This window comes from Zeus faber, assembly GCF_960531495.2.
Source record: "Zeus faber genome assembly, chromosome: 16".
Lineage (NCBI taxonomy): Eukaryota > Metazoa > Chordata > Actinopteri > Zeiformes > Zeidae > Zeus > Zeus faber.
The window spans coordinates 14132839-14198528 of NC_137202.1; the positions used below are offsets into that span (position 1 = coordinate 14132839).

At 43.3% G+C, this 65690-nt stretch overlaps 2 protein-coding genes across 2 annotated transcripts; both read right to left on the minus strand.

Moving 5' to 3' along the window:
• Positions 1 to 6105: 6105 nt before the first annotated feature.
• Positions 6106 to 38975, minus strand: abch1 (ATP-binding cassette, sub-family H, member 1). Its single transcript, XM_080016511.1, has 20 exons — positions 38865 to 38975; positions 37063 to 37214; positions 34180 to 34339; positions 30579 to 30733; positions 28225 to 28332; positions 26089 to 26182; positions 22486 to 22560; positions 21740 to 21920; positions 21265 to 21361; positions 20186 to 20354; positions 19119 to 19219; positions 14942 to 15012; positions 14541 to 14590; positions 14050 to 14106; positions 13855 to 13925; positions 12954 to 13042; positions 11841 to 11944; positions 8977 to 9136; positions 7559 to 7663; positions 6106 to 6250 (listed from the first exon to the last, which is right to left on the minus strand). Exons 2-20 carry the CDS (start codon positions 37197 to 37199, stop codon positions 6144 to 6146), a joined length of 2091 nt encoding a protein of 696 aa, XP_079872637.1. The 5' UTR covers positions 37200 to 37214; positions 38865 to 38975; the 3' UTR covers positions 6106 to 6143.
• A 7684-nt stretch (positions 38976 to 46659) lies between these two features.
• Positions 46660 to 60665, minus strand: LOC307242050 (kinesin-like protein KIF11; the record flags this gene model as incomplete). The annotated part of the gene is given in 20 exon segments (XM_080016386.1): positions 46660 to 46803; positions 47465 to 47620; positions 47932 to 48057; positions 48730 to 48902; positions 49303 to 49438; positions 50629 to 50700; positions 50786 to 50893; positions 52748 to 52837; positions 52975 to 53062; positions 53394 to 53482; positions 53602 to 53697; positions 54236 to 54332; positions 54574 to 54719; positions 55044 to 55134; positions 55325 to 55449; positions 57398 to 57583; positions 57870 to 57948; positions 58132 to 58229; positions 59660 to 59789; positions 60601 to 60665. Coding segments are annotated over 20 exon segments (2295 nt in total).
• Between the last annotated feature and the right edge of the window lie 5025 nt (positions 60666 to 65690).

A 65690-nucleotide genomic window follows, 5' to 3' on the forward strand; every position in this document is an offset into this window, starting at 1 on the left:
TAAAAGCTTTTTGGCCAAACCGACACAAGACATTACATGTCATGTACAGTATTAGTGAGAGAGCTCATAATGAAAGCTCTGCGAATCTCCATTTGATCTGATAATATACATTATAAAACCAATAACCAATAGTAAACAGTTGTTACTATCTGGACCTCAATGGTTAAACATCAGTGGATCCAAGTAGTACAGGTCCGCAATTGATTGTGTATTATGCAAAGGTTCAAAATGGGCAATTCTCCCCTTTATTCTGACTTGATTGAGGGTAGAACTTCCGACTGCATTTAAAAGGTTTTCCATTTTTTTTCTCTCAAATGCATCAGGCGAATATGTCAGGTGCATTAAATTGTAAATCTTTTTTTTTTTTATTTCAGTCCAGTGTGAATCTTCACTGCAGATCACTCCATGTTGAGTGAATTGAGTGAATTGAGTGAATAATTAACAAAATAATTTGAAGCATGAAGGTGGTGAAACAGATTCTATTTTTTATATTCCTTTTTTTTTTTTCAGTTTCTTTCTCAATAATACAGAAAATGAAAGTTCTTTTATGAACTTTAGAATTAAGATATTATTAGTTACAATTACAATAAATTTTTTTCCCCCATTCATTTCAAATTTAATTTTATTGGAGGTACAGTGTGAAGAGGCCTAACTTACTACCATAAAACGTAGTTAAAATATGATAAGTCTTCGCAGAACATTTAAAAGCAATGAGAAATACAGCTGCAGGCAGCAATACACGGGGTCCAGTTCAGTCATTTTAGGTGTGTATTACAGTTCAGAGAAACGCAGCAGACGTTACAAAAAGCCAGGGTATGTCATTGCTGTAACTCATGGTGACGCTTATGGTAATACAACTCCACTCTCAGAGGCTGACGTACGACGTCTCAGCGTCGGTTATCCAGACGCTGAGACGAGGTCTGTACGGTGCTGTAATGGCGATCCGCTGTGTTCTCCCCCTGGCTGCGGTGCCAGTTTGCTGCCCGGGGCGACGGGACTTGGTCGAGTCGCACCGAGGAAAACCTGCCGTGACCGAGGGCGTGGCTCCAAGTCCGCCGTGTCGGGCAGAGGGACGCCATTGTTGTTTTTTTAAACGGGCGATATAATGTTTTGGAAATACATTTTGTATTAAAAATGACGTGTTTACTTCCAATGAAGTATCTTATTTTCCAATCACCGTGCACTTACGTCACTGAATGTTCCTCTTGTGCCGTTAAGTTTAAAAGGCCCTTCGAGGACGGTGGTTTAACAGTTTTGATCGTTCATGGATCATGAAACACAGACATTAAAGAAAGGGACGGTTCCTCCAAAGGTTCAAAAATGCCTTTTGTGGCTGATGGTTTTTGGGGTTTTACAAAATGCAGCCAGTTGGTTATCAGAGTTCCCTTCCCTGGATGTAAATGACTTCCGGGAGACCGCGCTGGGACTAATATAACTTCGGATGATGATGTCACAAAGCGCCCTGCTTTTTAAACGAATCAAAATGTTCTTCTCCTTCAAATCTAACAACAGTTTTTCACTCATTTCTGCTCCAACTGTAAATCGATATTGATCAAACTTGAACAAGTCACAAGGATATATTTTTTATATTATCACTGAAAGTACGCTCCCTACTGTCTTTGAAACTCTACTCAGATGTGAAGAGTTTTTGTAAATTCTGCATAATTCTGTTGTGTCCACAACACGGTTATCAGCCGGATGTAAGTGTCAGATATATTCCTATGAGGTGTTAGAGTAGGGTGTAATTACATGTAATTGGCTGTAATTAGCCATGATGTCGTCAGTAAACCCACCCGCTCAAATTGGCTGCAGGGAGTTTTGACAAAAAGTCCCTGCAGTTTTTTAAAGGCCGAAAGTATTTTAATTGCAGAGCAGAGCGATTATCTGCTTCCCACCAGCGGTTGTATTGTGACCCAATGTGACATTTAGAAATGACTTCAATATATATTATATGACATTTAGAAATGACGTCAATATATATTATGTGACATTTAGAAATGAAAAGAATATATATATATTATATATATATATTATCAGAAGTCATTTCTAAATGTCACATATATATATATATGCACATATATATATATATATATATATATATATATATATATATATATATATATATATATATATATATATGTGCATCAAATAATCAATCAAGTCACCAGAAAATAGTTTGAGGGGCATTTCGCTGACCACAAGTTTGAGAACTGAAGTTAAATACACACACACACACACACACACACACACACACACACACACACACACACACACACACAAACATACTAAATGCAAATACTTTTTACTTTACTTAGATACATTTCTTAAATATCTGTAGTTGCATATATTCCGTTTCTGAGACATTTGTGACGTTTACTCCATTACAATTCAAAGCAAATATCTAAAATCTAATCTAATCTAATATCTAAAATGTACTTAATTTATGTTTCGAACACACTTAACATTATTTTGAAAAAAAAAAAAAAAAGTGTATTTATATTCAATATTTATATATATTTATAAATGACTATGATGCCATCTATACATTTTTTAATCAGGATCTGCATGAGAAGACAGCACTTTATGCCGTATTATAGGCTCTATTCATGTAATTGTTTGCATTACAGTATTATCTCTATTGTGTGGCACAGTGCTTGCACTGCTGCCTCACGGCAAGAAGATCCTGGGTTCGATACCCCTCTGGGAGGGGAAACAGTGCTGTGGCATTTCCCGATTATGCCCATAATCGTATTGTGTGGAGTTTGCATATTCTAACATTAAAAAAAAAGACATGGATCCACATCTGGAATTGGTCCCCAAGCGCTGACGAAGAGAGAACTGCCCACTGCTCCCGGCTGCCCCAGGAAAGACAGCTGGGATGAGAGAAATGCAGAGGATAAAATTCCCCAGCCACCGTTCCCTGCATGTGTGGGTTGCACATATGCATTGCACCAGTAAGTTTCATAAAAACGATGATTCAGATTCTTCTATTATATCTGGATATGACAAGTACTTCTGCCCTTTAAAACTTAAAATACATTTCAGAGCAAGTACTTTTGCTTTTGTAGAAATGTGAATGTGGTACTTTCACAAATAGTCACTTTATGTCATGTGTATTTGGTACTTTTACCGAAGTAGAGTATTTCTTCCACCACTGCTAAAATGTATGCACACATGTCGACACACCCACACACACACACACACACACACACTGGTATTGTAAGTGTTTCCAACCACAGACACACCTGGTCATGTGATCCAGGAAATGCAGTCAAAAATGTAGTCTCCCTGCCCTTACTGTTTGAAGTACCAGTGGTTTAACAAGGGGGAGATGAGAGAGAAGGAAAAACACACACACACACACACACACACACACACACACACACAGACACACACATAGACACACACATTGACACACACACACACACACACACACACACACACACACACACACACAGCAATACTGTGGCGGGCCAAGCGGGCGTGGTCAAGCCGCTGCTGCAGACAGGCGGTGCAGGCTCCCGTCCCGAGGCCGCTCAGCTGCTGCGGATCAGGCAAATCCATGGAGTCGCTCGGTGGATTTGCCTGATCCAGGACCAGGAAGTGATTTAGGTTTTTGTTGTCCCCGCAATGAGAAACGACGGCGTGCATGCGGGACGTGGCGCTGACCGGGCCAGAAGAGCGCTCTACCCAAGGCGCCGGACACGTCACGGCGGGAGTGTCCCTCAGCGCCGATCTAGCGAAAGATTTAATTATTTGCCTGCGAGCCTATAAGTTGTCCTACGAACCGCATTTTGTTTCAACCCTGTAAGTAAATACACGCCAACCGCTGCTGTTTCACCTCTGCCTGCCTCCGCCCTCTCTCATTCCCTGGCCCTGGGCCAGAACACAGCTCTACAAATACAGTACATAATCACAAAGGCACACATAAACATCCAAACTCACACAGCTCAGAGCAGCCAAGGTCTACAGGCTTTGCTCCAGGCATTAAGGCCATCGTCACCATGGCAACGGGGGACACAACGGCGTCTGAGAGGATGTGAGAAAATATGATGTCATCAAATAAATCGAAAACCCCTTCCATCGCCCCCGGGAGTATTTGTACTCGCTAGGGTTCCAGGGGGGTTGTGTCATGGTATTCGGCAACAAACCACAATACAGGCATGTCGCTACAGGGTTTATCTCTGTTAAAAGTCACCAAAATATGAACTGATGAAAGCATACAGTACGCAGTATGGGGCCGCAGCGCATACTGGACGTGTCACAATACAGACGTATAGGAGCGTCACATGGGTCTCATGAGTCGGGGCAGACATGACACATACTTCTATGCCTGACGGTATCAGGTTTTTATTTAAAAAAAAAAACGTCAGTAAAATCTGTCAAAACGGCTCGGTTCCAAAGCGAGTCCCGGACATCACGACGAAATGTTATAGCGAACAGATAGCGACAGAACAGGAGAAGGAAACCTCAGAGTATGATCACCAAGAGATGATCTTTTAAATTCGGATTTCTGCAGATCCGGCCCGAAACATGCTGCCTTTACATGTTTTAACTCTTCATCCCGAGCAGGACGGCAGATATTATATTATCATCAGATGGCACTCCTTCCTCCTTAAATACTGGACAACAACAGGAGGTGCTATGACCAGAAATGATCTTTGTCTCATTCGTAAAACGGAGAAAAAAAAGGGAAAAGGCACTTTTTTTTTTTTTTTCTTTAATCAGAGAGACTGAACAGATCTTTATTTTTACGAGCTAAAATAAAAAATAGAAAACATTTTCAACTTCACCAATCTCGGCGACACCGACACACAACGTCACCAACCACCACAAAAGCGATTCGTCTGTTATTTTCAGTTCACCCCGATTCACAGTTTGACAGTCAGTGATTACATCGTTGTGCCTTGAATTTTTCTTCTTCGGTGAGTAGTATTCAGACGTCGATACATCCCTCCCCCCAAAAAAGCACCTCCCCAGTGTTATGGTGGTGGGGTGGGGGGGTTAGTGTATGGCTGCCTCCACTCTGTCCAGCAAAATGGAGTTGACGGTGTTGACCAGAAACAAACCAGAGCAAAACGACAAAGCTGATTCGGGAAATACTAGCGATGCAACACTCTGGAACGATTAGTCCGTAGCGGAACGATTCGCTCACATTGAACAATTCATTGAAATGATTCAGGAGGTCTGGAGTCGCTCCGGCAAAAGAGTCACGTCTTCATTTCGTTGGTGATTCAGTAAGCGGTCGAAAGGCGTGAGGCGCAGAGGTGCATTTACATGAAACACCACCGGCCAGAGCCAACAACTATTTATCAGGCGAATAGAGTCTGCGGAAGCAGGTTTGAACACATTGCTACTACTTCCTGTGACAAAGGAGGAAGCCAGAAGTCAAAGCGAAACACAGATAAAAACAAGCAAGCGGCAAACAGACACTGTCCACGTCTCAGACGTGAGGAAAGGGCCGACAGGATTACCAGTCATTGAAATAAGACCTGATGAGATGAGACGAGACGTTTTTCACATTTATAGATATGATTTGATTACTGCACCAAATGCGTGTCTTGACAAAACACAGCGTCACTGTCGATGGAAAATTTCCACACCCAGATGCTAAAAATTGAACTTCTTTAAAATTTCTTCTTCCTGTTGTTCACAGTGGAACACAGGCGAGTGACGTATTTTTTATTTATTTTTTTAATCCGGGGCGACACATCTTCTTAACAGGATGGACAGGCAGAAAGGCTGTTAGTATTTATACCGTAGGAAAAAAAAATACTTGAGTGACCCTGAGTTTGGTGTGCTGTGTGGTCCATTGCGCAGAATCTTCTGTGTAGATTAGAAAATATTCCTCTTTTTCAAGTAACATTCTCACAAAATACCTGCACTGTGTTTCGAGTGTTGAGACTCGGTAAATAGACCACACCCAGTTGTAGTAACGGCTGGGCGGAATGAGAGGTGAGGGATGAACGTGCATGTGTGTGTGTCCGTGTGTGTGTGATGGACCATTTGGGGGAGAGATTTGGATGAGACCCCCGGCCCCTCCTTCTTTCTTGGTCCAACTACCCCACCCCCCGCCACCCCTTCACCAAAATCGTCTTAGATCTCTCCAGGGTGCCCGGGGCAGCTCGCCCGGCGCGAGCGCGTCATGTGCGCAGCTTGAGGATGACCGTGGCCAGGATGAGGAAGAAGGTGTTCCAGCCCAGGGTGACGGCGAAACCCCGCCACACCATCATACGGGTCAGACCCCAACCTGCGGAGGAAAGTAAGAGGAGCGGTGGAGCGGGGGAGCCTGTCAATCAAACCGTTAGCCTAGGACGCGTGACAGTGACGGAGCCCAAATAAAATCCTCCTCGTCGCGAGTGTCGGAAAAGGAGTGTCAAAATGTGTCATGCCGGTGAAGATAGTAACACTGAAAACTTTGAAAGGTAGAGCTCACGGAGATATTTTATTTGGCTTTGGGAAGCGTGCTGCGAGGAGTCAACCGCGCAGGGACTTTTTTTGCTCGTTTATTTGGTTAAATTTTAAATGCATTTTTTTTTGGCAGTGCAGATGCACCACCTCGGGGTAATAGAACATCGGGAAACGGTCATGTTTAGCTCAGATTTCCCGAATACCTAGTGAAATGCTAAATGATTCGAAATATTGGATTTGCGGTTACGTTGTCCGCCATCAATCTGTTTGGTAAAAAAAAAATCAACATGTTTTTGGAGAAGACAAATCAAATATCAATTGTGGCGTTTGGATATGGATAAAAAAACAAAAACAAAAAAACAACAACACATAAAAACACAGTTTTTTCCCCCCGTGTATGATAAACGATAAAGATAACATCATATTATATGTCATCAATCACACCGGCGAAAACAAATGCCTTCTTAGCAGCACTTAAGCCAGGCGGACGCTCGTGACATTATTTCACGCTGGCTTCCCGTGGTGGCCCCGCTGGTCACTACATTATAGATGAACCTGAGAGTGTGTGTACTGGGGTCCGGGTGGGACTCCCTCCGTCTTGTCTCCCGCCTGCGGTTGGAGTTCGACGCCTGCCTACGCCGTCCGCTGTCTCCCCCTCCCACGGAAGCTGTAGTAGTGAGCTTTCTAAACAGGAAGCAGTCGCCACCTACTCCCTGCCTAGGTGAGCATACTGTGAAGGGAGACGGAGGCAGATTGTGCCGTTGGCGGGTCTTATTGGTTGCGGAACGAGGTCGGGGGAATGGGACGGAGAGACAGAGAGGGGAAGGAGCGACCGGAATCCCTCCATCTAACCAAGTCAGGTGACTTGGAATCCGGGGCTGTTTAAAGATTTAGAGCCACCGGTCTGAGGATGTCGTATCTGGGGGGGGGGTGTACGGTAACGATTGCGGTGTCGTTCGAGTCGACGCACGCAGACGTGCACGAGTCGAGCGCGTGCACGTGGAACGTGTGAACGCGCGACCATGAGAGTGCAAGCATGTGTCGGTCTCACACAACGCACACAAGCTTATCCATGTTGTGACGTTGTGTAGCTGGTGGCCTGTGGTTTACCACGACTGTGTGTGTGTGTGTGTGTGTGTGTGTGTACCTCTGTACATGATGCATCGCAGGGCTTCCGAGGCGTAGGTCTGTGGCAGGGCCAGGCTTATGTAGCGCAGTGGATAAGGTATACACTCCACAGGCCAGATTATACCTAAGCGGAACGGGGGAGAGGAGATAAGATGTCAGAAGGACGAAAATGCGATGGCAGCGGCCTGACACGCTGATATGAGACTTGGCTCGAGTCCAAATGATTGCCGGTTTGAATTCCCGCGTGGAAGAGGCAAGAGTAACAGTCTTTCCGAACTCTATTATTAACATTACACACAGACCTATGAAGAAGCCAAGGACAGAGGTCATGGAGCCAAAGGATCTTTAATATAGGCAAAAAAAAAAAATGAGGAGCCCCTAGATCGAGCCCTGGGGTACACCAGTGTTGACAGTGCATCCTCTGCACATTGTATGACAGTACTTCTGAACCTGGGGTCCAGGGACCCCCCAGGGGTCTTTCAAGAGGTTCTAGGGGGTTCCCCAGAAAAATGACTAATAGGTCACTTGAATAACAATAACATTTTACACTTTAATTCACTTTAATAGGCCACTTCACTGTAAGACGTTAGCACCATTAGAGAATGAACAATAATGGCTGTGTTGATCACTGTTATCTCCCTTAACTATAGAATAACGCAGGTGTGGAAGTTTGGCTCAATCATCGATTTAACATCTACCTCATATTCTATATAACAAAAAAATCTTCAATTGGTGTCCCAGATATAAAAACAAATGGGGTTTGTGGCCTAATGCTTTTCAAAGTGAGGGTCTTTGCTATGATAAAGGTTAAGAATCACTAATCACTAATCGTTCCAGTGTGTTGCATCGCTAGTATTTCCCGAATCAGTGGTTTCTGTGGGAAACCCTGTGAGGACCGTATTCTAGCCCCCACTACTAGTGCACATACTAGGGTGTGCCCACTACTAGTATACATACTAGGGTGTGCCCACTACTAGTGCACTTACTAGGGTGTACACACTACTAGTGCACATACTAGGGTGTGCCCACTACTAGTGCACTTCCTAGGGTGTGCACACTACTAGTGCAAATACTAGGGCGGTCCCACTACTAGTGTACATACTAGGGTGTGCCCACTACTAGTGCACTTACTAGGGTGTGCACACTACTAGTGCAAATACTAGGGCGGTCCCACTATTAGTGTACATACTAGGGTGTGCCCACTACTAGTGCACATACTAGGGTGTGCCCACTACTAGTGTACATACTAGGGCGGTCCCACTACTAGTGTACATACTAGGCTGTGCCCACTACTAGTGCACATACTAGGATGTGCCCACTACTAGTGCACATACGATGGTGTGCCCACTACTAGTGTACATACTAGGGCGGTCCCCCTTCTAGTGTACATACTAGGATGTGCCCACTACTAGTGCACATACTAGGGTGTGTCCATACCGCTGATGATGAGGTTGGGGTAGAAGATGCCGAGGGCGGCCTGGTTTGCGTTCTGCTCGTCATCAATGGCGGCGGAGATGACGAGACCGAAGGAGATACCTGTCACACCCTGCAGCACGATGAGCGCCACCACCAGCGCTAGAGAGCCCTCGTTAGGAATCTGGAGGGAGAGAGAGAGAGAGAGAGAGAGGTAGAGAGAGAGAGAGAGAGAGAGAGAGGTAGAGAGAGAGAGAGAGAGAGAGAGAGAGACATTTTGTCTTTCAAATATGAACATAATCTCATTTGGTTGATTTGGAGGCAGTGGAAGAGAGATGGAGGAAAGGAAAATGAATAAGTGATGGAGAAAGAAATGACGAGATGGAGAGACTTGAGAGAAATATAGAGAGGAAGACGGGAAGGGAGGAGAAAGACCAAAAAGCCATAGGTGAGGGAGAGAGAAAGGGGGGGAGGGGGTTGGCAAACGAGGAAACGTCAAGTGAAAATGAGTGGAAAAGAGGGATGGAAGCCAGGGAAGAGAAGATAAGACGCCAGACGAAAGAAGCACGAGAGGGAGGAAAAAGGGAAGGAAAGTAAAAACAAATAAATAAATAAATAAAAAAAGGTGACAAGAAGAAGAGGGAAACCACGGGCAAGGAGAAGTGAGAAAACATCACGAGTTGTTTAACATTTCTCCCCGCTGCATAGCACATTTCAAAAAGCTCAAACAGGACGAACGTGGCGGGAAAAACCTCGACGAGGAGCGGACCTGAGAGTCTACTAAACCTGTTTTAACTGCGCCCGCGACCGTCTCAACTCTGGATTTGACAAATGCCCGTTGGCAACGTCCTTCCGGGCTCTCGGTCGGAAATTCCCTCGGTCGGTGAATTCCGGGATATGTGGAATCCGTCCGGGTTTGTTGAGGACGGGCGCAGTTTGGAACAGAACCGTCAAAGGAGGACGTCGAGAAAACCCGAGTGGAGACAAATCAAGATATTGGTCGACCAACCCTCAAGTTTAATCCCGGAACTTCATTAATGGGGCCTGCGTAGCGTGTGTGGCGTGTTGCGCGGTGTGTAGTTTTGTGTAGTTTCCACACACTGTCTCCGCTGTAGGCCTGGTCCGTGTTATGTACACTCTTGATTAAGTGGAAATAGCGTCCCCCTCCCCCCAAACATCCTGCCTCGAGGGTGTGTAAGGTAACATCGGGGTCGAGCTGTTATCGCACTCCTCTTTTCTAGGAAGAGGAAGAGATACAGTCAGAGAGACGGATGAAAGACAGTGGTAGACAGGAAACAGAGAGACGAGGTGAAAGACGGAGCGACTAACGGAAAGACGTCGCGATCTGAGTAAAAAGAGAGAAAGGCCAGATCGAGCCCAGGCGGATCTCGGAAGGGCGTTCTCTCGGCTCTCGGAGGAGAGTCGACGAAAAAAAAAAAGCGATTTCAAAAGCCTCCGGTATCACGGCTGAATCGGTTCAAAAAGTCGGGCTCCGTTAGGGCGTGTCAAGTTGAAAAGGTTGGACAATTTGGCCAATTTGGCTCATGGCCAATGGGTGGCCAATGGAGACAAGGTGGCCCATGGGTAGGCAGAGGGTACATCACACGGTGAAGGAAGGTAAAAAAAAGAAGACAAAAAGTAGATAAAAAAATACAGGGAAAAAGAGAGAGAAAGACTACTGAAATGGTCGGCAGACAGACAGGCAAACACAGACGGAATCGCTTTTCAAGGCCAAGGCCTGAGTTCCAGCTCTGGAGACAGCGAGCAGGAAAACGTCAACTGTAGAAAAAAAAAAACGTAATTTCTCTCAAGAAAGGCCCTTGCGTCTCCCCGTCCCGTGTGTATGTGTGAGTCTGCGGAGTACACGTTTGTCCTCGGCATGCACGACACTAGCCGTCTCCCTTGACAACGTGCAAAAATAGACCCGCGCTCTCGGCCCATGTGAGCCGTCGGTTGCCACAGCAATCAAGGGCTGTTGTCGCCGCGATCCATGGAAACGGCCGAACTCAGGATGTGATTTATAGAGCGGTGGGCTCTTTGGACTTCGGCACCTTAATTAACAACGTGCGCGACCAACACACACCTGTGTGTGAGTGCGCATGCACGCGTGTGCGCGTGTGTGTGTTTGTTGGACAGAGCCGTAGGCGACTGCGCACACACACTCATAGAGATTTATGGCCACGGGCACACACACTTTGGAGGAGAGCCACAGGTGAACACTAACACAAACACACACACACACACAAACACAAATATGCACACACAGTTTTAAAGCCTTGCGTGTCTATTGATTGTACATGAATAGATAATCGATAAATGACTGTTTCCAGTCCAGCTGACCTCCGACCCAGGTCATTCACTACAAAATTGACAATGCAACCAATTCCTAATTTGGCTGTCAAAACCAGGCCAAATATACATCAATGGAACCACCTATCGGACTTTGTTACCCTTTCGGGTCAAAATGTCATAATGATGAAGTATGTCTCTATTTAATCAGATAGACTGTTTCAAAGGAACAGGCCTTTGCAAAAACGAATTGAATCCAAAACTACTCAATACACAGGTCACTTTAGTAAAAAATCGCTTTAATTTCTAAAATGCTTTAAATATTAAAAAAAAAAAAGAAATATAAATGTTGTTTTACAACTGTTGACTTTAACTATAATATTTGTTGATATCTGCCCGGCCTCAATGCTGTACTTCTCACAGACCCCCTCCCCTTTTTTAATGCCATTTTTGCTTCAATACAAATTCATTCTCACGGACCATGTTGTGGGAGTTTTTGCTTTCTTGTTTGGCTGTTCTTACTGTCGTGCATATCATGTCCGGATGTTTCATGATTCATGAGCAATGATCCCAGGCAGAAGTTGAAACTTGTGTCCCACCTTAAAGACCAGCCGGATGAAGAGCAGCAACAGGATGATCTGGACGCTGATGACGAACAGCTGAGAGAAGAGGTGAGCCAACATGGTCTCCAGGGAACTCACACCTGGGGGGTGAGTTTTTGGCAATGCATTATTAAACAAACCAATCTTTTACAAAGATAGGAGGAGATGATATGAATTGGGACTGACTAACGGGACGACCCATTTTCAGCACTTTCACAGGAGATCCACTCTCCGCAGGAGGTTGTTGAAGAAAGCGCTTTCCGCATTTTCTGATTTAGTCATCAATTTCTGGAGCAAAAACACTACGTCAAACTACGTTTTGTTTTTTTTACGATTTTAAGATCGTATTATGTTTTTGTTGTTCTGCTCCCGGTCTGGTCTCCCACACCAAAAAAATAAAAAGAGGACATTTTCCGTTATTGCCTCACATGTATCATCATCGCGGACATTTTGCAGATGCAAATACTCCCCTTAGTGGTGAACTCTGAAACAACATTCAGCCGGAATTTACATATGTGTGAATTTGGACCCATCGTGGATTGATTTTGTTGTTGTTTATCCTCCTATGACCTCAGTTTCCCTGCCACTCCCCTTCTCTCACCTTCTTTCTCTGTCTGTTCCTTACAATCTCGTAGATCGCCGACTGGAATTGTGAGATTTCTGTGGGTATTTCACGGAAACATAACTTACTGAAAATGTAATACAACTAAAAAGACTGGCGCTCTACTACCACAGAAAGAGGGTTTCAGCTTTAGCAGAGAGCCATTTAAATTCAAAACCCACACTGGTCCCGGATAAAATGAAATTAAGGTAAGTTTCAAAGTTTAAATGTATATTTAATACAACACAGACAATTAATACTATTATATAATTATTAATCGCACATTGGGATTGTGGCGCCGCCCGCTGCGGCCGCCTGCGCGAGCGCCTCCGTCTCCGGGTGCGTTGCACTGACACATCACTGCATATATGTATGAGCGTTTGTATATGTATGTGACGAATAAACCTCTTGAATCTTGAATCTTGAACCTAGAAAGCCACGGTAGATACTTATGTACACGAGAGATGATCCCCAAGTGTTCGTGTGGAGGTGTGGTCTGAAGGCCCCACCTGCCACCCAGCAGCGGTCCAGCAGTCCCTCCTTCCTCTCCAGGACGAAGGACAGCGCCGTCAGCCCCACAGCCAGGTAGAAGGTAATACTGGACGGGTAGAAACGGAGGTAGAGGGGAGAAAATATACCTTGTGACTTTGACTTTGTTGTAGCGAGGCTGTTCTTTTTTCTTTACCAGGTCAACGTGTTCTACCCATACTTCTATCGGACTCAAAATCAACTTAGGATCAATTTTCTGGGTCCAGTACATTTATTTCCACAGTGGGTGCGTGCACAGGCAAGTTGTGAAAAACGGATTCCTCAAAGCATTTCATGGATCGGTTAAATATATATATATACTGTATATATACACATTTTTCAAGAATGGGGCATTTGATACTGGATCGTTTAAAAAAAAAAGAATAATAATAAAATATATATATATATATATATATATATATAAGTCTATTCAAGAATGGGCTGCATTTCCTTAAGCTTCACATTTACTCCTAACTAAAATATATGACACTGCTCTCAATGCGAGGGCTAGGTCAAAATCCTGTTTCCGTCCAAATTTCAAGCACGTTTTAAGTCAATATTAGAAATGTTGTAACAAATAGAATGTCAATAAGTAGAATGGAATGCCATTTTCATCAGTTGGGTTGAGGCAATTTTACCGTCTACCCAAATTTTTACTGGGTCACGAAACATCTCTTCTTCATAAGGCGGATGTCTATAATTACGCTGTTATGGAATGACACTATGATAAAGGCATAGAATGAGCAAAAAAAAAGACAATTCATTAAATTGTTTGTTACCATCCAGTTTAGCATGTATATGCTCGGCACGGAATCTTTCCGATCATCCGACATTGCTCGTTATGGTCTGGCAGCAGTTTTCCGACCACTCCACAGTACTGACCTGAGCACAGCTCCTGGGGTGACGAAGGTGGTGAAGTCTGTGTTGAGGCTTCCGTAGATTGGCTCCTCAAACTGGTGAAAAACAGCAGAATCAATATACTGTGTTACCGTACCATACCTTTCTACTGTATAAGAGAAAGAAAATACCAATAGCAAGAAATTGTGTAAAAAAATCAATATATTGATTCTCCTTTACCTTGATAGGTAGGGCGACGAGGTAGGCCATGCTGCCCAATTGTTTATCCACAAAATCCTGAGGGTGGAAAAAGGACGTTCAGTGACATTTATCAAAATCGCTGTACAAAATCAATTCGATTCCGTTTGAATTTGGAAAAGATTTCATATATATCAGTATCAGTCGGCAGTATTTTTCTGTATCCTTATTAAGTCAATGTAATTAAAAAAAACTGTCCAATGATATCGCTGTTTTCGGATGAACATGCATAATGATGCACATTGTATGACACTGATGTAGTGTGGCACAGTAGTGTGATAAATTAGATTACATTAATTCAAATGATTAATGCCCCACTATTGTAACACAGAAGGAAATGGTTGAATACTTGTATTGCATACATATTTATCAGTCAATGGTGTTTGGCACATACTATATTAATTTGCTTTTAATATTTATTTTGATTGATGATATCGGCATTTTTAATCTACACAGAAGGACTGGTTAGGTACCTGGAAGGCCTGGTGGAGCTTTTTCTGCAGCATTAAGGCGATTTGCCGATCTAGAGAGGAACAAACGGTGAGGATTCGTTATTAGCATATGAATGTCATTCCTCAGGTTGACTCTATATCGCTGTTATCAACACATTTTTTTGGACAGGAATAACCAAGGTTTCTTGTGCGGCGAGGCAACAGCGCGACCAACTGCACATCCCCCCATGAGATAATCATATCCATCCCTAGGATACTGAATCATAACGATGATGACTCACACGAGGTAATATTTCTAATACATAATATCTATCTAAAAACAGGCAATGTGCAAGGTTTGAAGTAAGGAAATAAAGCCTGGAACCGCTCTGACGCCGGATCGTCAGGAAGGCTTTTGGTGTGGAAGCCGAACCAGAACTTACTTGTCATGTCCAGCCAGACGTGCACTGAGCCCCCATCCACCACCTCTCGAGAAACGTGACGCTGGAGCATCCTGGGTACTCACAATCAGAGAGAGAGAAGCACAATCAGGGATCAGTTTCACAGTCAAAGCACAAACCATTTAACAAACAATCACATCATCGTCAATTAATAAATAGTAATACATGAATCCATCACTAGAGGGAGCACAAGTCTATGACAGCCTAATCAGGACAAAGCGGGAATCGGTGGGGAATAATTTTTTTGCAATTGTGCTGCTCCCGCCGTAGCTGCAAACTTTTTTCTCTCTGGGGTATTCGTTAAGAGACGGTTGTGTGTGATGTTTGTTGGGAACCCGTTTACATTTTATTTAAGTCTTGAGTCGTGTTTGTTGATGTCCGTACTTGTGAGTGACATTCATTAATTCATGCACACCACACCCTACATTCCATGGACAAGCTACAAATCAAGACCAAAGATAAAATAACAATGATGCAGCGAGTTGGAGACAGAATATGAATGGCTTATCACCTGATTAGAAAGACAGAGCTGATGCAATATGATATTTTAACATTAACAGAAATCAAATCTGACATGTATAAAAATTTTAATGATTCACCCATAATATTTGTCATCATCAATTTGTCGTACTATGCAAATACATTTGAATTGTATCCACCCCAACATACAGCATGTGTTTAATATCACACTCTTTAATCCATACCCATTTTTTATATATCTAAATTGTACAATAATTAAGAAATGCATATAATTATAATATACAATAAGAATAATTTAATCTAATTAATATTTAAATATTATAAAAATGTATTATCAATATAATTATGAATAAATATATATTAAACATACATTTAATCTGCTCATTCCCTTTCTTAAGAAATGAACAGGGAAGAAATAGTGATTTCTTTCCTTAATTACTATTTTACCACAGCAAGTGGGAATTCGAAGATGAATAAATCGTTTAATAACGTATTTTGCATAAACTTTAAACCTTTAGAATATGTCTGTGCTAACCCTTTAAAAAAGGGTTAGCACAGACATATTCTCTTCTTGAGAAACAACAATGACAGAAAACATGTTGAGGGGCTGGGGCTGGGGTCTGGGGCGGTGTCCACGTGGCCACCACCTGACCTACTACACCCCTGCTCTGATCTGGTTGTGCTTCGTCTATCTTTCAAACTCAGTACATACACCACAGGCCGAGGGTTTGCAGGACGGGACGGCAATTTTAATACCACTCGGTGGTGTGTGGATGGGATGGTTTGAGCAGCCACACCTGACCTGGATCTCGGTGACTGGGTCAGGGTGGCTGCATACCAGTTGCTGATTGGTTGGGCTAACGAGCAGCGGGTTAAAACCCCCATCTACACACTCAGGATAGGGGCCCTGTCATGACATGTTCTACCTGGCTAATTCCACCTAGACTCCTCTCTACAATAAACTGGTGTCTACAACCCATCGTCTTCTGTGTCGCTGTGCCGAAGAGCCCTGGGAACGTAACTTGGATGGTGTGTGGTAGGAGGAACTACCACACACTCATATTAGCTCATAACACATACACACCCACACAAATCTTACTCCAAGAAAAACTCCACCAGTCCAGGGTCTGCGGGGCAGGAGGAGGTGAGTGATTCGGGTTTGACTTGCTTGGAGGACTCGCACCCCCACGCTCCTCAATTTTAACTGCATTTACTAACAGCATGGGTTAACGCTAACGCTTGGGTTTCCACGAGGTGGGGTGCTGGTGGGTTGTTGTGGGGGTGTGGTTGACCGGGGGGCGACTGGGTGGGCCCCCTGCCGGCCTTGGTTGGGGTCCTGGTGGCTTGCGCCTGGTGCCGGGTGGTTTCTGGCCTTCTGCAACCTGGCGGGTCTGCGGGGAACACCCGCAGGTGGTTTCCAGGGCCCCTTGGAGGCTGCTCCCGCTCCCGCTCCCTGCTCTCTGCTCCCTGCTCCCGGGAGTGTTCTGTGGCTGCTGGGCATGGTGCTCTAGGCTTTCCTGCGGTTGTCTATCTGACTCAGGGGTGGCTGCGGGTCCTTTCCTGCTGCTCGGAGGCGCTACAATATAATTCCAACCTCACCATACACCAGAACTAATTTGGACAAGTCCCGTGCACTCACCGGTGGACACATCACACACACACACACACACACACACACACAGACACACACACACACACACACACACACACACACACACACACAGGCGGACTCATCAGGGACACACACCACAAGCACCTGCTTCAAACACACCCCCAAACTCCCTCCTGATTACATCCTTCTCCTTTTCTCCCGTATTTACTGCCATAGCTACTATCACAGGAAGAGGCCACGTGCCAAATTGCTGTTCCAGTTTTACTTTACTCAATAAGTTTTGTTTTGCGGATACATGTTGTTGTCTGATGTTTTTATGTTGACATTTTTCCATGTGCATGTTTATTAGTTGTCAATGTTTATTTGTCTCACTCGGGGTGATTCTCCCCCTCTTGGAGAAGTAATGATGATTAGTTGTGTGTAGACTAAAACATGGTAAGATGGTTCTCCAAAGAGGGAGACTGGTGGTGGTTCTGTACAACAACAAACTGTGCTCTTGTCATCCCACAGGCCGTCCACAGGACAGAGTTATTGCAGTAGTTCTTGATGATTTAAGAATTAATAAAGAGTTGCATGGCAGGTTGAGAACTTGAACTCCACTTGCAGACTAACTCTGTCCTACATACAAATACTCTGTGTTGTATGCCAAGCATGCTGACAGCACATGTTAAAAACAAAACAAGAAACCTGTTCAGGTAGGACACACAGGCTAAACCGCACAAAAAAACAGAGTGACTCATCCTCACATGATGAAGTTATTGTAGTGCTTGTGGCTTGACGGAAAGCGGTTTAGAGAATAATTCCAATGTAGTACATGTATTTCTTACCATCTCACGGGAAAACAAATAAAGAGGATATCCCTCTTTACCCATGAATTTCTTTTCTTGAAAAATAAATCTTATTATTTTACAAAAAAAGGTTGAAAATAGCCTTTCTTGTGTAATTTATAATACAAAGAAAACCAGATAGTTCCAATATTTTATTAATAATTGTTCTTTATTTTTAGGTGTATGGTTTATTATATATTGACAATGTTTTGAATTATTATTATTTTTTTTTATAGGGCCGTATTTTTAAATTTTATATTTTCTATTTATCTATCTCACTGCCCTAAAGCTAGTAAACTATTAAAGTGTATTGGTGTAAATTTGTGTAAATCTTGTGTAAATTTACCTCAGTTCTAGATTAAAAATACAAATAACAGCTTTAAGAGACTAGATAACTTTTAATTTTGCACTTGTTAAACATTTCGCTAGAATTCTGTGGATTTCTGTGGAACTCTTAAATGTGTCAAGTCCAGCAAGTCAAACCCACTTGGACATACAGTACAAGTCAAAACATGTTTATCCATTGCGAGGTCAGAACACAGAAACTACAACTATATTCAATGACTTTCAATCAACTATTTTTTTCTTCATCCTTATTGTTAGATCAGCTTTAAACACATCCAATGCTCATTTGACAACCTCCTATATGGCGCTGGTGCAGCTACAGTCCAACAACAGTCACAGTAGAGCAGAGTCGCACTATCGTGATAAGAGTCAAATCCCTGATTTGGATTTGTTGTATTTTGTGTTCCCTACTTTCCCTGCACTCAGATACCTGGGGACACCAATATGACTTGGTGGTCAAGGCCAGCCCAGGCCAAATTTGGCAAATGTACAAATGTATGTGCTGTTTGTATATCTAAAAGCATGGTAACAGTAACTATGTAAGTTCTCGACAGGTGTTGTGCCGAGATTTGCTGCCTGCTGAGAAAAGCTTCCACCTTGTGGGAGTGATCCCAGTCCAAGCCACCCTATCCCCTCACACATTTGAATAATTTGTGGGAACATTTTGCCCTTTTAGATGGGGCTACCTTCACCTTCACTGTTCATTTGGACCCATTGTTGATTTTCAACCTCTTGTTATTTAGGATAGGTTCATTCTCCAATAACCTATTTCCATATATCAAACGTGCATTTAGCTGGAATTTCTCTGGACCAGTGTTCAAGTGGACCATGTGAAACTAAAGTTTTAGTACCCCCGGTTTGGAGACTACACAGATCAGTGGGAAGACTGCCTCACCTCTTGGTCAGGTAGCTCGAGAAGTTCTGGCCAAAGCCAATGACCCCCCAGTATTCTCCATTATGGATCCCAGTGAAGGCCTCCGCGTGGCTCAGGTTCACCTGAGAAACAGGAAGTAGGAAGGACATTTCATGTTTTTTCTTCGAGTGATACAGTCCATGGAGTCTTTCTATGTTATCTCCATGTTTGCACAGGTTTCCCTCTGGTGCTTTGTTTTTGGCCCACTTGTAGAGACACAGAATTGGAGACCCCAAATCGCCTAGAGGTTACATATTACACACTGAATTAGAGGTATCAAACCTAATCTATCAGAGAGGGAAGAAGAAGCTTGGCGGAATCCACAGGAACTACACAGTTCCTCTTTGATAATTAGAAATAAAGAAATGAAACCAACAAAAAAGTCTATTTGTGGTCTGAGGTCTAAAGTGCAATGGTATTCAGGGAGCCAGCACAGCGTAGTAGGGTTCCAAAATTAAAACAGGCAAAAAAAGACCAGAATAAATAGATTGAATGGATTGAAAAGTTGAATAGATTTTCAACTTTTTTTGTTTGAGTCCAAACATAATGGTAATGGGTGGGCACTCAGTATCAGTCGTTACTTAAAAGTTTAGAACTGGTATAGATATCGGTGGGATATAAATAACACTTTCTGATTCTAGTGGCCTGAATGTATTGGGTGATTACAATTTGAAGAAATTACAATGGCCCGTGATAAATTACCCAAAAACACAATGTAGAAATGAAGGTGGATGACATTCAAAGGCATTCAAAACATGTAAGGCTGAACTCTGTGCATTACAAAGAAAATCCCTGAAAGTATAATATAGCACCTTGCAGCCCCTGAAACATCCCAGTTCCAGTTCAGAGTCAGGGTTAAATGGCTTTTATTCTCGGAACAATCAGGCATGAAGGCCCAGGATCATAGGAAGAGCTCAGATTCCGGCTTTGTTCTTCAGGATTTAGATGTTTAGTGAATATTTACAGTTTGTGTACTCTCCAAAAGGTATGCTTTCCTGGTATTTTTCCTCCAAAATCCTAGTTTTCCCTCTCCTCGCTTTATGGAATACCTGCTCTATACTGGAGTTGTCCAGGAAGGAGAGCAGCGAGTGGCTGTAGCCCGAAGACGACGTCTCGTTGTTGACCACAGCGACCTGGATGCCCCTGGGGTCGCCTCCGATGCACAGACACATCAGGGAGATCTGGATGACGGGCAGCAGGAACTGAAAACACAGAGATCTGGATAAAAACAAAGCACAGGTTTAAAACGGAACTCGGGAGCATTTGGAGCGTTGTGAGGGGAAAGGAGAACGTTAAAGCAACACGATGTGGCTTTTTATTTATTTATTTGTTTTACCTTAAAATAACAGCCACAAAATCCTTTTGGTGGCACTCTGACTTGTAAATATGGAGAACGGCAGCTCTTTCATTCCCACCCAGCCCACCCGAACGCCTGTTCTTGCGCTATGTAACTTCTGCGTTCCGGTACGAAAGCGCGGGAAAAGTGCGTTACTGCTTTTACGGCCCTCAGCACTTCCTTGATGTTTGGCTCGGGTCGCCCCCCCCCCTGGTAAAATTTATAAAGCAAAACATTAATTACAAACTTGCCCGTCGAAAAAATGCAATATGTAATAATACGCATACAAAACATAGCCGCTCCACCTCCCCGACGGCACGGATGAGACGGGTCAGTATTGCGCCAAGGGGTTTGTCCCCCCCTCTGACTCGCGCTGCTGTAACCTCGGCGTACATTACATTTGTGCTTGTAACATCGCCTGTTATTGAAACGTGACCGATAAGGTTCAAATTTGTTTTATTTGTAAAATAAATAATTTTCGGACACCGAACCGAGCTTTACGACAGCGGTGTAAGAGTACAATTGCCCTCAGAAACGGTGGGGGTGCAAAATACAAAATACCAAACGTTACATAGTGCTGCTTTAATATCATCATCGTCATCATCATTTCATCCTCATCTTTATCATCATCATCATCAACATCATCATCTTTATCATTATTCTTATAAACCTCGTCATCCTCTTCCTCACCACCACCATCATCATTGTCATCCTATCATCATTCTCAACATCATCATCATCATTACACCCCATCATCATCATCATCATCATCATCATCATCGTCGTCCTCACCCCGGCATCCTCTTCATTCGCACAAGGGTTTTGATCATCAGGGCAGCGATGTTCCGCCACTTAGGCATCACGTGCCTGGCTCTCACCTTCCAGTCCGCTGTGCACACACACGCACGCACGCACGCACGCACACACACACACACACACACACACACGCACACACACACACACACACACACACACACACTAAATGCAAATACTTTTTACTTTACTTTTTCAATCTGGTTCGCCTACATTGAACGACAAACTTCAAGTAACACATGACTTTGAGAAATGTGAATATTATAAATAAATAAAAGGAAATAAGGACACAGCAATAACAATACTTATATTGGGTATCAGACCGATGACCAGTACCAAAAATAGCATACGATTGTCGTTTTATTTTCTATATTCCACATTTGCTTGTTATATCTCTGTCTTCGAACAGTATATCAGGGTCCTTGGCTCGAAAATCCCAATATCACAACAGTACCAGAATATTTGGGTATTTCCTCCGTCGACCCGGGTCCGCTTTCCAGGATGGGGCGGCTCTCGTCGCGGCCGCTCTCAAACGACTGGCTGCTATCCAGGACTCCGCCCAGCTGACCGGAGCTCCGCTTCGAGCAGTTCTGGTCGGACACCTCGCAGAGCTGCAGGAAGGCGTGCTCCAGGGTCTGTAGTGGGCGACGGCGAGGTCCGACAGGGAACCGAAAAGAGGTTATCCATGACCTTCATTAACACTATAATTTATTAACATTAACGTTATCATTATCCATGACATTTATCAACGCAATTCACAATACCAATGGCTGCACGTTTGAGGTTGGATTATTTGAAGGTTAGGGGTGTGGAAAATGTTACCGTTTTGTTTATCTCACCAACAAAATCTCAATGGATTTGTTGTTTGTTTTTGGTTTCTCACATATATATATATATTTTTGCCTTCATTATTATATGACTCTTGAGAATAAATGAAAAAATAGTTTCAAAAGGAAAAAAAAAATTTTTTTGAGCAAGCTGACCACAATCTGCGGTATCAATATTGCCTCAATGTCAATGTCATTAAATAGTTTTGTTCGCTGCAAGCTAATCGTTTGTGAGTCACAAGGCCAAATGAACTTCGATATTATACGATAAGATAAAACTTTATTAATCCCCGGGGGGAAATTCAGGTGGAAAAAACAGCGCAGTCGAGAAAGAGATACAGGTGGATGAGTCCAGTTTCCAGACGTTACTCACCGACGCATTGTGCTGCTTCATCACCTCCTCTGGAGGTCCTTCCGCCAGCAAACACCCGTTCCTCATCAGACCGACCTGCAGACAGGACGTGATGCCTTTAAGATAACATGTCATTAGTAGTATAAAGTCTTTACTCTTCCATGGCCATTAGCAGGCAAGTCACTCATTAACTATTAGTATGAAATTAACATTTTAGATCGTAACCTAACAATATTTTGCAAAGAAATTTCAGTGATAATTATCTACAGATTTTGTATTATTTTCATTGGATCTAAGGAGCGATGGGCAGTTTCAACAGTTCGGCTCTTTCTTAAGACACGCTTCTCCACAAAGTCGCTTCGTATAAAGGTTTGTTCAAATATTCTGACTCATTTGTGCGTTCGTTGTTGATTTTTATTCGGTCCTCTCTCGCGCCCCCACTCCCTGAGTCGAAACCCTCCTCGTTTTGCAAATCCGGAGAGTGGGGGCCCTGTGATTTCCTCCGTCTCTGCGGCTGCGGTCAACGAGTCGCCGACGAAACAAAACAAACGGCTCTTTTGTCAGAGTGACTCCAGGCGAGAGTCATTTCAAAGATTTCTCCGCCCGGAGCGAAAAGTGCACCACTAGTGTTGAGCAACCGCACGAATTACAGGGAGTCTTCTGATTTATTTCATCAGCATTAAGACATCCCGCCCGCCGCCGCCGATTCCACATAAGCGATTCTGTTTTCCGCCTCGATTTGAGCATCGGGGGGTGTGCGGGCGACAAAATGGACAAACAGAAATATCGCGCAGTGCATCGAGTGTCGTTTTTTTGGGGGGGGGGGCTCCGTTCCTTTTTGACATTCCCCGAGACAGTGTAGATAAGAGAGTTTTTCCCGCCGTGACCTCCTGACTGAGCGGTCCTGCGTGCCCTCCGCCGTCGGCCGCAGCACGTTTACATGCATTCCCCACAACCCACAAGCCTTCCTACAAGGCCAAATAATCCGATAAGGCGGGGGGCGGGGATGGTGTTTCAATAGCCCGGTCTGCAATCTCAGAGCAGTCTGGAGTATTACGTTAAATAGACTTAGGGAGCAAGTTAAACACACTGAATGATACGGAGGAGATTAGGGGCTGAAGGCATTCACAGTCCAGCGGACGGCTTAGGAATGAGTGTGTTTACGCCGAGCAAACTCCAAGGCACAGAGCAAATACAGTGGTACTCTGACTTACGAGTTTAATTCGTTCCGTGACAGAGCTCATAATTCAGTCTGCTCGTATAGCAAACCAATTTTCCCCATTGAAATGAATTGAAATGCCATTAATCCATTCCAGCCCCCAAGAAAAAAGCCCAATTTTTTTTTGTTACGTGTTTTTAAATAAGAAATATGTATTTATAGTATTCATAATAAAAGAGAATGTCGAAGAGTATCGCTATGATTTCCTGCTTTAACTCAATAACATCATCCACTTCTTCTTCTCAGCATTTACGTTCTTAGGACCCGTGGTGAGAAAATTTTCTTTTGGCAAAATAACTGCACAAAAAGCACCAAACACAAAAGAGATGCTTCCATGCTCAGGTAACCACGTGAAGTGAAGGAGTGAGACGCGGGATGCTGGCCGCATTCGCTCGCCACGCCAACTAGCGGCGGCGCACCTGAAGCTCGCTCCTCCTAACTCACATTTTTGCTCGCAAAATCAATACAAAAAAAAAAACGACGGAACGACGGCTCGTAACGTTCACAAAGGACGAATCGCCCATGATTCGTACGTCCCTACTATTTGAACATGCTGAAATTCCCAGTGTGAAATTCCCACTGTTTGACTGTTTTAACAGGGTCAACTAGCATTCAAGATATATTTATAGTCTGTGGGTAAATATAAATAAATATATAAAATAAAATATGTAAATAAAATATGAACTACTAACTAACTATGGTGACTGTGATTTCTTTAAGGTGTGATTTTGCTTTTTTTTTGTAAGAAGAATTAAGGAAAGAAATCCAGGAATTAAATTTATCCTCACATTCCTGAGCCTGGCCTGGGAAATGGCTGATTGCTCACGTCATGCAACCTGGTATGATTTCATATTCAAGTGAAATGTTTAGGTGGAGCTAAGACAACTCAAGTCGATTGCACTTCACAATGCTGATGCGGAACATAAAGCAATCTCAATGAATTAGCTGCAAAGAAATCAGTCATGCCAATGGAGATGGCGAACTGCAATTTTACATATAGTGCGGTTTTCACGTGCAGTTAACCACAAAAAAGTTAACTGCGGGGTCCAGAGACCTGTCTCCTCCCGACCTCTGCCAGTCAGTTCAGTATGAACCTTGCTCTGAACCGTCAAACCTCACAGCGAATACTTTCTTTTATGTTCTATCGTGGCCCAACAGAGCAATGATCAAAGGAGCCATTGTTTCCCAATTAGATGACCTCATAGCTGCCCGCTCAGAAAGCCTGACCTAAAAGCTGCACTGCTCTAGGGCAGTGGAGTGGGGTTTTAATGTGTGTGTGTTTGTGTGTGTATGTGTATGTGTGTTCCAGGGCGCATTGTGTCCATATCTGCACATGTTTATACATGTGTGTTTCTGGTGAGAATCAAGTGTGTGTGTGTGTGCGTGCGTGCGTGCGTGCGTGCGTGCGTGCGTGCGTGTGTGTGTGTGATGAGGACCTATTATTAATATCTAAAGTTTAGTTGGGCACCACCAACTTTGTAATAAACATTGGAAAATAAAGTTAGTTTATGGCCACACGGCTGTGTGTGTGTGTGTGTGAGAGGCCATGAATCACTGGATGATTGTTTGCGTGCGTCCATGCATTCGAGCGTGCGACATTTGTCTTTGTACGGGCTCCTACATGAATGGGCGTTTTCGCACCACAGGAATTTTATTTTTTGTGTGCTCGGGAACTGCGAACGATCGAAGTTCTTAAAACGCCGTTCTCGAGGGACTTTTTTTTAGCTCCTTCTCCAGGGCAGGGACCAACCGGCCCGGAAGGAACCTTCAGTGACGTTCCCTCGGGCTGAGGACAGCCCATCCAGTTGCATCCCCCCCGGGTGGGGACCACTCGGTACGCTCGGCGGGAATGAAAAAAATAACCAATTAAAATGAAAAGTAATAAAAAATAAATATTTTATTGTAGACGTATTTATTTGACTTCTTTTATTTTCAGACGTTAATGGAATAAAACCAAAAAATCCCCGTGCGCTGTCCTGATGCGGGCCTTGACTTACGAAAGTCGGAACAAATTTACTTTAAATTCACTTTAAATTTACCTCTTGTAAATCTAATGAGTGAAGGAACAGGATTGTTTATGTCTTGCCTAAAATTTGTTCAGAAACAGATTTTGGCGGACTGATGAGGTGAAATCAGTGAAAGTTTATTTCAACTTAAGACAAGACGGAACTCACGCTGAAACCCCATTGGCTGACGTCACTTCGGCACCCATTCACTGTTCCTACCGGCGGTGCGAATACAACCAGAAAAACAGCCCTTGAAGGTATCTAGTTCTCGGGGGACCCAGTCACCCAGCTCCTAGTCACCCTCAGGGCGTCCCCACAACCGTTTTTGTCCAAAAAAAACCCTCACGTGCGCTCCCGCGTGCGCGGCTGGGTGTGTGCGTGTGCGTTCCTCCCTCTCACCACGTTGGCCTGCCGCGCCTCCTCGATGTAGTGCGTGGTGATGATGACCGAGACCTTCCCCGTCTTCACGATCTCCACCAGGTGCTGCCAGATCCTGGAGAGGACAAACCGGACGCCCGGTCGGTTACGCAACGCTGGGGATGGTGAAAAAGCTCAGCCGGCGCATGGAAGCCCGCCAGCTGGCCGGTTATATCAGATCTGTGTGACAATGAGGCGCTATTACATAATGACCCTGCGGGGAAACGCTGCTCTCCACTCCTCTCATGATGCCGACGGAATAGCTTTCGTTTTTTATGCTTGTGTGATTATAAGTCATGTTGGGCGTATCTGGTTACGCATTTCAGACCTATTATAACAACACTGCAAAATATAGGGGCGAATTCACAAAGAAATGGATCGCGGCTGCTTATCGCACAAGGAATCGCATACAAATCACGCCCACTATCCGCGGCGTTTTAGAGTCCGATTACACAAAAGATATTGCGCAAATGATATGCCAGCGCGAACACGGCCACAAAGTGTTGCCGCTGAGTGCAATTTTGCGCTTGTTTTGCCTCTGATTGCAATGATCCATGTGCAAAAGTGAAAAATCTGTGCATCAGCGGGGAGGGGTGGGGGGCGGTCTCCATATATATAAAATCTATAATCTATATTTTTACTGAAGAAATTCCAGTTTTCACCGAATCTTATTATTACAATGTAATAATCCGCGGCCTGCGGAGCTGTCCATGGTTCTGCGGGTTCGAGGCCATCTGCGGTTCAATGCCAGTTTTCACCACTTTATCTCTACTCCCTATAACTCTGAGTTGTTGTTTTTTTCTATATCTTTGAGTCTAATAAGAATTAAAGAACCGTTTTTGTCAATGTTTGTAAAGCCTTATTTGTACAAAAAATATTTCAGACTTTTGACAAGTTGCTTTTGGAGTGCGGTTTGAAAACCCACCGACTGCCTACAGATGCCGTGACATAGCTCTCTGAAGACGGTCGCGCAGCGCTGCCTTTTTTTTTTTTTTTGGTCTTGCGCAGTTACCACCAGGTCTCTGCAGGCGGTAATAGCGTCACTCTGACTGCGTGTGGCTATTAGCCCCAGTGTTTGTCAATTGGATGCTATTTGCAACGAGGCTCACTTGCATAGAAAGGGGCCAATTTTGCACCAAATGTTTGCATTGTACCGAATTTAAATACGTGCAAATAGCACCGGCACACATAGACACTATTTGCAGGTGCTTTGCGGGTGCTTTGTGAATTAGAAGCTCACTTTTTGTGTTATTTACGCCGGTTTAGCAGCGGCAAAAACTGAGAAATCGCGATGTGAATTCACCCCATAGTGTATTTACTGAACATCATGATGTAAGTGACTCTAACTCGAAAGCAATGGGATCACTTAGTCACAAATGTGTTTTATGCCAATGATGCCCAAAAAATTGGCATTATTATGAATTGTTAATAAGGTTTTTATTTAAACATAATTAGTTAAAGGTAATGTATAAACACTGACACATCTGTATGTTTCCTTGAACATTTTGGAATATATTGGAAATGCTACAATCATGTTAAATTATAATATAATATAATCATCATAATATATTGTTATCGCTTTTTATAAAAAAAAACATTATTTATTTGCTTTTTCTTTTACCTATTATTTCTCTTTAATGGTGTCTTGAAGTCCCATGGGGGATGGGCCAATGAGGCGGCATGACACAGACAAAAAAATCATGAACCGATTGATTAGTTCGTAGAGCATTAAGATAAACTAATAAATGAGCTTTGGTTTTTTTTTTTGTAAATTAATTTGATCGCCCGCCCAGAAAAAAAAAAAAAAAAACCTGTCACTAAGCAACCTCCTTTTGCGTCCTTCCAGCGCCGCAGCTTGAAATTCAGGTCATCAAATGAACGCGAAAGAGGCGGAGTGACACTACACGGGGAGACACTCATGGAATGTCTTTCCTCCAGTCACAAGGCTGTTGTCAAAATGTTCATGACTTTCTCTTTCTCTTTGTGTAGCTCCTTTGATCACAGTTACCACCTACTTAAACAGTGTGTGTGTGTGTGTGTGTGTGTGTGTGTGTGTGTGTGTGTGTGTGTGTGTGTGCGTGCGTGCGTGTGCGTGTGTGTGTGTGCGCGCGTGCATACTTGGCCCTCAGCACAGGGTCCACTCCCACTGTGGGCTCATCCAGTATGAGCAGCTGTGGATTTTGAAGTAGAGCAGCCCCCAAAGACACTCTCCTTTTCTGACCTCCGCTGTCACACACACACACACACACACACACACACACACACACACACACACACACGCACGCACGCACGCACACACAGACGAGGGAGAGACAAGGGATGGTTCCAAATATATGTGTCTGTCCCTATGCTGTAGGTTATGAAAGTGCAACTTATTTCATGATATAATGCTGATGTATATACTCTATAATGTATATAAAATGAAAATACATATACAGTATATGCATATATATATATATATATATATAAATTTAAATGCGTATATACATATATCGAAATTACAAATTTGAACGGATAAGAAATGCATAAAGATGGTTTAAACATTTTAATAATGAAACAAATTGGGAGGGAGAAATCCAATTCCCAAATTGACGTTGCAAAGTCCATCCAGTGTTTTTGTTCATCTGTGTAAAGAGAGAAAACAGAGACGCACTATGCCAGACAAACCTGCCTGACAACATCCGGCAACAACATGCATGCATGCATGCAGCTGAGGGGGTGGGGGAGTCATTATTAGATAATTTTTGTTGTCGCAACATAGTGACTGTGATCATTTCTTGACAAGAAAAGATGAGAGGAAAAAAAAGAGAAAGAGAGAGAGAGAGAGAGAGCATGAGAGAGGGGGGGCGAGGGAGAGAGAGAGGGGTAGCGAGAGAGAGAGAGAGAGAAAGAGGGAGAGGGAGAGAGTGAATGAGGGAGAGAGAGAGCAGTAGAGAGAGAGAGAGAGAGAGAGAGAGAGAGAGAGAGAGCAAGAAAGGGAGAGAGGGAGAGGGAGAGAGCAAGAGAGAGAGAGAGAGAGAGAGGCATGAAAGTCGTGTTTATTCATACCATGAATGCTTTCCATTTCATGAGAGTTGAACAGTTGCGGCTCGGCAATTCCAATTCGTCGTAACTCCACGATACATAACATAACATAACTTTAAGGAGGACATTCAGGCATAGAATCAGCAGGCATGCAAACTCAAAGGATGAGAAGTGCACTTTTTCAAAACTTTTTTCCAAACGCTTCGTAATTTCACATTGACATTTTTGAGAAAATGCTCCTGTTTTGACATTTTGCGTTCCAGTATCTCGTCACAATGCATGGTCCTTGCCAACTGGCACTGAATAAGAAAAACTAAAAACGGACTGAAGTGGCACCTTGATGGTCACTGTTCCTTGTTCTGTGTTGGTAAAGCTGCAGTTCCCATAATTCTTATACAAACATTCTACACAACGTCTGCTGACGACACGCTGAACCTCATCGTCTTTCCATGGGTCGCTGCCCCCCTGCGCAGCGCTCTGGGAATGTGGGCCGGGGCCTCCACCGAATTAACCCAAAACAAGGAGGGTTGGTCACTCGACCGTGGATACATCGGATGCGTTTGATGCACAATCCAACCCAACCTGTTTGATCAACAGCCTTACGCAAACTCTCCTAAAAACCAGGGGCGGTCCCCAGGCCTTGGACGATTTGAGGTATATGCTCTCCCAATACAGGTACTCCTCACTTACAACCCAGTTCCGTTCCTAGGACCAGGTCATGAAGCGGATTGGTGGCGAGGACCTGTGTATGTAGTATATATAGTGTATATTGTGTATATAGTGTATATAGTATATATAGTATATATAGTGTATATAGTGTATATAGTATATATAGTATATATAGTGTATATAGTTTATATCGTGTATATAGAATATAGAGTATATATAGTGTATATAATGTATATAGTATATATAGTAAATATAGTGTATATAGTGTTTATAGTATATATAGTGTATATAGTATGTATAGTGTATATAGTATATATATTGTATACATAGTAAATATAGTGTCTTTAGTATATATATTGTATATAGTATGTATAGTGTATATAGTATATATATATTGTATATAGTATATACACGGTGATGAGATGAGATGCTTGACACTGAAACTCATTGGTATTGTAGGCAGTGTACAATCCAGACTGGTCAGAGAGCTGGTGGTAAGTCTGAACGGTCGTTAAACAGATAGGTCGTAAAGTGAGGAGTACCTGTATTCAAATATAGGTTAAAAAAAAAATACACTTTGACTTCAGCTCAAATTTAAACTCTACCAAAATCCATGACAATAAGTTCTAATGTGTTCCATGCCCTAAAAACCTTGCCCTCATGAAAACAGAACCAATGCAGGGCTGGGGGAGAATCGACCGTTTCCTCGCTGACAAACTAACAGATGAATCTGCGGTGAACAAGGGCCAGAGAGTTTACGCTGGACTCGATCGTCTTACCTGAGATTTCGGACGAGGCTGCGCCGCTGAGGTAAGTCCAGGAAGTTGACCAGGAAGTCCATGCGCTCCTGGGTCTCCTTAAACGTCAGCCCGTGGATGCGGCCGAAGAAGGTGAGCATGTCGCTGATGGTGAACTCGTTGTACAACGCCAGGTCCTGAGCGACATGTTGGCAACACAGCGTCACTCAGTCGAAAAGATAAGCGCATGAAGTGTGAGCGAGGAGAGCGGGTTAAAGGAGGTTTTGATCGGTTTTGATCATTTCAACATTCAAGATTCAAGATTCAAGAGGTTTATTCGGCACATGCATATACATACTTTCATACATATATGATACATTTATATATCATACATTTATACCAGTTGATAGAACGATGACTCTTTGCTATTGAGAAACTTACCACTCTGCTGCAGATTCTCACTGTGCGAATCCGCAGTCCTGTGCCAAGTCTGAAGACGTTTTAAACATTTTCAATCTGCTCTGAAAATGGAAAACCTACATAATAGTCCCATATGTTTTTCTAACATGTTTACATTAAAAATGTGTTTTTACAATTGTCAAGTGCATCTAAAGTGTCGGCCACAGAGGTTTGCCAATGGGAAGCAATGCAACTTCCCGATTCTAGTCACCTACATTCAATCAAATAGATGTTTGCAACCATTTTAATATGCAACCATCTAAAAAGCCCAGACTTTGCCATTTCTCATTTGGTGAAGTTGTGCCATGGAGCGTTGAATGATGGGAACCAACATTTCAAGGCTTGCTTTGAATTACACAGAAAACGATCCTTTAACTTCCTCTAAACACAATCAAAAAGCCAAATTGAGCCACATGTGATAATCACTAAGTTTTTATTGTTTTGAGGGCATTTCTACTGTATGTGCTAATGAGGACATTTATACTGTATGTAACAATGAGGACATTTCTACTGTATGTACTATTGAGAACATTTGTATTGTAAGTACTATTGAGGACATTTCTATTTTTTTATACTAATATGGACAAAAAGTACTGTATATATTTATGAGGACATTTGTAGTGTATGTACTAATGGGGACCTTTCTACATTATGTAGAAATGAGGACATTTATAGTGTATGTACTAATGAGAAGATTTCTACTCTATGTACTTGTGAGGACATTTCTACATTATGTACTAATGAGGACATTTCTACAGTATGAAATTATGAGGACATTTCCATTGTATGGACCAATGAGGACATTTCTACTGTATGTAATTATGAAGACATTTCTACATTATGTACTAATGAGGACATTTCCAGTGTATGCCCCAATGAGGACATGTCTACTGTATGTACTTAAGAGGACATTGCTACGTTATTTATTAATGAGGACATTTCTCGAGTATGTACCAATGAAGACATTTCTATTGTATCTACTAAGAGGACATTTCTACTGTATGTACTAATAAGGACATTTCGACTCTATCAACTAATGAGGAGATTTCTATGGCATGTACCAATGAAGACATTTCTACTGCATGTCATTATGAGGACATTTCCACTGTATGTACTTATGAGGACGTTTTCTACTGTACTTATGTACTAATGAGGACATTTTTTACGGTATGCACTAATTTGATAAGATGTTGATGTGGTTGACGAATGTATACTGTAACTGGGTGATCCTGTTCTTCAGATAGTTGATAAGCTAACTAAGTGACACCTAAATCCTCGGGTAAATCATTCCCCTGCTTATCCTGTTTCACCTGTTGATATGCACCTCATTTCTTATGCACCGCCCCCCACAAAGTTATTTTACTCCGCCTCGGATCTACTGTACTGTCGTACCCAGGTGTTCATACAAACAATATTTGACTTTGCAATTCAATTTCCAATACATTTTTATATGATTTAAATGATCACGCAAATACTATTCAGGTATAGTTCGCTGTGGAATTTTACTCTTACCCTCTTATATTTTACTCATATATTCTCTTGGAAAAGTGATTACAATTTTTATCTCGGAAAAAAAACGAATACAAAAAAATGTGGTTTTAAATAAAGGACTCCACTTTTTTATTAAATAAACATCCCCTCACTGCAACAACACAGAGCGCACGTCAAGGACACAGTAGCTTTTATATTAATTACACAGAGGCAACAGGCGAAGTGTTGCGTTACAGGAGTACTTCCTGTCCCGGGACAAATTAGACGCTCGTGGTTATCGCTGAGTGGTACAGCTGTTGTTTAGTCCTACACTAATAATAGTGAGCAAATTACACATGCTCAATATGCTGCTCGTAGGGCGTCTGTAGCCACGATACAGTGTGATCCACTATCGTTCACTATAATAGCGCATGATAAAGAATTTGGAATGTAGCATCGTCTTACTTGGCATCAACTCACACAACAGAGGGACTCAATGGCTGAATATCTGAAAACACAAGCAACGCAAGCCACCGAGCAAGGCACTTATGTTACAGGAAGCCGACAGAGGAAGGCCGATGAAAGTGAATGGACGGTCTCTGCTGATAAAAAAGTAAGAGTTAAAAAAAAAAAAAAAAGCACAGTGGATCCGGTTGACCGATCAGTCGGTCCTCGTCGGGTTCGTTTGGGAGCCAGAGTGTATTCATTCATGGAGTCTGAGTAGGGTTTGACTTTCAACGGCATTCAGTCCCGAACACATAAAACAGTTATAGCCCTTACAAGCAGCTCATCACTTTTGATCAGAGTGTCAAATTTTGATGCATTTAACTCTTGACCTGAAAGGGGCCGCCGTTATGCTTTCCCTGTTTCTCTTCCATTTAAGAGGAACTGAAACTCCAGTCGGAGCGGCGGCAATTTCAAGCCTCGCAAACTGCTGTACTGAAGTACCGAATAAGGAGCGAAACCCGAAACCTTCTAAGTGCGTCACCGCACCTTTGAAATTGAGCGGTGCCTTATTAAGATAGTATTTCCCAGAATTGCACTGAAATGGCGAAGCAGCCTCAAAGCGTTTTCATTACTCATAGCAGCACAGACCGGTGTGACGCGTCCCGCTCTCTAATTGGTGTTTTAAAAAATTGAAACTAAACCACAAATTGGGAGTTATCTGAACACGAGACGCACCCGAACACAACGGCAACGCGACCGGGAGCAAGAGTCATATGACGACGGCCGACGGTAACAAGTAAGTGGAGCAACTTGCGCTTTCCTCATCCGTCTGCATTTGGCGATTTTTGCGACCACGGCAAAGACGGATCAATGGCACCGCGCAGAGATGGGGAAAAGCCTCATAAAGCCGAGAGAGCAGGGAGAGCAAAGCTTGACTCTCCGGGACGAAGACACAGGGAGAAACGTATTGTGTTTCGCGCACGGTGAAATGTTTGTTTACGTACAGCATACCTAAAGCAGACTGATTTCCTCTTGGGCTCTAGACATCCCTCCCCGGTGCCGTTCACAAAACGAAAGAATGTGATTCTAGGGCAACACCTTTTCAACTTCGCTGACAGGTGGATGACTGGGTTTTCTTGTTTATGCACCCATTCTGTATATTTATGATAAAAAATAATAATAATTTTGTGTGTTATGGCTTCCTTTTGGGCGCTTTTTTAATCCATCTGTATTAAAAGAAAAGGTAACGCTCAGGTGCGTTGTTCACCTGCGGCATGTATCCCACCATCCTTCCGGGGACCTCATGGCCGGGAAACGCAGGGGGCTTCCCCAACACGCTGATGTGGCCTCTGGAGATCTTCAGAGTTCCCACAATGCATTTCAACAGCGTGGTTTTCCCACATCCGCTCGGGCCCAGCAGGCCGTAGCTGTTAACACAACAATGCGAGAAGAATTTAAGGTTAAATTTGGATATGTCTTAAATCACATTCATACAAGGGTGAACGTTCCTAAGGGCATACGGAATAAAATAAAATAACCTACTTCCAAAATAACAACACACTGCTCTGGCGCACCGTTCACGGGAACTGTGTGGGAAATAAATAGGCCTTACTGTAGCAAGATTAATTTAAAATCAGTGGTGCATGGAGTTGTGTCCACTTACAGCCAAGCAAAAGAGATCTTAGATAGAACAAGTGTGTTGAAATAACAAGACGGAAACAAAAAAATATTGTTAAGATGCTAATCTGGGTTTTTACAGCATTGACATCGGCACTGCTGTCTAAAGATCAGGTCAACACAGGTTTATAACCATTGAGGAGACAGAGGGAAATGATCCACCCTGTGTCTGGAAAGTAGCTGGTTTGAACCGAGTCCCAACAGAACGTCTAATTTGAGGTCGAATGAAGCCAGAGTGAATTGGTTGAATTTGGTGGAGTTCCTCAAGTTCTCCAAAGATTTCAGAATAGAGTCCCGTGACTTTGTGCAATTCCAGGTGCGGGAGATGATGAATGAGAATTGTTCCGAAACTGGATGTGCTTTCCATGCTGAGACGCTCTGTCAAAACTAGTGGTCAATCGATACGGGTTATTTCAATGGCCGATGCCTCTGCCGATATTTAGAGAGCGGGTTGGCCGATGGCCGATGTATAATGCTGATATCATGTTTTTTGCATCCGATAAAATACAACAATTTAATAACAATAACAAATGACGCACAGAATTGCTGAACTTAAATGAGCATTTACAACACCAATGTTATCGTCTGCATTGTCTCTGCAGTGCAATTATTTTAAATAAAAATTATATCAACTAAATTAGTGCCCACAGGTAATCAAAAAGGTAAACTTTGTCAAAAAAAACAAAACGTATGAATGAAAAATAAAGAATTATAAATGATAAAAAATGTTATACTGTAATAGTAAACGGCATCATATTAAAGCCGGTTAGGAAATAGAAAGTCTCCCCATTCCAGAAGTGCAGGATTCATTACTTACAAGTAAGGTATTCACACAAAAGCATCCAGGTTTTACTAAATTAATTTCCATAGCAACGTAAAGCAACGGTGGGGTAGTGTGACTCGGTTGTGTTTAAAAATGTTGTTTTATATAAGTTAGGAAATACACAAAAATAAATACTTCTAAAATAAAAACAAACATTCAAAATCGATATGTATAGAAAAAAAATCATTTTTGACAACACTAGTCTATATCATCCCAATTAATCGGCCGACGGATTAATCAATCACTCAACCAACCACATCCATCAATCGATTAGCCACAACACCATACATTCACACTTAAGAATCACATGCAAATAAGCCAAACGAGAAAGAGAAAGGAATCACTCTCAGCAAGCCTTTAAACTATTGGGTCCTTAGCATATCACCATTAAGCACTCGGAAAAAGCTTTTTTGATATGATTATTATGAGTAGTTTTGGAGCTCTATGAGGTCTGGCCCGACTGTACTGCATGCCCATGTCCCTGCAGACTCCCTGCAAGTCGCATGACTTGTCAGACTGAGACAAAAACAGAAATCCTCCCTGTGCTCTCAACAACCACCTAGAAATATAATACAGATTCAGTTTTAATGTCACTTGTTGTTGTAAATGAGAGGTGTGTGTTTTTTGAATGTGAGTGAAAGAGAGAACGTGACATTAGATGCTGCCTCTATGCACCTTTTCCCAACAATAAGCACAATGAAACAATTGCATGACAAAATGACATGAACTGCCATTGTATTATCACTCAAATATGGCGATATGTATGAATCATATTTCAATAGTAAATAAATGAGCAGTTTGGGATTGCAAATCATTATATAGATGGATGGATGGATGATAGATGGATAGCTGGATAGATGGATAGATGGATAGATAGATAGATAGATAGATAGATAGATAGATAGATAGATAGATAGATAGATAGATAGATAGATAGATAGATAGATAGATAGATAGATAGATAGATAGTTAGATAGATAGATAGATAGATAGATAGATAGATAGATAGATAGATAGATAGATAGATAGATAGATAGATAGATAGATAGATAGATAGATAGATAGATAGATAGATAGAAGGAACGATTTTAAGTTGAGAAAACCAAAACAAAATACAGGTTTAACTAATAAAACATTATTTTACAGTTTAGATTGTACATTTTCTCAATGTCATTTTTTATTCAGTATTTTCTTCTATATTTTTGTAATTTTTTTTTTTATGAATTCCATATTGCCTATTTTTTTCCTATTTTTAATTGTCATTACTTTTTTTTTAATTATTATTTCCTATTGTTGTGATTTGAGCCACAACAATTCTCGTCTATATATCAAATAGGAAGCTGGATGGGGACATAAACCAATGCGGCTGCTTGAATTTGGTGATATGTTGTTGTCCATAACATCAGATATACCATGAGGATAAACATTTTTGTAATTGAAATTATCCGTGAGAAGATCTGACATAATGATGTTAGGATATATAAGCTCTATAGTGGAAAAACTAGAGTAAAAGGGACATCAGCGTGGGAATTTGTGAATTAAAGGCAGATATAGTAAAAAAAGCTTCGAGATTGTTATAATAAATTCAATCTATTCCACCTGTGGAATTCAGAGTGTACAGTGTGAGTGGGGCGGTGGCGGTGTCCTTACATGTGTCCCTGCGGGAGGGTCAGGTTGAGGTCGTTGAGAACCTTCAGTTTGCCGTAGGACCGGCAAACGTCCCGGCAGCGAATGGCCGACCCGTCCTTTCCTCCAGGAGACACGGGGGCCTCGAGGTCTGCCTTCATGGTCCCCTCCTTCAGCTGGGAAGAGAAGAAGAAGAACACGAGCTCGGTGACGGGAGTCTTGAGTTGACAATTTATACTGAGACTCTCAGTCCACTGACCTGGAGCAGCAGGACTGTATCATGGACCAAGGCACGAATAAACCGACAACAGACACTTCTAAATACTATAGTTTAACATTTTGTATTGATCTGTTGTGTAATTTATTATGAAATATAGAAAACATTTAATACGTGTGCAATAGTCATGTAATAAGAGAAAATAAAGGTCTTTGGAGGAAAGTTAGGAAAAATAGTCCTTTACGGCAGACAATAGTACACCTGCATCTTGATTTGCGCGGGTATTTGCTGATTTCATGAACTATGCTGTAGTCCATTGTTGTGTGCATGTGTGTGTCTATGTGTGTGTGTGTGTGTGTGTGTTTGCTTTTTCGATCCTTGTGAGCACCAGTCTCCGAATTGATCTTTTTTGGGTTTAGAAGTGCAGCAAGGAACGTGGGTCCTCGCCTACCAGGTGGATTTACTCTGACCTCACTTTGATGACAGTTCAAGAACGCTCGCGTAAATTTTGAGTTAGGGGAAAAATCTAGGTTTCACAAACAGAAGCATTTTTTTTTCAAGTTGGTCCAACGATGCCAATCATCCTGACTCTTTTCAGTGTGTGTGTGTGTGTGTGTGTGTGTGTGTGTGTGTGTGTGTGTGAGGGTGTCTGTGTGTGTGCATGTGCGCGCACGTGTGTGTGTGTGTGTGTGTGTGTGTGTGTGTGTGTGTGTGTGTGTGTGTGTGTGTGTGTGTGTGCGTGTGTGTGTGTGCGTGTGCGCAGTGAAAATAACTGTACAAACAGAAAGACGTCTTGCTCGTCCAAAGAGCGGCTCCTAGCCCATGCCACATCTACTTGTCAGGCATCTGCAGTCAGCGGGAAGTATTTGGGTCGTAAAAACAACAATCCTTTTCCCTCGGTAATCTCTAATCCCGGCCTTCTTTTGCCGGGTTTCCCCTCCAATCCCGAGGAGATCGGGGCGACGCGGACGCGTTGGCTCGTCCTCCCCATCGGCACCGCAGCCCGCGCCTCATCGTCGAGCCTGTTCTCTTACGGACTGGACTCACGTCAGGGCGATAAAAAAAACAGAGATGATGGCGATCGTAGACGGTTATCGACCGGGTGTTTCCAAACAAACGCTGTTGTCTTGCATTCCCGTGCATTTGACAGTCAGAGCGCACAACTAAAGCCACAACGATGCCGAGCCACCGCCAAAGTGAGGACAGTGACCAAAGATGACGCCATAGGACCAAAAGTTGCACCAAAACCAAAACTCACCTTATTTAAAATAAAAAATAAAAATAAAAATAAAAAGAAGAGGGGCAAAGTCTCCAGGATGGTGAGGGGGCTGCTGTGTGTGGCCTGCTCCGAGACTCGCGAACTAATCCGCGTGTGAACCCTCAGCCGACTTTGCATTCGTGAGGGTGGTAGAACCGGTTCCGTCTGAATCGACGTGACCCCGGATTTCGAAAGGGAACGGGGATGGATGCTCGCTGCGCGGAGATCCCCCCGTGCACGGCGACCCCCGTCCTCCTCCTCCTCCGCTCGAAAAACGAACGAACCACAAACACTCATGGGCTATTGCAACAGGCCGATTTGCGAGTAAGAAGGAATTAAGAGAGTTCTTACCTCCCCTCGCCCCTCGCCTGCCAAGCTGCCAACCTGCTGCCAACCAGCCAGTGGAAATTGGGTTTTGCTGCTTCGTGGAGATGCCTCTGCAGCAGGTTCCTCTGCAGCAGGTTCCTCTGCAGCCGTCCACCGAGGGAAAGTGACGCACGTCTGTTCAACGCTGCTGGAATGGTGCAGCTGCTCTGTCTATATATATATATAAACCCTGCAGCCTCTGTAGCCTACATGCATGGGCCATCCGGCCCCTTTCAATTCCCCCTCCCCGCTCCAGTGTGTGTGTGTGTGTGTGTGTGTGTGTGTGTGTGTGTGTGTGTGTGTGTGTGTGTGTGTGTGTGTGTGTGTGTGTGTGTGTGTGTGTGTGTGTGTGTGTGTGTGTGTGTGCGCGCGCGCGCGCGCGTGCGGTTACTCGTATTGCTATAAACAATGTTATATACTTGAGCTTATCAATCATGATCGGATTGTTCTTACTTATTGCATCACAAGATACTGTCGTCATTGGCGAATGCCAAGCTTACAAATCGGTTACTTCCCTCTAGTGGTTTACGGTGTAGCATGCCCTCTCAGTGGGTGTGTGTGTGGGTGCGTGTGTGCGCGTGTGTGTGTGTGTGGACCAACAGCATTAATAGCACATTAGGATCATCAGGACATAGTGACCTCATAATCATAATTAATCAATTTTTTTTTAATGCTGTTTAAAATATATTTTTATATTATAAATATTTACAATACGTCACGTGCAGCTCCTGATTTACTCTCGTGGTGAAATAAAAATGTTACAGTGCTCTTTAAAAGTCAATCTTGATTTTGAAGGTTTTTCTAGAGTAACCGTATACAGCACAATGCCGGTGTCCGTGTGTGTGTGTGTGTGTGTGTGTGTGTGTGTGTGTGTGTGTGTGTGTGTGTGTGTGTGTGTGTGTGTGCGCGCGCGCGCGCGTGTGCACGCATTTCGCGCTTGCACGACGACGCCAAGCGATAAGACCCATTTTCTCTTTCTGCTTTCCACTCCATTGCATCTGCACGTCCTTCCATTCTATGGCGAGGAGATTAAAAATAACCGAGTTTCTGTCACTGTCGGTCCTGCTGCTGCTGCTGCTGCTGCGTGGACCTGCAAACAGGCCTGTCATGCAAAAAAAAACAAAAACAAAAAAAAAAAAACAACCCAGCGGCTATAAAAACCCACATTACCCTTTCCTCCATCTCCGTGCAGTCGGGAGGCTGCGTGGCCGCGGCCGCGCCGGCTGCAGGTGCCTCCTCGTCGGCCATGGCTGCGCCGTGCGGGTCGGTGCGGCGGTGCGGATGCTGCGGCGTGTGCCTCCGCGCTGCTGCGGGTGGATGGACCGTGGCCGCGTCCGCCAGTCTCTGCGCTGGACTGTCGAGATATATCCGTCGATATCAATTATAAATGCACATCGATCGGTCGGTTTTCGATGTATTTCCACCTCCACCCGTGTATCCCCATCCCTGTCTCGCAGCGCAGCTATGGGGACTGCACCCTCAGGAGCTGCCTGCTGGAGTTCGACTTCTACAGCCCACAGTCCCCCGTAAGATGATGGGTAGTGCAGTATATACTGTATGTACAGTATATCTATATAGAATTCGAATCAGAAGTCTTGATTGCCAAGTAGGTTTACTCGAACAAGGAATTTGTCTTGGTGTTCGGTGCATACATTAAACATAAATGTCAAACAAGTCAAATATTTGTGAAATATATAAGCATAGGGAAAATAAGGCTGTTTATTTAATACACTATCTTTTTAATGTACAGTGTATACTGTCCGTGGGTGAGTGTTGACTTGCTGGGAATTGGATGAGAAGACAAATAGACCTTGTTAAAGTGGTAATCCGTACGATTATTTTGTGAAAGAAAATACTGTTTATTACTTTTTTTATTTTTATTTTTTTTTAGCTGCCACCTTCGCCAGAAACAGTTCAATTGTATTTGTGTTGTGTACGTGCTCCCTTTATATTCCGTTTCCGTGGTTGGTGGCGGGGTCCGCCGTCCGCTTCACATCTTTCCAACGCAAACTTATTTGAAAGTGATTAAGTGGTATTTAACCGCTCTGCAACTAGTTTGAAAGGATTTATTGGGCGTGCACGGCTGCTGTTCACTCACTAGTGTCCTCATTCAAATCATTGAATGCAATGATTGTACGTTTGTTCATTAATACAAACTACAATTGAATTGGATTGGATTTAGTTTTTAAGTCATCCAACATAAGTCATTCATAACATGAATTGGGCATCTACAATCCCTACATTCGCACAAAAAAATATATATATACATTTGAAACTTTGAGCAGTAATTTGGGTTTATCAACCCATTTTTGTTTGGCGCCACCTAGCGACCACATGAAGACTGCAGGTGCTTGCTGTTTCCTCAGCTCTTTCTGGAAAACAGGGCAGTCTCCTCCATTTGCCTTTAGTATAAGTAGTGTTTTAGTTTATTTGCTCGTTAGTTGCATCCATTGCTCTGCCTGCACCCGGTTTTTGATCACGAGTCAAGATGTTTGGAGCTTTCTTAAATGACAGTGTCTCTCAGGTGGAATGTGTTGAGTGAGTAGAAAGGGACACGAATCGAGAATCCACCTATGACGTCACAACTCCATTTGAGGTCGCCCGGATGCTTATCAGTAAAATAACTAGACCGTAACTAGAAATCTAGGCACGGTTTGAAATCATTTTTTTTTCCGTCAGAGTTGTTTGAAATACTGGGTCCTGTCTGAGCATTACAACTAAATTTGTGGTAAAACGTTGCTCCCTTTAAAACACCTTGTTTTTTTTTAAATTATTGTAATATAAGCATTACGTCTTGTTTACATGTCGACATCACACCCACCCAAAGTGACGTCAGTGTAAATGATCATAAAATTACTGTTGTGGGGCCCGAACCCACTGAAGGCCAAAAAGCAGCAATTGGTGTCCTTATATTTGTTCTTTTTTCACTTAATAGTTCAAGTTCAAGCTCAAGATATTATTTGTCACATACATATACATACAGTCATACATATATGCAGTGAAATGTAGGTTAATTTAAACCTATGGATGATATGGATTCATGAATGCTGCCATGTCATAAGGCCTTGCAATTTGCACTTAGTCTTATTCTTATTAAATTGTGATGTTCGGGTGATGTGTCTCCAACTCAAGATGTTTTATGTCTGGATTGAGAAACTTGCTTCGGCTTGTAATGTCTTCACTTATCCAAATGGGGGCAGACTAGGATATTTCAAACCGGAGAGAGGCGCTGTTTTTCTATGTACAATATGTGTATATACTAGGGGTTATCTTATATATATGTTATCTTCACTCATTTATATTTATATAAAGTGCAATTTTCTGTCTGCATTCTGGTCTCTATGCTTATTTGTATTTACATACCTAGATTATTTTAATAGCCATGTCTACGTTTGAAAACAAAGTTAACTTTACTTACTTTAGTTTTGTTATAGAGTATATATATATATATAAACAGCAATATTTACATTTTTGTATTTTTATTTTAGGTCAACTTTATACACACAGACAGACAGATAGACACACAAACATATATATATATATATATATATATATATATATATATATATATATATATATATATATATATATGGTTATCTTCATTGAATGATTAATGATTTATAATTTAATTTTTTTTTTTTTTTTGAGTTGATTAAACTTGAAACAACACCAAAAACAGAAGCCTCTCCTTAATTGGGTTAAGGGGCGACATAAATCGGTGTCATTGGCCCTCTCCAACATAACAGACGGGGATTAAAGATTTTGGGTCATAATTATGATAAAGCCTACGTCAGCAAACGGGGGCAGACAATTCTCAATTACATAATTCTCAAGGCAGGTGGCGACATTTTGGGGTATGGTTAAATAAAAGCGTAGTGGGTGTGGCAGTTTATCATACTACACGCCAACCAAGTGGCGTTTTCAGGGCCCTCCGGCACAGAGACACAAGAAGACAGGGGGTTGTAAACACCGGTTTATTGTAGAGAGTGGGCTCGCTGGATTTAGCCCAGGAGCGGAGAGAACATGTCATGACACGGGCTCCAAGAGATAACATTCATAAAATCAAAAATAATATTAATAGTGAATATTAAGACACAAAACACACAAAAAGCAACACTGACAAATATTACTTTAAAGAATAATTTCAATGGTGGGAGGTTCGTTCTGGCAGCGAAGGGGAATTTTGATTTTGGCAGTGTATAAACAGCTTCGTTTCCAGCTCCTTTAGCCTTGGGGAGCTTCTCTTTCTTATCACTTTTCTTCTGTTGATGCACGCACACACGCACACGCACACGCACACACGCACACACACACACACACACACACACACACACACACACACACACACACACACACACACAATTAAAGTATGAAAAAATTGCATTAAAGAACCATCTTTTAAAAAGTAGCTTTGCACAGAAAGCTACTCCTCCCACTGGTTGACCAGTTTTTGTTCGATTAATAAAGAAAAAGATGAGAAACAAAGTCTGCATAACTTCCCAAAGTAAAAGCCTGGACGTTTATTCCCTTACCGGTGGGGACATCCTGCTTCAGCTCCTCCTGCAGGAAGCTCTGGACCAGCCCTCCTCCCGTCGCCACGTAGCCCTGGAGCTCTGCTCGCAGTCCATCAACGACCTGCTGGTCGTGGGGAGCCTGGATCTGTGTGGCCAGCGCTGTCCGGCTTACCTCCTCCCGCTGCCGCTCCAGCTCGGCATTGGATCCCTCCAGCTGCTCGGTGCAGAAGGCTTCCACGGTCTGGTTGGGGTGAGACAGGGAGGAAAAGAAAATTTAAAAAATGATTAAAGAGCAGGCTACATACAGACCAGAAAGGATGATTGGCGGATTCTCTTTTATTATGCAAACACAGAGGAGTGGCGATCAGCAGTTTTGCTGATGCCATGATTGCCAACAAATGATAATAGTACTTCTTCCGGTGTAGCACCAAAACTGGTTACCTGCTGCAGGGTCTGAGTGGACGTAGAGCTCTCCCCTATAAGGGCAAGCTGTTCCTGGGCCTGAGATCCAGACTGTTCCACTGCTCTGGAGCACCACTGGGAGTCACGCTCTGCCAGACCTGAGAACGGGGAGATAAAATACTACGTATGATGTCATTTTAAGCACATACATAAGGGAAACCCCACTAGTAATGGATATATCTCTGCATAAAGGGCACCACAAAAAGAGGCAATTGTGGATAGTACACATGCCTATAGGTATAGTATGTCAACACTGTAGAAAAAGACGGTTAAGCAAGGGAGATTAGCGGGGCAGCGCCACCACCAATATTGTCTAGGGAGAAGGGGAAGCTCAGAAAAGAATATAAGCATGACTCAAAAAGTAGGAGCCAATGTTTGTACCGGTCCTGGAAAGACAGATGTTCTGCAGACCAGCTCGGCTTTTGTTACTTTGTACTAAAAGTCTACCTGAGAACTCAACTCTACCTCGACTGCTGCCTTTTTGATAAAGAATCGAATTATCGAATTATTCTCCACGACAAAAGTAAGGTTACCTCTAAATGAAAAGCACCTACAGGATAATCTCATAAACTTGAATGATGATTTTACTTTGTTAAGAAATGTCGACTATTAAATATGAAATCCACTAAATCATTGAAATGGAAACCTAAAATGAAATTGGAGCTGCAGCATGCAGTTTGGTGCAGCAGACAGACCTGTGAGAGTGTTGTGGAGGTAGGAGCAGTCGCCTGTGAGCTTCCCCAGCGTCTGGAGGCTCTCCTCTGTGTTCTGCTGAAGAGAAGCCGCCAGGGAGCTGGAGCAAGAGGAGAGCAGCTCCACCTGGAACATGGTCTGCTTCTCTGCCCTGGAGCAGAATCTGGGGACACAGAGCAGGAAGGCTAGTATATCTTCTGAAAAGTTCTTAGAAGAAATAAAAGCAGAATGAAAGCATCAACGAGAATTGTTCTTTTGAAAATTTGCCCAAACACCGTCGAGTCAAGTGGCCTCGGGCCTGTAAGGCCGGTGGATCCGGTTCGATGATGATGTGAACAACATCCTAGAAGCAGCAGCCAAGCCTGATGCAGACAGGAAGCTCCAAGCCATGGCAATCGTCATCATCAGCCTTTCAGCCAGAGGTTTGGGACAGTGGAGAAGCTGGATACCAAGACCCCCTATGTGAACAACAGTTTTTGCACCCAGATTCCATCTGTCACTGAGAAACCCATCAAAAGCCTTGGCAAGACATTTGATTGAACCCTAAAGGATCTGCATCCATCAAGGACACTAATCAGGAGCTGGAGGCTTGGCTGACAACAGTGGACAAATCGGGACTGCCTGGTCAGGCCTGGATTTATCAGCACAGTAACCCCCCCCCCCCCCCCCGGATTCTGTGTCCCCTGCTACACAAGCTCCTGATATCGACTGTAGAGGGCTCTGAGAGCAGGATCAGCCATTACCTCCGCAGATGGCTGGCCCTGCCAAAAAGCCTAAGTAGCATCGATCTGTACGGGCAGAAGAACAAACTGAAGCTCCCCATTAGCAGCCTGAATGAGGAGTTCATGGTTACCCGTGCAAGTGAAGTGCTGCAGAACAGGGAATCCAGCGACCCGAAAGTCTCTCAGGCTGTCATCGTAGTCAGGACTGAGAGGAAGTGGGGGGCTTGGGAGGCAGTCGAGCAGGCTGAGTCATGCTTGCGCCACAGCATGCTGGTCGGCCCAGTGGCATCTGGACGAGCAGGGCTTGGTAGCGTTCCAACCATGCGTTACGACAAAGCTCTGGGCAAAGACAGATGCTGACTGGTCCAAGAGGAGGTGAGAGCTGGTGAGGAGGAACTGCGTGCTAGCCAGATGGTGGGGATGCGACAGCAAGGCGCGTGGATGAAATGGGAACAAGCCATGGACTGCAAGATCTCTTGGTCAGAGCTTTGGCAAGCTGAGCCTTATTGGATCAAGTTCTTGATGGCGTCCATCTATGACATCCTATCCAGCCCATCCAACCTCTTCTGTTGGTGCAAGGTTGACACGCCATCATGTCCTTTGTGTCTCAGGAGAGAAACGCTAGAGCACATCGTCAGCTGTAGCCCAAATCCCTGGGAGAAGGACGCTGCCTCTGGTGCCATGACCAGGTGCTGAGGCGATGGCAGAAGCCATCTTCATAGCATCACCCAGAGCAAGCCTCTCCGACCAGCAAGGCAGGCGATTGCCTTCGTCCGAGCAGGGGAGAAGCCCAAGCCCCAGCCAAAGGGGGCGGTGAGCCTCTTTGGAACCGCACCGGACTGGCAGATTAAGGCTGACCTGGGGAAGCAGCTCCGATTCCCAGAGCACATCGCAGAAACCACCCTGAGACCAGACATAGTGCTGTTCTCAGATTTACCAAAACAGGTGGTCCTGCTGGAGCTGACCGTTCTGTAGGAGAAGAAGATGGAAGAGGCCAAAGAGAGGAAGCCTGCCAAGTACGCTGACTGCTGACTTAGTGGAGGAGTGCCGCAGGCGGGAGTGGCGTGTACGGTGTGTACCAATAGAGGTGGGCTGTAGAGGCTTCGCAGCTCGGTCTCTCCACAAAGCATACAGCCTGCTGGGCATCACAGGTGCACGCCAGATTAAAGCCATCAAAAATACCACAGAGGCAGCTGAGAAGGCCTTTAGATGGCTGTGGATTAAGAGGGCGATCCGTGGGTACATGTTACTTAGACAAAAGTCGGGACTTGATCAATCCTGGGCTCGACTGGGTTGCTTTGGTGAGGGTGTATGACACTGACAATGTGTCTAAGTGCATCAGTAGATGTATATATTTTAACTAGTTAGATTTTGTCAATGTGTCTCTACTCACTGTGTAATGTCTTGCTGTAACCTCTTCAGAGGTTTGTCCAGAGTGGTGGAGGACTTGTGCAGGTTCTTGTAGTTCTTCTGGGTCTCCGAGTCCAGCAACTGGAGCTGGTCCTGCAGGTAGCGCATGGCCTGCTGGATGCCCTGGAACTCAACAAGCACAGCTCATTAGACATGAAATCAAATATTTACATTGATTTGATTGGCATTGACTCCACCTCCATGGGAATCAAGCAAAATAACCAATGAATCTTCATTTGAGTTTGTATTGATGTTGGTGGACTAGTGTGATACAAGAGTCTAAATTAATGATGAGAATATATGACCTAAATTTTATCACTATATGTCAAGCCAGGACATGAGATGGAGTTTTATTTAACAAACTATAAGATCAGAGTTATAACTTATATAATCTATATAGCTTATATACTTATAAGTTATAACTTTCACCTGACATATTAAATACCAATGTGATGAAGCTCAGATTCTTTGACATGTGTATTTCTGCAGCTATTGCGACATCTAATCCTTATTTAAAATGTAGCATAATTGTTGTGATAAATTCACCGAGCTGTAGCGTAAACACATCCTGCACCGTCTTAATTATCTAGAATAGGAGTTCCAAGACTTGCTCACGGCAAAGGCTGACGAAGGTGTACACCCACTATCTGCCTGTAATTGCCAAATTGCACAAAAGACACCATTCTTAATGACATTTTACATATAATCTCTGAATATTTTTTCACAGATATTACATGAATACATTATTTTGTGATTTGCAATTCCTTCGAGAGGGCAGCCTTACCGCACGCTGCTTCTCCTCCGCCTGTCGGATCTCCTGCTTGTGTCGCTCGTGTTCGGCCTCCAGGGCACTGATGCGCCGCGCGCTGGCCTCCCTCAGCGCCGCCACGTCTCCGGTCAACCCACTGAAAAACACGCCGATCTCTCTCATGGCCTCCACCTGGGGGGCGAGGGACACAGCTGAAATTCAAAAGCAAAGCAATTCAAATACAGTTCACAATTTGTTTAGACTGGGACCACTGGGTATCGATCCTATTTCAAAGAGAAATGTGTTCACACAGATTGTCTTTTCTCGCATTGACAACGACATTGACACCCGGATGAGGAGGAGATTATGTGGATAATATACGGCAATATGCTCGAAACGACACCTTAAGATTCTGACCGAAAGGAACAACAACCCGACACTGAAACAAGTATCAAAAAAATACACACATGCATATATAAATAAAATCTTAAAAAGTGAGAGACCTCTGGGGCCAGAGCTCTCTGCGTCTCCATGGTGGTCTTCAGAGAGTTGCTGAGCTCCTTCATGGCAGACAGTCCTGTGAGCGTCTGAGCGACCAGGACGTTCTCCATCTCTTGTTTGTGTTCCCCCTGAAACACACAGAAAACACATAACCGATCACAAACAGCCTTGAAGCAGATTAAATCCCTCCATTTTCACATAAAAATCCCAGATAGTTCAAAGCTCTTCCCGTAAACTATGGTACTAGTTTGCGGTGACCAGACATCACGCTTTGTCCGGGATTGACCCGGTTTCGAGCTGGGTGTTTAACATTGTAAAACATCTGTAAAAAACGAATGTCGCGATTTTCAACATTCACTACCAAATTTGCACCCCTGTCTTATGAATGGAGAGGGAGACAGGGGTGCAAATAGCGCTCCGATTGTTCCCTCTCCATTACACACGGAGAGGGAGCATTCGTGGCACATTTTGCACCCACCATCTCTGCTCTGCTGGCATCCCCGTGGCCCGTTCCTACAAATCAAACAAATAAAGACACCATGTATTTTATTATACTCCGTTTCCTTATTGAAGGAAACAAAAAAAGCATCATTCGTCACAGGGACACTTTCTCAGTCACTCTCTTACTCCCCTAACCCCAACCTCTACCTATGTATATCCTAATATATAAAATAAATACTTCACCACTGAATTTGTTTACAAGGTGTACAGACTAAAACCTAATTACAGTCAAAATTATATCCCAATTAACGGTCATAATTTCGTTTTTCCTACACGATCTCCACCAGACTCGTCCTTACCAGAAGCTGCAGCTGGCTGTCCCTGTTCTGCAGGCACAGCGCCTCCTGCTTTTGACTTATGGCCTGACAGTGAGTGACACCCTCGGACATCAGATTTCGAATTTCACCCACAAAGGACTCCATGGACGCCTGAGCTCTGCTCAGCGCTGCCTCGTTCATGAGGAGGACTTTGTCTGCAGACAGAGAGACAAAAACATCAAGGGAAGGGCATTTAATTTAGTTACTAGGGTGTATGCGGACAAGAGGAAGTTAAAAATAACCCCACTAAAATTTAAGACCTTTTTAATGCCAACAGGCGCCTGATTTTGCACCATAAATCGCTGCTGTAAATTGAATCTTGGCAGAGGCTGGAGGCAAATTTAGAAAGACAATTGAGAAGACTCAACAATTTAAGTCAAATACAGAATTCGGGTTGCAGTGAGCACTCCGATTGCAGACAATATTGATTGACGATGTTATTTGGGGAATTTGAATGAGTATTTTAAGTTAATAAACATGGAGCAATTGCATTTTGCAAACATACTGTTTAGCTTGAATTAAGATGACACTATCTTTAAGGTTTCTTCCTCTTACCCACGGTCTGGGAGTAGCTGCTGAGCATGTGGAGGAGCTGGCTGCTCTGCTGCTGGATGCAGCTCTGCATGGAGCCAAACGCTCCGTCCATACGCTGAGCGAAGCTCTGCTGGATCTGAATGTTGTGCTGTTCAACCTGAACTTTCACAAAAAAAAAAAAAAATTATAAAACAAAATATAGCTGCAGGCAACACAGGGTCCAGATTAGTCATGTTAGATAAAAATTAGTTTTCAGGGTTCCCTTAAAACCCAACATCCCTTCGTCTCGACACCAATTAGAAATTTTCCGAGTTCCCATGGAACGTACTATCAGTCCATGCTGTCGCTCGTATTTACATCAGCATTACGACTAAAACAACTTAATATTTTCTGAGTTTCCCTTGAACGCAGCATCGGCTGACGTAATGACGCGGTGACGACTCTCTGTGACTGATTATAGTTTTCTGAGTCCTGGTGACACGCAGAATAACTACCAACACGAGTTATCATTTTCCCGGTCCGCGCGTGGGGGAGAGATCGCCTGTTGAGCCTAAAAGTTAGAACGTGGCTGTCTGCTAGCCTGTTAGCCTGCTTCTCGAATTTTAATTCTATAACTGTTTATATTTTTAAATTGTACTATTTTATTGAACACAGTGATTATTCTACAATACCATATTTTTTTTCATATACAAAACATTTGAATATAATAAAATGTAAATTATATTGTTGACTAATCTCATCAATTTACGCTATTCTGTGTTCCTACTGTCATTTGTAGTTATTTTATTAATATAACAGTATTGTTACTATGAACCAACTCCTCATCTGAATGCCAGTGGCAATATTTTATTTTACTTTCACTGACCAATGGCTCGGTGAAGTTTGTGCCCAAAGCATTGTAGACGACTCCAGTTGCTGAGCCCCAAGGCCCTTAACATGTTAGCCCGACAGTCTGTGGTCATGCAGGTCATGTTCTCCTCTTTCAGTCCCCAACATTCAAGCGCTTCCCTCGGGCCTTGTGCTATAAGATCTGTGTGGCCTTGCGGGAAGCATGTTGTTCGAAGACACGCACTGCAGAGCTTCCAGCCGTGAATGAAATGAATGGTCAGACTCAAATAAAGTTCTGAAGTGCGGGTAGACCATGAATCACTCATAGAAAAAAACTGGACGTTTTGAATTTTGTGTTGAGTCGCATAATACTCGCGATCTCTCTGTAAAGCACATCGTCGAGACATTTCAATCGCTTACAATCTAATATCGTCATACCATACACCCCTAGCTGTAACATAACAAAATGTGGAAAGCATGCAGGAGTTTGAACTGTATGATATCAAAGTCAATTCTGACCTTTTTCTTCCGGTCTAGCTCGTCAAGGAGGCCCGATACATCCTTGGTGCTGGAATCTGCTGTGCTGAGCAGCTACGGAGAGAAAGAATAAAGGCCGGGATTTAGAAAGACATCTGTCACTGAGGCGAGCTTTTTGGAGGCTCTGTTGGGCTCCCACCTGATCTGCCGTGATGTTGAGATTCTCCTGGGCCGAGCTCAATTCGCCGTTGACAAACTGCTCCTGGGTCAGTTTCTCCTTCCTCTCCACCAGGTCTCGGCTGGTCAGCCTGAGGAGGACAGAGACCGAAAAATGGGATTATTGTTCTGTTTTAAGGGCTGGACCACATGCTGGGCTAAAAAGATGGGTGTTGGATGTCAAATATTAAAAGAAGAGTTTGGGATGTAGGAGGATGTTAGAGGTCTCTAATGGATGACATCCCTAACTACCAAACCCAATCTACAGTATACTTGTGACAAAATGCTCACGGATCTGAATTTTGTTCTTCATAATGGCCGACACTTGGAAGTTTAGGACTCAGATGGAAAACCTTTTCACTGCTGATACTGATTCTAACTAGAAAACAAAAGTTTTTACACCAAAAAATTATTATAAAATATCTTTTCATAAAAATGACCCACATCAAAAAGGGACACCTTCTTTCCACAGACCAATGGGAAACCTCCTGACAACCGCTCGACTAAGGGCCATTGAAGGAGATCACTGCCTTGTTCCGCCCCCTCGAAGCAAATAAAACAAGCAAGACGCCATTGTCTCCCAGCTTTCCCTCCCGAGACTCCAGCTCTCTCTTGACCATCTTTATTTACCTAGGAACTTGACTTTCCTTGGCGCGTGCCACGCAGCCTTTTTTCTCTTGGTCCTTTTTCCAAGCCACGTTTCCCGCACCCAGACTATGCCGAGTCGTAGAGATCCTCAGAGACACCTTTATACGTTTAAACCTCCCGTCTTCTACCTCAACCGGCTTTGAATCTGTTGACTTCAAACCCCAAACTACAATCACGCCGAGCCCTGGAGGATCCTAGCTGAACAACCATAGCCGCCTCTCCCATTCTGAAACGAATAATACGTGGGAATCCGCAATATTATCAGGTACCCAAGATGAGGCTACAGCCATCGGGAACCGAACCATCGATGACCGCTCACAACGAACCAGTAAGCCCGGGACTTCGGTAAGCTCATGATGTTGATGTTGGTTTGGGCATGGCGATTTCGTTATTTTATTATCCAGCTTAGAGTGTTAGCTGCATTCTTTTACACATTCCAATGAAATCCCTTCCATTCAATCTATAGTTGCACTGCCTTTTCACAAGAATACCCCCTTAATTCCCTTGTGTGTGTTTGTTGTTAACTTGCTTTAATCCCCTTTTTTCCAGGCTCCAGCCATCGGGAACCGAACCATCGGTGACCACTCACCACAAACCAGTAGGCCCGGGATTCTGGTAAGCTCATGGCGATTTGATGTTGGTTTGGGCACTGTGATTTATAAATTGTATTATTCAGTTTAGAGTGAGTTGGCAGCGTTCTTTTACACATTCCAATGAAATCCCTCCAATTCAATTTATAGTTGTACTGCCTTTTCATGAGAATACCCCCTTACTTCCATTGTGTGTGTTTGTCATTAACTTGCTTGATCCCCCTTTTTCTACCTAAACCTTTTACCAGATTAGTGAAGTCTTTTATTATTCATAAACATTCTTTGTTTGATTAAGAAGTAGTTGGGTATTTTTCTGCTATTCCGTGTGAGAATCTGACTGGAGAACACCTGACGCTGAAGAATATGGACCTCTAACGCCGCCTGTGCGGCCATAAACAGGCGGTAGAGGCGGTAGAGCTGGTGGTCTAGTGATCTAAAGGTTGCTGGTTCGATCCCAGGCTCCTCCTGCTAGCATGCTGTAGTGTCCTTGAGCAAGACACTTAACCCCTAATTGCTCCTGATGGCTGCGTCCGTCGGTGTTTGAACAATTGTAAGTCGCTTTGGATAAAAGCGTCTGCTAAATGACTAAATGTAAATGTAAAATGTAAACAAAATTTATTTTCCAATGTTTATTACAAAACTGGTGGTGCCCAATTAAACTTTAGCTATGAATAATCACACACACACACACACACACACACACACTATAATCTATAAATTAACCTCTGCTGTTTTTCATCCAGGTCCACAGTGTACTGCTCCAGTTGGCTTTTACTGTCCACAAACAGTTCAGTGACCTGAACAGAGAGAACCAGACTGTAATGCAAACCACACATACGTAATATTCAGATTCCTTATTAAAGCCTTACAAATATGTATATATCCACAATTACAGATTTAAATAATTAATGAACACCATGTCACTTTTCTCTACCTTCCTGAGCTCATCCTCCATGGCTGCAATGCGCTCGGTATACTCTGCTATCTGCACTTCCTGAAAGGTGATCTGAGTCACCATGTGCCTGTTGGACGGACACACAAACACACACTACAGGAAGTCAAATATCATGTGCTAAAATAAGACATACAACCACGCAACAGAATCATTTACGAGACAGCACACGTTACATTTATTCACTCGAAAGGATAAATCTGAGTCCGTCAACTAGTTTAGTTTAGTTTGTCAACTAAAGACTTTTACTAGTACTATTAAAACAGTTACTACGATTGCACAAAACACCCTATTTAGAATTTTGGGTAATTCCTGTGTGAGTGTGGGCTTCATCGTTTTCTTTGTAAGGCGATCCTAATAGTGTGGATTTCAGAATAAAAGCTTCCCGAGTGGCGACCTACCCGTAGTTTTCCGCAGAGAGGTAGACGCCGTTTTTGTCCCGAGTGGCAGCCAGGTCCCGTTTCAGACGTTCGATCTCCTCAGTGTATTCCTGAAAAACACACACAGAAAAGGTGGGGGTGGGGTCGGCAGTTTTTATCATGAAGATGTCTGGCAATGCGCATGCTAGTTATTAGTTTTATCGTGGTCAGTGCCTGGACGTGGCTTCACCTTGATCAGGGTCCTCTTGGTGAGTTTCTGGTTCACTTCTGGTTTGTTCATGATGTTCTTGGCTCTGCTGGCGTAGTCCAAGGTGCTCAGGGTCTCCTACACACACAACAGACCAGAAATTGATAAAGTTATTTTTTCTTCAAGAAATCTGATTATATTTTGTCAATTTAAAGATCTGTTCACTCAGTTGATTAATCAGGTACAAAGGCAATTTTTTTTCTTCATAAAATAAGCGTCATTCACAGGATTTCCGGAATATTCTCCAATATTAATAAAAAATAAGTATACTGTGGTAGTTCGGCCTACCACACGCCAACCAAATGGCCTTTCCAGGGCCCTCTGGCACAGAGACACAGGCGACGATAGGTTGTAGACATAAGTTTATTGTAGAGAGGAGGCTAGGTGGAATAAGCCAGGCGCAGATGGAAAATGTCATGACAGGGCTCCTACCCTGAGTGTGTGTGGGAATGGGGGCTTTAACCTGTTGCTCATTAGACCAACCAACAAGCAACTGTTATGCATCCACCCTGACCCAATCACCTAGATCCAGGTCAGGTGTGGCTGCTCAAACCATCCCATCCCCAAACCACACCACCTATTTTAGCGTTGGATCCTCAACAAACAAAACACACACCTCGAGATTGCTGGAAGACGGAGACACGGTGGCGATGATGGAGGTCTTGGTTCTTCCCCCGAGCGAGTCCTGGAGGATTCGGGTCAGCTTTGACTCCCTGCGGGTTCACATCCAAACAGCGATGGAATCAGCTCCACTTACACATTGACCACACATTTTAAAATGGTCATGACAGAAATTACAACCTTACAAGGTTGGATCAGTAATATTTGAATCTCTTTGAGTAATGCCGCCATCTACAGAGAGGACTTCCAATTTTGAATGCAAGATATCGCCAATTAATTTATTATTTTTATAAATGTCTCATTACTCATCACTCTCATCTCATCACTGTCTACCTGTAGGGGATGTGGGGTCTTTTCTCCACCAGAGCAGTGATGACTCGACCCAGTGTCAGCAGTGACTGGTTGATGTTTCCAGCCTCACGAGCACGTTTGTCTACAGCTCCAGAACGCCCAATGTTCTCACCGCCTGCGAGATCCACCTGGAACGCAGGTCGCGTTCATTTTCACAAGCACTGATTGTTTTATGTATCGCGAAATAAAGAAAATACTATGAAAAAATACTGTATAAGTGGCTGTTTGGGGTAAAGTTAGTGGTAAATGGAGAATTATTAAGAGATTAGAGAGAATCTCTCTTCAAGTCTACTATTCATCTATATTTCATGCAAACTGTTGTGCCTTGTTTAATCGTAATAAATTTATTATTTTTCTTCCAAAGATTTATTGTTATTCATCATTTTGAAATTGTTGACATATTATGAACAAATACCAACTGTAATCTTGACCACCAAAAGATGTTTTATTACCAGGTTGAGTTTGCCGATCTTCACCAGCTCCTCTCCTTCCAGCGTGATCTCCTTCATGTGAATGGTGACACCGAAGACAGAATGGGAACGACTAACAAAAGAGAGAATATTTGAGAGAAAATAAATTAAATACAAAAACTTTGCATTTTTTTTTATTAAACAGACCCCAATAGGCTAGTCATGGTCTTAACTCTTTCCCTCAGTGTTGGTTCTCCCAAAAATGGAGCTGGCAAAACGGACACTTTCACAACTCCCAGCCCTGTGAGCATCTATAAACTGACCTGGAGTAGGCGTTCATGAGCGTGGAGGCGGTCTTTCGCTTGGCCGACCCCCTCTCCAGGATCTGATAGACTTCGTCCTTGTTGTGCACCGTGACCTCCTCGAGGCCTTTCACTACCACACCGCGCTGGCACAGGCAACACAGAGATATGAGTCAACACACAATGCTATGTGACTAGAAGCTGTCTTGACTTTGAGAGAATATGCGTCCTTCTTTCCGACACCCACAGTAAGACAATAATCTTGGAAGATCAAACCAATTTAAAAGTTGGAACTGGCCAAGAGAGCAGACACAGCCATCTCTGGCCTTTGTCTCCGGAACCCTTACCCTCCTGTGAACAGCAAGGGACCCCAACCAAAATGGCTGGGTCAACTGCTGGCCATGTGGCACAGAAGATTTTGCGTGACCTGAACTCTGACTAAAAAGGAGATCGGATTGAAAAACGTATCTTAATCAATGTGTAACCACAACATTTTTACTTGCTAGTTGTGCAACGAATGATACCTCTCCCGACTTTGGGAGATGCATACTGACAAAGTAAGGCAAGATATAAATTAAACTCTCCTTTCCTTTTGCTGAGCATCGACGCCCCATAGCGGCTACCGTGGGTGTTACGCCAAGCACAGATTCTTATTGTGTACAACTAGTATTTATTCCTTATTCCAAGATTTCTTGTTTGGCTAATGGGTTCATCCTATTGCATTTTAAAGATTCATTCTGTGTGCAATTTTATCTGTGCAGTTGAAAGACTTATTGACTTCTTCTGCTTCTTGCATCCCAAAGATTAATTTACGCATGATTTTGTCTTCTTATTTCAAGATGTATTTGACGAACAAACCTAATACACAGATTGGGGATTGAACGAGATTGGTTGCAAGATTCAGATCATAATAGAGGGTTTTGAACGTCTTACAACGAAGAGGAATGAACTAACATAAAGCCTCCCGAGAATTCCCTAACCAACGGGAAACCCCTAACGAACCTCTCCACTTTTGGCCGTCGAAGGAAGTCAATTCTGGTTCCGCCCCCTCGAAGGAAATAAAAAGCCCGGAACATGACCGCTCTTCAGATCCTTTGCTCCCAACGATCTCTCTCTCGCGACCATGAAGTTTATCTGAAGGACTTACTTTCACTTTACCTGGTGCTGTGGCTGGTCTCTTTTGAAACCACATTTTCCGAACCATGTGCAGCCATGTCGCAGAGACCCTCATGTACGCATCGTACCTGTAAAGCTTTTCTTCCTTTTACCTTGCCTTAAACCTGGTTGGGGAACCACCATTTATATATCCCTCCTTCTGGCCCGAATAACCGTTTTGGACAGAGTCAGTTTTGATGTGTTGAATGAACGCACCAGAGCCACTGAAGCTGCCAACACGCTATCCAAACAACTGCCCGCCAAGCCCGAAATAACTCCTTCAGAGCATGGAGCTGCACTTTGCCGTTCTCGCACCAGACAATACGGAAAGATCCCTGACGCCCGCTTGCAGATCCGGTGATCCAGAAATTGACGACAACAAAGATATGTGAGCCCCGGACCTCCAAAAAAGCATACGTGATGTTGGTTTGGCATGGTGATAATCTCAATTATTTTATAATTCAGTTTAGAAAAGGTAGTTGCACCTAAGAGTGCATTTACATACAATCCCTCTCAGTAAACGTCTCCCTGTTTTCATAGCAACCACCATTTAATTTCCCAGATGTGTGTTTGGGTTTTAACCTTTCTCAATTCTGTTTTTCTACCTCAACCCCTTTCCACATTATAGAACTCTGTCATTAAAAGTAAACATTTATTGTTTGATCAACAAGTAGTAGTGTATTTATCTGATATATTGTGTGGGAATTCCTGAATGTAGAAGAACCGCTTCCCTGAGAGCTGAGGACCTTTATCGGTGCCAGTGCGGCCATAAACTAAATTGACTTTTTCCAGGTTTTAGCAAAAAACTGGTGTATAAAAAATATGAATTATATGTCCATATCCCGCTACAGCTAACAAGCAGATACAGCAGGGATGGGAATTGGTAGAGACCGATCTGTGACCGTATCAGTGAATCCCTATGTGAACAAACAAACAAACCTTATTTCGCGGGTCGTCAAAGAGCTGGAGCCGCTCTGTCATGTCCTTGCTGGGGCTGAGCAGATCAAACAGCTCCTCGTTGTAGATCTCCATCAATGACACCTTGATGGAAAACTCTGTGCCGTTCTTGGACAGCTTCTCAAAAATCTGGTGCAGAGTTCTGGGGATGATGCCCGCCAGAGGGTCCTGAATAACACCAACAAAAGAGATTATAATTGGAGAGTAATATTTCTCCTTTTTCTCATATTCATGTGTCGGCAAACTTGACATTATCTGATGAGCCTCAAGCAGGGCTACATGAAGTGCATGTCTCGTTTAGGCCAATGAAATATACATCATGTGACCAAACTGTTGCAAAACTGTACGTCACCCAAAATACTGATTCAAATGCATATAAAATGTTAATGTAGCTCTTCCAGTGTGAACTGGATCTAAATGAACATCTTCAGAAGGAAACTTGAGCTAAATGTACCTCTTCCCATGTGAACTGTCCATCTGGACTCCTCTCTCCCTCCATGGTGAACGTCTTTCCCGTTCCCGACTGTCCGTAGCTGAAAAATACAGCACTCTTTATGTTATTCGGCCAATTTTGGAAAAGAAAAAAAAACATGAATGAGATTTTGGTAAAGCACCAACTAGTTAGCTACCCTACCATTTGATGAATTAGAAAGCTTTCACATGCAGTTGAAATCTGTTAAGAGGAAACACAGGCACTTCAACACTCAATGACTCACGCAAAGACGGTACAGTTGTATCCCATAATGACTTCATCCAGGATGGGGCAGACGACGCTCTTGTACACGTCAATCTGTTTTGCTGTTGGACCAAATACCTTCAGACAGAGAGACAGCGTGGCTAAAGTCAACCAAATCTGATGCTACCTTATGGTATTGGGCCAGAATTAAATATGATGGTATATACTGTCGTTTTTCCACGATTCCTTTAATGTTACATCTGTTATACATGTATAAGGGAATAAAATTCTTATGTTTCAGTGGTACCACATTAGTATTTTAAGGAGTTTTAGATCAAGATACCATGGTAACATGGTATTATATTTATATGTGTCCTTTTCCATATACAGTACATGCCAACTACACCGATCAGCCATAACATTAAAACCACCTGCCTGATATTGTGTAGGTCCCCCTTGTGCCACCAAAACTGCTCTGACCCATCAAGCCACAGATTCCACAAGACCTCTGAAGGTGTCCTGTGGTATCTGGCATCAAGACATTATCAACAGATCCTTCTAGTCCCGTATGTTGCGAGGTGGGGCACTCATGGATGGAGCTTGTTGTTCCAGCACATCCCACAGAGGCTTGGTTGTATTGTGATCTGGGGAATTTGGAGTCCAAGTCAACACCTTGAACTCTTTGTCATCTTCCTAAATCCATTGCTGAACATTTTTTGCAGTGTGGCAGGGCGCCATATCCTGCTGAAAGAGGCCACTGTCATCATGGAATACTGTTGCCATGAAGGGGTGTACTTGGTCTGCAACACCGTTTAGGTAGGTGTTACGTGTGAAAATAACATCCACATCAGTACCAGGACCTAAGGTTTCCCAGCAGAACATTGCTCGGAGCATCACATTACCGCCACCGGATTGCTTTCTTCCCATGGTGCATCCTTGTGCCTCAGGTTAACAACAAACACGCACCTGGCCATCCACATGATGTAAAAGACAATGTGATTCATAAGACCATGCCAACTTCTTCCATTGCTCCATGGTCCAGTTCTGACGCTCACGGGCCCATTGTGGGCACTTTCGGCGGTGGACAGGGGTCAGCATGGGCACTCTGACTGGTCTGCAGCTACTCTGCAGACCAGTCAGTAACTACTGCATACAGAGAACACCCCACAAGACCTGCCGGTTTGGAGATGCTCTGACCCAGTCGTCTAGCCATCACAATCTGGCCCTTGTCAAAGTTGTTCAGATTCTTGCACTTGCCCATTTTTCCTACTTTCAACACGTCAACTTTAAAAACTAACTGTTCATTTGCTGCCTAATTTATCCCAACCCTTGACAGGTGCCATCGGAACAAGATGATTACGAGTTATTCACTTCACCTGTCAGTGGTTTTAATGTTGTGGCTGATCAGTGTAGTTCACAGTGATGAACCTGTGATGAAGCAGTATTCCTTTACATTGTATTTTCAAATTGTAAAAACAGACATTATTAATGTACTCGACCAGTCCAGCTGAATACATCATTAGCTGATCATTCATCCTCTGTGGTGAAAAGAAATGTCAAATTCTTACCATATCAAAGGTGTAGGTCTTCCGTGTTGCCTTATCCTTCACCGCTCCAGTCCTCACCACCACCTCCTTTCTGTTGGGATCGCAGTCTACTACACCATGAGAGCTCTTACGCTCCACTGTGTTGAATGGTCTGCCGGGGGGGGGGGGGGGTACAATTAAGAGCCAGAACGGTTTGAGGGGAATCGTTGGATCGGATGATATTTTCTGTCAAAGCCACCAAACTATAACTATGCATTTGTGCTGGTGGTGAACAAATTGACAACAAATCAAATTGAAAGTAAAGAAGATATCTTCAAATTACTTTTATTTACTCTCGCTTATATAACCAAAAGTTATATGGCTTATATGATCAATACATGTGTTGTCCATTTCATTTTGCTCTCATACGGAATTATGGGCTCCAGCAACAGGCTCATTTATCTCCACAAAACAAGACCAGATTTGAATTCCTTTTGCTCCTTTCCTGTAAGGTACCCAGTTGTTATTAAATGTACTTCAAGCTTGAAGAAGTCGTACTCTGAATTATTTCTCTCCACACTGATCCATCTCAGCCAGCTAACCTGTAAGTTCTGTAGGAGGCCCTTGAGAAAATCTACCACAACGGCTTGCAGCCCAAATACAATAACAAAGATTTTGTCTTGATAGGTGGTTAAGTCAGTCTTTTCAATGTTTAATAAAATGACGACTGTTTTTCACAAATTTGTGCTCCAAATGAACATCGATATTGATCAAATTCGAACAATGTCTAATTATTTATAATTAATGTTTAAATGAAGATAATAAATATGGATTTTCATGTTTCTGATGTTCTGTCAGTAAGACCAGGCAAGTAATTATAATTTAAATTTCTCATAAATGCATTTGAAGATAGAGAAGGAAGAAGAACTGTATGTATATTAAATACCGATAGAGTAATTCATTTGAACATGTTCTCCGCTTACCTGCATCTGACAACCACCTGGATGTTTCTCCCCTTCTCATCTTGTTTATTACTGACTGAAGACATGATTGTAGGAAGCTAATGTTCTGCAAACAGCCTCTGTAAACACAAAATCATAACTTTATTATTTTTAAATTAGGCACGGAGTGTAACAGAACATCCAGGACAGGCGCGGTGCATAGTCTCACAGAGCTGCTGAATATTGAAGCACTTTGCATGCAAACCATGATTCACTATGCTCCAGATTTGCTACTGGACACACTACCTTGACTTAAAAACCACTGCTCCTTTTCACGCTGCAAAAGGATGTGCAAAAATTAACATTTTCCCATTACTATCAATATGACGAAACCTTTACAAACAGTGAGAGACTGTAGATAAGGAATAGAGAATTTGTCCCCAAGGTTGATGTTTTATCAAGTCACTACATCTAGAAGTAAGAAACAACCTCAAGTGTCCATTTTTCAAAACAGCTGTAGTGTTGATTTGGGATTTTGAGTCATTTTTGAATGCCTGCAAATACCATTTTGTTCCGCTTTCACACCATTAATTCCTCTTTTTTTCCAAAACACTACAGACTGCACAGCCAACACCAGCAGCAGAAACAGACTTTACGCCAAAATCATGTTGTGGCAGTTTCGCCACCACACGCCATCCAAGTGACATTTTCAGGGACCTCTGGCACAGAGACACAGACGACCGGGGTTGTAAACACAAGTTTATTGTAGAGAGTGTGCTAGCTGGAATTATCCCAGGTGCAGTTTGAACATTTCATGAGAAGGGCTCCTCTCCCTAGTGTGTGTGGAAAAGTGGGCTTTAACCTGCTTAGAACAACCACTTAGCAACAGCTATGCAGCCACATTGATCCCAATCACCTAGATCCAGGTCAGGTGAGGCTGCTCACCACACCATCCCCACACCACACATGTATTGAGTAGTTTGTCCTGTGGAGGATGTTATTTGCTTCATCTCACACAAAGCTCCCCCAAACACACGCACACACGCACACAACAACTGGGAATCAAACCAGCTACCTGAGCTTCCCTGTTTGTGATGACAAATGGATTCACAACGTCAAACCTGCACTAGAACCAAGTCACGGTCAGATGGACGGCTGACCTCTCCTAATAAAAGTTGAATTTTAAACCTTGCATGATGAACGATTAATAGCTCTACCCCGACAATTTCCCCACAATAAAATATTTGTTTTTCAACTGAGAGCAGCAGTGAGCTCAGTATGTGGGACAGATTTGCAAGCGGCCAACAGTGCTCACATTGTGCGGATGAATATTCCATTTTGATGTAGTAAACCAGACCCTGGATCTGCGGTGAATTGTCAAATCAGAGAAGCGGCTCACGGGCGCTCTGCTGCTCCCAATCACATGTTTTATGAAACAACCTTTACATGGGACAGGACAGAATTTAACTGCACATAACCCCCTCCAGGCTGCCCTGCTTGTCTTACTTTTGTGTCTGCTTATGTTGCTCTATGTTTTCCATCTGGCAATAAACACCGGTGGAAATGGTTTACTTTGAAAGAAAAGATTCTTAATTTACAACCTTAAAGAGTTCCTGAATATCTAATGAGTGTTAATGGGCCTGTTATTTTCATAGACCTGCAACAAGTAGAGGTTCCTAAATTTTCACCTCTTAATTACGATATTTAACATTCTTTTTTGCTTCATTGAGTCATACAACAACTTCACCCAGTGCTTTGGTTCGCTAAGTTACATGGAAACAACATCCCCACCCATGGAGCATAGACCAGCTCCAATCCAGAGGTGAACATGATCACTTTACGATCATAAAGTGGCTTCATCTTGCCTTCATCTTTTGAAAGCAACAGATGAACGGAAAACCATGCTGCAAACAAAAGAATCATTTTGTTTTAACATGACAAATATTATGGAGCAACTTGCTACTCTAGAAGTTGAAGAAACAAATGTAAACATTGCATGCATAGTTTTTGTGACCTGATAAACCAGCACAAACCTAGGAAAATGTCTCTCTCTCTTTCTCTCTCTCTATTTCTGTATTGCCTGCTAATCTAGTACAGCCTGAGCTGACAGCAGCTTTCAAAAGCTGCCTTTCAGAAAATTGGAAATTGACCCAACTCAATACGACATTGCATCTATTGGGAATTGAACCCCTGTCTGGGCCAGTTCAACAGTTGAACGTTGAGCCGCGTAAATCCTCAAAGTGAACTGTAATGTAGCCAACAATGTCTGACAGTCATCCTGTTGCCATTATTAACTCAGTCAAGGGCTCCCTCAAGTCTCTTTTGAGGTGAAAGCTCGACTATAAAAAAAGGACAAAACACCAGTGTTTTCCTGGAGGTAAGAAGAGACATGTGACCAGAGGGTTGCTGTTGGACCCCAGAACAACCGTCAGACCTTAGGTGGGGTAACACAAGACTCCCTTTGGTAAGGCACTGAGCAAGTACCAGCGCTGCGGAGTACAGAGGCAATGCCTTGTTTGTTATGAAGGTAAATGACATTTGACATTGACAGGCAACCGATTGTAACACGGTGCTAATACGTATCGGGATGTCATTCTCCCTGGGTAAAAAATAAAAACATTACACTTCAAGAAGAAAGAGCATTGAACAAGTAATCTTATGTGAGAGGTGTGGACTAACCTCTTCCCTTATCTCGCAAATGACTCAAAAGTGTTCCACGTCCAGGTACAACCCCCGACGATGTCATAATCAAATTCTAAAGACAGAATCTATTGTAAAAGACTTTAATCACACCAAACGCTGGCGATAGAAGCATAAGTAAGTCATCGTACATATATATATATATTCCGTATATATATATATATATATTTTGTTAACTAGTATCCATTCCACCCTGTCCTTGAGCTAGAAATTACCCCAAACTTTGCAGCCTTTGTCCCCATGGTGATGGCTTTTTCAGAAAGAGAAACTAGTTTGATTTTAGTTCAGCAACCTGGTCGAATAAAGGATATCATTCACCGGTAATACAAGATTTTGGGCACATTCTGGTTTTGTTTATCCACACATCCTAGCCAGGGGTTAGGGTGCTTTTGATGCAACCTTTCACCCACTTGCTGTTTTAATGACAGCTGCATTGTTGATTAATTTAATTCCATTCAAGCATCGTGCTCATCGTCAATGGTTCTAGATAAAAACTGCCAATGCATGATTGGAATGCATAAGTCAACACGTTCCTCTCTACAAGGGTGAGCTGAAAGAATGGTGCTCAGAATCAAAACAACAACAAAAACCAAGTCAATATGTTAACAATGGTCTACCTCTTAGGGTTAAATTCCTAATTAATTTAATTTCAATAATTATCCTTTCTTTTAAATGATATGAACGGAGAAGTGTTTTGAAAGTAACCAACACTGAGTAGCTTTGGACAAACTTAAGTAATAATTTAATTGGCGACTCAATTTGTAATTGGGTACAATATTGGTCAAGTAATGGTGCTTCTATTTGAGTAAAAAAATGTTGTATTCTCTCCACCTCACGCTCTCTGTCCTCCTACCTTGGAGCTGTTTAAATCTCCCTTCCAGCTGGTTGTAGTTGAAGGCGGCCTGGCCAGTGAAACCCAAGGGGTCAGGACTGGGGCGTGGTCCTCTAACGGGACTCTGGTTGGGGCTGTGAGAGGGCATGCGCCCTGAGGGAGAAATGGGGGTAAGGGGGGTAATCAGATGCTGGGGAGTGGGTTCCCGGATAGAGGGGATAGCGGTGGTGGCACTCTGCAGCTCCATGATAAAAATCCAGAGAGAATCACCAGAGGAAAGCCTGCAGAACGGACATTGATGTGACTTCAGTCTTCACAGGAGAATGTCCAGGCTCCGGCAGAAGAGTTGTACTTGTATGGAGATGGAAGTGTTCAGAAACCTGCTTCAGAACACCTCCTGTGGCGTCAAAGGAGTAGTCCAAATGCGCTTGAACAATCCTTTGATTCCGGTTCTCCGGTGTCTGATGTCACTGTCTCCATGAATGACGGATACAGCAGGAGAAGCTGCTGGCTCAGCACACCACCAGCACTGACAGCGGCAACGTGCTTCCCTCCGTCGTTCTGCCGCTCTATCCGCCCACACCTTCAAGCACTCAACTATTCAACCCTGTTCCCGAGAAGCAAGGAATCCCAACTATGAAAAGATAAAAGATAATGCACGCTGTGCATTAATCCTCCGCTGAGAGCGAGAGAGACTATGCGAAAGAGAAGGAGAGGTACAGGGAAGGAGAGGGCGAAAGCTGCAATCTGTTCAGTGTCAGCGAAACAAAACACACCTTTCACAGGAAGGGGGCTGGGCTACGGAATGGAATTCACAACCCACCGTGATGTCACAGTGTGATTAGCATCGACGGTGGAGGGAAAGAAAGAAAGGGAAATCATTAGCCTAGGAACCAGACCAATCTGCGAGCTCATGATTCATTCTGGCATATTGGTCTGGCCACCCTCCCATTCAAATTAGGTTCCACCTGGTCAAGCCCATCACAACCGTTCATCTAATATAGGGCACGTTTGAAACAATGACATTGCAGAGGAGAGCCGTTGACTCACCTTAGCAAGATGGCTGCTCCTGATGTGGAACGGTCCGTTGAATCCACTATCGCGACAGTATTAAAGGAACTGGATGATATATATTTCTCGAAAAAGCTTTTCTTGATAACAAAGATGTGTTTGCCGTACTTCCGACAGGATTTGGTAAAGTTTAATTGATCGCCTCACTCACTCAGTGCCGCGTCACACGTTCCGTTGCTCTGAGACATTTTGGTTTGCCGCGCCCGTTGGTAACGCCCCTTCGAAATTGAAAATGAACTGAGAGATTCCAGACTAATGCTCATTTGCGAATTGGTCAGGCGATGCTAGAGGCTAGGAAATCAAGAGAAAGGGACGGCTTTTTCCACAAAGGCACTTCGAGGGCCTGTTCAGAGCCGGTGCCTACTCTGGAAGCCGTTCTTTGCGTTTCAACAGCAAAAGAATCGGCTCTCGGCCAGAAGAACTGGTTTCAGAGTAGCACCAACACTTGGCTGGTCTAGAACCAAGTATTGCTTAGGTCAGGGGCTGGAGATGGGATTATCGTGACCAACGAAGACCAACAAAGACTTTG

Excerpts from the sequence above, each read along its gene's own strand:
- abch1 (XM_080016511.1), bottom strand. The coding sequence starts at position 37,199 with ATGAAGGCAGACCTCGAGGCCCCCGTGTCTCCTGGAGGAAAGGACGGG. Across the intron at positions 21,921-22,485 it reads TGAAGCAGCACAATGCGTCG|ACCCTGGAGCACGCCTTCCT; the intron begins GTGAGTAACGTC and ends CGCCCACTACAG. Across the intron at positions 13,043-13,854 it reads ACCCCAGGAGCTGTGCTCAG|TATTACCTTCTACCTGGCTG; the intron begins GTCAGTACTGTG and ends CTACCCGTCCAG.